Source organism: Pseudochaenichthys georgianus, chromosome 3 (genome assembly GCF_902827115.2).
Source record: "Pseudochaenichthys georgianus chromosome 3, fPseGeo1.2, whole genome shotgun sequence".
NCBI lineage: Eukaryota > Metazoa > Chordata > Actinopteri > Perciformes > Channichthyidae > Pseudochaenichthys > Pseudochaenichthys georgianus.
The window spans coordinates 24846452-24918540 of NC_047505.1; the positions used below are offsets into that span (position 1 = coordinate 24846452).

General features: G+C 42.4%; 1 protein-coding gene across 15 annotated transcripts; it reads right to left on the bottom strand.

Moving 5' to 3' along the window:
• Window positions 1–21010: 21010 nt before the first annotated feature.
• tle3b (TLE family member 3, transcriptional corepressor b) lies at window positions 21011–51713 on the bottom strand. Of its 15 annotated transcripts, none has more exons than XM_071206470.1 (22): window positions 51258–51713; window positions 50530–50742; window positions 49883–49983; window positions 49615–49678; window positions 48001–48045; window positions 41468–41530; window positions 40580–40654; window positions 37723–37755; window positions 35235–35440; window positions 34116–34173; window positions 31470–31592; window positions 30812–30862; window positions 30250–30405; window positions 29278–29413; window positions 28661–28830; window positions 28000–28076; window positions 27657–27906; window positions 26690–26937; window positions 26383–26530; window positions 26117–26267; window positions 22915–22991; window positions 21011–22385 (listed from the first exon to the last, which is right to left on the bottom strand). In XM_071206470.1, the coding sequence occupies exons 2-22, from the start codon at window positions 50551–50553 to the stop codon at window positions 22278–22280; spliced, it is 2364 nt and encodes a 787-aa protein (XP_071062571.1). In that variant the 5' UTR covers window positions 50554–50742; window positions 51258–51713; the 3' UTR covers window positions 21011–22277. The 15 variants fall into 15 exon arrangements, with proteins under 15 accessions (XP_071062571.1, XP_071062570.1, XP_033963243.1 ...); XM_071206469.1 differs by having other exon boundaries at window positions 37723–37758; XM_034107352.2 differs by having other exon boundaries at window positions 34116–34132; window positions 35236–35440; window positions 40550–40654.
• Window positions 51714–72089: the final 20376 nt, after the last annotated feature.

Below are 72089 nucleotides of genomic sequence, written 5' to 3' on the forward strand. Positions count from 1 at the left end.
GGTTATGGCCATGTTTTTATGATTATTTGAATGTATACAGTTATGTTTCATATGGGTGTAGTCTCTTTATTTACCCCTCAAAATGCACCAGATTCAGTCCAACATTTTTTTTTTTTTTTTTTTAAATCTTACCGGGGGGCATGCCCCCGGACCCCCCTATAGGATTTGAGGTCCATCCCCACTTAAAATATGTTCACATAGGTTCCTAAATAGATTTGCACATTTTTTAAAATAGTAACCCATGTCCATATGTTTATTTTTGGGGTTTTTTTTCACTACGGGCAGCAACGCTGTAAAAATTGACAAATAAATCCAGCAAAATGGCACAAAAAACTGGTAGTGGCCTGGCTGGGTGTATAATTCCCGGCCTGACTTATTGTCCCAGTCCGGCCCTGCCCACAGTATTGAGTATGTAAGTCGCTTTGGATAAAAGCGTCTAACAAGTGACATGTAATGTAATCCCAACGCACCTATGCGAGATATTTAGTTAAAAAGAACACAATGGTGCTGTAAAACGTAAGCTGCGACTACGTGAGAACCGTACTAGATATCCAAGTAGTCTAATGTGTGTGAAAACGGCTAGGCGAATCTCTTATTAAAGACATAGCTACCCGATCCCGCTCATTCCACGTTTTGATGTGTTTTTTGTGTCAACGCTGCCGGACGAGTAGCATGACAACATTTGTGGCGGAAGAAGGAGAATCAGATGAGATAAGTATGTCGAATACTAGACTGTGTGGCTTCCCCAGTCACAGAATAAAAAAAGGAAAAATACCTCGTAATAACATTACATTTCCTAAAGCCCACGTATATTGTGTGCTTGAATAGAAGTATCAGGATCGGCATGTCAGTGTGAAGACTAGATTCTAGAAAATAATTATTTTTCACTGTGTGTTTGTGCGCATCGTGCTCCCAGATTGAGAATCATTTCTGTAGTACCAGAAGCATATAGCATTTAAAACCTCTCAGTTTGTTGCCATTCCTGATACATCCTCTTAATTAGAGCAGAGTGGCAGATTTGAATTGATTTGCATTTTGAGTGGAGTAAATACGCTCAGAGATAAATACACTCTGACATGAGACGACATCCACCAGACTGTCTTTTAAACACCTCGCGCAATTTACTGTCATGTGATTCAAATCTTAGTGTGATGTTGCTGTTGGGATACAGTACATACAGTACATACATTCATACATACATGACGTGCACTATGTAAATACTATGTTGTGTACCATTCAACACATCTGGGTTACATTTTGTAACATACCCATTACTGCAGTAGTATAACCTGAACCATATATTTGTTTCCACTTGTTGGGTATACTTTTAAAACATCACATGACATACACTTTAGTTAAACCTGACATATAACTGTAGGGATCATAGTATTGCTTAAATCTTACAATAGAGTAAGTTGTAGTGGTTACTCCGAGTTTGTTATCATACATGATCAAGGTCCATCCTTAGGCCTTACTGCAGTAGCCAGGGTCCTTTACTGCATGGCATCCCCTCTGTCTGTCTGTCTGTCTGTCTGTCTGTCTGTCTGTCTGTCTGTGGCTCTACCATCCAATAAAGGGAAAAAACATATTATTGAATAGATTTGTAAGTGGACCTTGCATTGATAATATGTCCTGTACCACAGATATGTGATGCACGAATCTTAGCACTCACAATTTTGGAAGTTGGTATTTGAGATTTGAATTGGCTTTAACAGAGCCTTGACCTCTATACCATAATTTGGGAGGAACTAGAACGCCGAGGCCTTATCACCTTACAAACACTGAATGTCTGCCAGAATCCCAAATCTTTTGGAAAGACTGACACAGAGTGGAGTTACAGCTTTTCCGTTGTCCACATACTGGAAGCCATGTACTTTAATGACCATCATGGATGGACTGGGAAGCGTCTGGAACAACAGAAACGTTGTCTCAGAGAACAAACACTATTATTTGACTCATTGTTCTGAAATTGATGAAGGATGGTTGAGAGGTTTGTGAAGTGATTTGTGTGTGTCGAGTATCTGACCACACACCCACATGATCAATGTCAAACACACATTTATTTTTACTTTTCTCTGACACACAAAGCCATCCCACTCTTCCTGAGGACAATAGCTGTGCAGTGAGGTGAGACTGCAAGAGGAAAAGCATTTATCCTGGCGGAGTAGTGCTGATGACCCTCCCTGCTGCTCTCTCTCTCCCTCAGGGACATCACAGGAAGCTTTTGTGTCGGCTGGACGGATTCCTGTGTGTGTGTGTGTGTGTGTGTGTGTGTGTGTGTGTGTGTGTGTGTGTGTGTGTGTGTGTGTGTGTGTGTGTGTGTGTGTGTGTGTGTGTGTGTGTGTGTGTGTGTGTGTGTGTGTGTGTGTGTGTGTGTGTGTGTGTGGTGTGTGTGTGTGTGTGTGTGTGTGTGTGTGTGTGTGTGTGTGTGTGTGTGTGTGTGTGTGTGTGTGTGTGTGTGTGTGTGTGTGTGCGTGTGTTGGTTTAGGGGGTTTGTGCAGGGTTAGCGGCAGGCGGACTGCTGTCACACCACACACAGCTTTTTCAGGACACAGGCTGCACTTTTGACATGTGTCTACTGACATTACCCATGATGCCGCCCCTCCTCCTCCTCTCCCTTGGCTAGGGTTGTCTCCTCGCCTCACAGGGGTAATGGTGTGTGAGACAGGTCGAGAGAGGGAGAGGGAATATGCTGTGTGAGTGTGACAGAGAGAGAAACTCGGGCAGAGAGAGGAAGAGCCTCTGCAGCTCTACACTGACACTGTGACACTCTGACTACACTGCACTTTAGATTTACAAATGTTCTCATGCCCAGATTTCTCTGAGAAGCAAGAGGGGAACTATCTTTTCACACGTAAGACTTAATTCCCCTAACATATCCAAATATGGTTGGAGGCTGATATCAGCAGGTGGACTGGTGTGGTCAAGTATTTGATCTTAAAGGTTAAACGTTTCATTTACTAGTTAATCTGCATCTAACCCATTGCAGAGCGCTCTGGACGGTAAATAAAGGAGATCCCTGGATGTCCCTCTGAGCTCAGACAGAGGAGGAGAACTGCTTCTCTTTGTGTCAGGAGCATCCGGCGGAGGGTGCTCAGCCTCTGATCCGGACGTCTCCTGGCTGTCCCCCTGTGGAGGCATTCAGGACGCGTCCAGCATGTCTGTGTCTGAGCTTACTTGTGTGAATGTGTACACTAACACACACACACACACACACACACACACACACACACACACACACACACACACACACACACACACCCCTACACCTTTCAGTCAGGGGGATTTCAAGTGAATGCTAAAAAGGAAAACCTTGACAGAGAGAAACATGTGTAACACTTTGATGACACGCCTGTCTGTAATGCATTACAAACATACTTCAAATGTTAGAATCTGCCCATAGCTGTATAATTATTGTGATAAGCATTTATAGTTATTCATGATTTTATTATATTCACAACACTATACGAAGCATTTTATAAGTAAGTCAAATATCATAATACTCCATAATCACTGGTCATTTACTTTAGAGACTTATTAAGATTAAGATGGACCTTTAATGACCCCCCGGGGGGGAGATTCAGTTTTCCACTCTGTTTTTTTATACTCGCACATGAGTAGTGATACAAATGCCACTTCAATCTCATTAGTATGCAGAAAAAGTGACAGGTCGCCCCGCCCCTTTTCGACCGGAAGTCCCGCCTTGTTTGACCGGAAGTCCCGCCTTTTTATTTTGAAACCGGAAGTCCCGCCTCGTTCGACCGGATGTACCGCCCCCGCTTCCGGCGGATGTCCCGCCCCCGCTTCCGGTTTTCAAAATAAAAATAAAAAATAAATTAAAATTAAAAAAATGAGAAAAATAAAATGCCGTTGTTTTCAATCAATTAATATGCCTAGGATATATGTCCCGCCTCCTTACCACTTCCTCTGTGGTTAATCCTGTATACAGTATCGAATGTAACTTACAAATACTTGCAAATAACATGAAATTAATCAAAAGTAAGGCATCTTAAAAACATATATTTAAACCTCTCTGTTTTTGCAAACAGGACATGACAGGACATGAGGGGAGAGAACATATGGTGGAGGAGGGGGAACACACACACACACACACACACACTTTCCCCGCCCCTCACCCTCTCCCTCTGTCTAAATAAAAAGCCATCGTCTTTAGTCACTCTTAAATATTTTTCAAGTCGAGAGAAAATGGCCAAGAGACGTCTTGATATGAATTTAATCAGCGAGACACCGGTGACAACTTACAGCCATCCGTTGGGTGCTCCAATCAAGAAACGAATGCAGTTTGTATGCCGGGTTCAGACGCCTACAGCCGAAGAACTTCACGAAGAATGGATTCTAAAAAATGGCGATGTTTGGGGTTATATATTCAACTATATGGCTAATGAACTGCATTTCTACAATCTGAAGAATGGAGAAACGTATGGACCCCGTAGTGTTAAAGCGACACTGACCTCAACAGATTGGGCTGTGTTAACTCTGGTGTCTTCCCGAGATCTACAAGCAACCATTGTATCGGAAGAAGTAGTGCATCAAGAAACCATCGTGGAACCAGAGGTGTACAAGATATTTGCAAAGAAAAACAAAGAAACACAAACAGCATGCGAGATTAAAGATTGACGTACTATACTTTTTTGACTTTTTTCTGTAGAATCTTGACAAAACTATTACTTGTTCTTAAATGATGACCTATTGCTGGAGATGAGATGAAAAAGCTACAACGCTTAAAGAACTTTTTTCTAAAAACTCTCAATTCTACACTGACTCCCCCCACTCAACGCAATAAGTCCCACCCCACTCAGCAAATCATCTAAAACGAAGGACCCCATCAAGACGACCGTTGAAAACTAGCCATGGATCTGAGAAAAACCAAGTCTGATGTAGCCTACCCTTATTATCACCAGGATAATGGATATGGGCTTAATGACTGGATGGTACAAAGTAGGGGAGAGGATGTTCCCGAAGAAGAGCTCTCCTCTATATGTAATAGTATTGTAAACGAAACATTTAAAGTGGTCCCGGAATCTTCATTTTTCAGAAACATTCTGTAACATTACCGAAGAAATTACACTTACTCTTTTTCTTGTGTTACCAAGATACTTTTAGATACAGTTTGGTGTCTGAAAACTGAAACTGGGTGAATATAAAGTACTTTATAAGGAATTCGGATTCTTTTAAAGGCAGATTTTGGCTTTTTTTCTCTTGCCAAGATACTTTTAGACACACTTTGAGGGATGCAAAACCTTAAAACTAGAAAATGAAGTACAGTCTGATTAGATTTTTTCTTAAAGACTGTTTCTCTAAAAGGTAAGTTTGTGATTTTAACAATGTTCCCTGACACTTGGCAGATTTGTGTGTAATTCTCTCACAAAGGAACTGTAAGATACACTTTTTATGTATGCAAAACCTTAAACTTTTTTTTTTTTTTTTGAAAATAAAATACTTTGTCTAGGTATTTGTTCAACACATTCGCAGCAGTCGGTTAGCGGGAGATGATCTATAAGATTATTATGATCCGGTAATGGCTCTACAACACCATCCTCTAGTTTAAATTTCTTCACTTTGTTTCTTTTTGTTTTCACCTTCCTTCTTTTTGTCTTTTTAGTTTTCCGTCCTATGGTCCCTTTTCTTTTCATTCGCATTCTGCGTTTGCTTTTAATTTTTCTTCTCCTTTTCATGTTGCTTTTTCTTTTTCTTCGTTTTTCTTTACTTTTTCTATTCTTTTCTGCTAATTGTCGTTTGCGATCTTGGCGAGTGGTATGAGATATACTGTTTCTATAAAGGTTATCTATAATACCATCTTTTAAAGAAAGATATTCTTCATATGTCATGTTATCATGGTCCTCTTTTGTCCTAAAAACCTTACATGGATATGATATAGATGAGAGCTCTTCTTCGGGGACATCCTCTCCCCTACTTTGTAACATCCAGTCATTAAGCCCATATCCATTATCCTGGTGATAATAAGGGCAGGCTACATCAGACTTGGTTTTTCTCAGATCCATGGCTAGTTTTTAACGGTCGTCCTTAGTTTTATATGATTTGCTGAGTGGGTGGGACATATTGCGTTGAGTGGGAAGGCTTCATCTGTAGAAAGTACTCTGTTTGAGGAGATTTCGTAATAATGGCAGTTTGTCATTTTGAGGGTATTTCAGTGAAACAAGGCTGTTTTGAACATTTGACAGATTTATGCTTAAATTCTCTGGTAAAGTTACTGAAATATACACTTTGTATATAAAAGCTGAAAAGTAGATAATGACGCGTGCTTTGTGTGTACAGACACACAGAAAACACTGAAAAACACAACAAGAAGGACTGTAATACACATGTATCAGACACGCTCCCCTTGCTAAAATGATGACAACAGTTTTTAGATGTAAAAAAACATTTTTTTATTTTTTTCACACGCAAAATCAATAGTTATACTGATTGTAGCATCCCCAGGACAGTCTCCAGCTTAGAATTCCCCATATTACTGGAGATATCGTGATGGAGTTTTTTCACTTCAGTCAAAATATTCACGTCTATGCTGTTTTCGACGCAAAGATGCATTACATCTACAAACAGAGCATACAATGAGAGCACATGATACACTGTTGATGTTTGTTTCATTTCTGAGATAATGTTACAGAATGTTTCGGAAAATGAAGATTCCAGGACCACTTTAAATGTTTCGTTTACAATCATTTCCCATTGACCCGGAATAGTACTGCCAGAACGAACGATATCCAAAATGTCTTCTAGTTTACAAACTTCAGCCATTCTGCTTACACGGGGGTCACTACTCATTCTGTTTTCAATCGTCCCCATCATCACACTTATTAAACGGGTAAGGACTACATTATGATCAATATATACAGAGCGTTTTGCATAGTAGTTTCCCATTTTTATTTTACTTAAAGAAAAAAGTCACTGCATTGAACAAGTCCCTGGCTTCTTCTCCATCCGACTGCTGTTTGTTAGTCTTCTTCTTCTTCTCCATCCAACTCTGTATGGATATTTCAAGTCTCTCCTTGAGGCATCTGCATTTTACAAGCTTGTGCAGAAAGGCTTCCGAAGCGCGTCCTATCCTCAGTTTATCCTCGCAAATGCCTTTTTCAATAAGACTCTGGTCAATCACTGCAACGAAGTCGGCGAGCCAAAGTCTTTTCATTAACGCTTTGTAATTGTTTCTGAAGAAGAAATCGGGCATGTCATTCCGACAATCGTGTTGCCTCTGGTCGGGGTTACTGCGTCTGCATTCTTTGCAGATTTCTTTTCTGTACCGATACATCACCATCTCCAGAATATAAAACAATTCCGATTTCACTGTGTCCCTAAACCGAGACTTCTTGACCCGAGGAGTAGCATCAGCAGCAGTAGTACTGCAAGATTCGGGTTTCCCACATGGTGGTGTCGCTGGTGGACTCTGTTCCTGACTGCAACTCGCGGGGGGAGTCTTGGCTTTTCTCTGCTTCATGGCTAGTTTACAACGATCGTCTTAGTGAGGTCCTTCGTTTTAGAAGATTTGCTGAGTGGAGGATGGGGCTCATTGCGTTGAATGGGGGAGTCAATTATAGAATTGAGAGTTTTTAGAAAAAAAGTTCTTTAAGCGTTGTAGCTTTTTCATCTCATCTCCAGCAATAGGTGAAATTTAAGAATAAGTAATAGTTTGTCATGATTTTACGGAAAAAGTATAGTTTATCAGAAATATGGAAAAGTCATTGTGTACAAATAGTATGTTGAAAATCAAAAAAGAAAACTCAATTCAATACAATTTAATGAATATTTTACCCTGTTCTAAAGTTTTACACCCTTAAAGAAAAACCCCTTCCTTACCAAGTACTTCATATTATACCCTTTTGTTAAGTGTTGCGTACATCAGGGTGTATCTCAAAGTATCTTGGTAACATAAAATAACTAAAATATGTAAGTTTATCAGAAAAAAAAAACCATTGTTTAACTGAACAATTGTTGCATACATCAAAGTGTGTCTAAAAGTATCTTAGTAACACAAGAAAAGAGAAAAAAGCCTTGATGTCAACAAAACTGTATTTTTCCACTGAAATAGCGTTAAAATAAAAAAAGTGCCTTTAAAGAAAATGTATTCAGACAAAGTATTTTATTTTCAAAAAAAAAAAAAAAGTTTAAGGTTTTGCATACATAAAAAGTGTATCTTACAGTTCCTTTGTGAGAGAATTACACACAAATCTGCCAAGTGTCAGGGAACATTGTTAAAATCACAAACTTACCTTTTAGAGAAACAGTCTTTAAGAAAAAATCTAATCAGATTGTACTTCATTTTCTAGTTTTAAGGTTTTGCATCCCTCAAAGTGTGTCTAAAAGTATCTTGGCAAGAGAAAAAAGCCAAAATCTGCCTTTAAAAGAATCCGAATTCCTTATAAAGTACTTTATATTCACCCAGTTTCAGTTTTCAGACACCAAACTGTATCTAAAAGTATCTTGGTAACACAAGAAAAAGAGTAAGTGTAATTTCTTCGGTAATGTTACAGAATGTTTCTGAAAAATGAAGATTCCGGGACCACTTTAAATGTTTCGTTTACAATACTATTAGATATAGAGGAGAGCTCTTCTTCGGGAACATCCTCTCCCCTACTTTGTACCATCCAGTCATTAAGCCCATATCCATTATCCTGGTGATAATAAGGGTAGGCTACATCAGACTTGGTTTTTCTCAGATCCATGGCTAGTTTTCAACGGTCGTCTTGATGGGGTCCTTCGTTTTAGATGATTTGCTGAGTGGGGTGGGACTTATTGCGTTGAGTGGGGGGAGTCAGTGTAGAATTGAGAGTTTTTAGAAAAAAGTTCTTTAAGCGTTGTAGCTTTTTCATCTCATCTCCAGCAATAGGTCATCATTTAAGAACAAGTAATAGTTTTGTCAAGATTCTACAGAAAAAAGTCAAAAAAGTATAGTACGTCAGAAATATGTAAAAGTCATATAGTATGTTGAAAATCAGAAAAAGAAAACTCAATTCAATACAAATTAATGAATATTTTACCCTGTTCTAAAGTTTTGCACCCTTAAAGAAAAACCCCTTCCTTACCAACTACTTCATATTATACCCTTTGTTAAGTGTTGCGTACATCAGGGTGTATCTCAAAGTATCTTGGTAACATAAAATAACTAAAATATGTAAGTTTATCAGAAAAGAAAAAACCTTGTTTATCTGAACAAGTGTTGCATACACCAAAGTGTGTTTAAAAGTATCTTAGTAACACAAGAAAAAGAGAAGAAAGCGTTAATGTTAACAAACACTGGATTGTTCCACTGAAATAATAAATAAATAATTTCAAAAAGTGCTCTTAAAAAGAACAAATGTATTCAGATAAAAGTATTTTGTTAGACTATTAAGTCCACGATGGTTATATTTAACCCCTAACCCATTTGTATGATATGTTTGTTGTCCTAATAAAGCCAGAGTCACCTGAATTAATTTTGTCTCCAGACCTTTTTTATTTTTTACATTTTGTAACAATCTTAAAACATTTGTGGTTTGACTCTTTTTTAAAAAAGTTATTTTTCATCTATCATTTTCAACCAAGCAGCAAGAGGTCAAATGTAAGAACAAGTAATAGTTTGTCACGATTTTATGGGAAATAGTCAGAGCGCGATGTCACATCTTAAAGACAGCTTGAACTGGATAAATGGTTAGTCTTTTTCAAACATACCGTACGCATGTTAGTATATCTGGCCCATCGATTTAGACCCTACTGCCCTAGACGCATGCCCTCAATAGGGTAGTCACGCTTTGGGAATAGGTGTTTCATTTCACAGATCCACCTTGATTGTTGTTGTGATGGCTGAAGGAAGATGACACCGTGTTTATGTATGACATGCAAAATATCTTGAAGTCCTACAAAAAAAAAAAAGGGTACAATGAGTACAACAGTTTTTCTTACAATGCATTTTATTGATATGTCACACCCATGTATAGAAAAAACATGTTACAAAAAGAAGTAAAATATAAAAACAGATCAAAAATAAAACATACTTTAACGAAAAAGTATCAAAATAAAATAAAAACTCTTCCTAATGCTGCCAGAAGGCCCAAGCTGCTCTTGTAATCTTCATTTGGGTTTCGTCGTTCTCTACCAGCTGTTCGTATAGTTTCTCGATTTTAGCCTCAAAGAGTCTGGTGTTTCTGAGGTTGTGCAGAATCGCCTCGGTAGCTCCAAAGACTCTCCTCTCTGACACATGAAGGTGGTTCTGGTGCAGAGCGTCCCGAATGGCTGGAATGAAACGAACGGTCCACAGTCTCTTTACCACTTCATCATAGTGTCGATCCAAATAGTATTCATCGGTAGGGAATAAACACTCGTGCTGCCTCTGACTGGGGTGATCGACTTGACATCCGTTACATGTTTCCTTTCTGTAAAGGTACACGACTCTATCCAACAGATGAACTACAACCGCTTTTACCGTGTTCAGGAATGCCGATGTCCTAATACGTTCTGTAGCATCACCCTTGGGAGCATAAGGAAAGCATGGCGAATCAATGCCTACTGTTGTTGTTGATTCCTCTGGAGACTTGGATGGAGGTTGAGGCATATCCAGCCACCCCGTGATATCAATGTCAGCCATAGCGCTGTCCAGATCTGGTGTCCAAAATGTTGGTGAGGATGGCGGTCCTGTAGGCGTTTGATCCAGGCTGCATATCGTGGGGAGAGACTTGGTTTTTCTCAGATCCATAGTTGCTGCTCTCTAAAAATGTCCTTGCGGGGTCCCTACTTTTTAAATGATCTGCTGAGGTGGGTGGGACTTGTTATGTTGACTGGGGGGCGGAGTCCTCTGCAAAAGTGAGGGTCTTTTTCACCAGTATAATGTCCATCGATGTCTGACTTTGTTTAAAAAGTTCTTTAAGCTTTGTAGCTTTTCCTTCAATCATTTCCATCCATGCAGTCAGAGGCACCCTCAAGGACGTTTGAAATACCCCGCAGGTAGAATTAAAATACTCCAAAACAAAATCATCAGAGGAGTCCTTACCCAACGTCACCAAACGGCTTGAGCGGTAATACCAACGCCCAGAGGGTCCGCTTTTAGTTTCCCAGACGGTGCCTGTCAGGACTCTTCTCCCCTCTGGTTGTGTGGGAATATCTCCTTCTTCTTCCTCCACATTGAGGGGTAAGGATGCAGGCTCTTCTTTAATCTCGCATGCTGTTTGTGTTTCTTTGTTTTTCTTTGCAAATATCTTGTACACCTCTGGTTCCACGATGGTTTCTTGATGCACTACTTCTTCCGATACAATGGTTGCTTGTAGATCTCGGGAAGACACCAGAGTTAACACAGCCCAATCTGTTGAGGTCAGTGTCGCTTTAACACTACGGGGTCCATACGTTTCTCCATTCTTCAGATTGTAGAAATGCAGTTCATTAGCCATATAGTTGAATATATAACCCCAAACATCGCCATTTTTTAGAATCCATTCTTCGTGAAGTTCTTCGGCTGTAGGCGTCTGAACCCGGCATACAAACTGCATTCGTTTCTTGATTGGAGCACCCAACGGATGGCTGTAAGTTGTCACCGGTGTCTCGCTGATTAAATTCATATCAAGACGTCTCTTGGCCATTTTCTCTCGACTTGAAAAATATTTAAGAGTGACTAAAGACGATGGCTTTTTATTTAGACAGAGGGAGAGGGTGAGGGGCGGGGAAAGTGTGTGTGTGTGTGTGTGTGTGTGTGTGTGTGTGTGTGTGTGTGTGTGTGTGTTCCCCCTCCTCCACCATATGTTCTCTCCCCTCATGTCCTGTCATGTCCTGTTTGCAAAAACAGAGAGGTTTAAATATATGTTTTTAAGATGCCTTACTTTTGATTAATTTCATGTTATTTGCAAGTATTTGTAAGTTACATTCGATACTGTATACAGGATTAACCACACAGGAAGTGGTAAGGAGGCGGGACATATATCCTAGGCATATTAATTGATTGAAAACAACGGCATTTTATTTTTCTCATTTTTTTAATTTATTTTTATTTTGAAAACCGGAAGCGGGGGCGGGACATCCGCCGGAAGCGGGGGCGGGACATCCGGTCGAACGAGGCGGGACTTCCGGTCGAACGAGGCGGGACTTCCGGTTTCAAAATAAAATAAAAAGGCGGGACTTCCGGTCAAATAAGGCGGGACTTCCGGTCGAAAAGGGGCGGGGCGACCTGTCACTTTTTCTGCATACTAATGAGATTGAAGTGGCATTTGTATCACTACTCACATGCTTCTTATACAAGTACATACAAATACAAGTACATACAAATACACACAGTTATGTTCATGCAAACATGCACATACATTTGTGTTATACAGATACAAATACACACAGTTATGCATTGAGAGGTCCAGATCGGAGAGGCAGCCGGCGGTGCCTTGCTCAAGGGCACCTCGGCAGTGGCCCAGGAGGAAGGAACTGGCTCCTCTCCAGGACCAGTCCACACTCCGTATTTCTTTGGTCCGTTCTTTGTTATAATGCAATACAAAAATGATTATGTAGAACTACTTTGGGAATTAAATACACTATTTTGGAGTATACATGAAACATATAATATATAAGTCAATATAATAAAGTCAATACAAAAAAATAATTATAATGTATAACTGATTTTAAATGAGTGCTACAAAAACATGATAACTTATTATCAGTCTGATATTAAGAAAATAAGCTTCATTTATCACCTTGTTCTCCACAGCTCACAACCCCTGATCAGCTGTTGCCTATGTGAAGATATGTCTAACTCTGCCTGCCATCTATTTCTGGAGCTGTCTTGTTCATTTATGATTTTATTACTAATTGCAAAAAGCATTAATCATTTACAGAACACACAGCAGTATTAATCATCAGTGACAGAGTTGGCAGAGTATTTGATAGCTTCAAAGCAGCATTATATTCAGTGTGCCGTTCTGACCGCTGATTTGAATTCCTGTTGGTCGGACTCTCGTCCGCCGCTCTCTGACACTCTGAATGGCCGGTTTCCCCTTTCGCCTCTCGCTTTGCATAAAGCTATAGAAATCCAAGGGACAGGCTCACACTCTTTGCCTGTCACATTAACTTGGCACCTCACTCCCCACTGGCGCTTTTAAACACTGTGACCCGCCCAAACAAATGAGCTGTTCATTCAGCACAAAGCCTGTCAGCTTCCGGCTTCATTTCACTTCTCCCTCTGCAACGAGCTCCTCTAACCTCCCTTCCTCTTCTCCTTCTCTTGTCTGTTTCTTTTAGAAGGTTCTTACTAGATGTGTTTTATTAAAATGACCTTGCTTCAAAAACAAGGATGGCTCTGGTAAAACAGTTAACACATCTCATTCTTATCAAGATCAATTATAATAATTAACACTTTATGGTAAAGCACTTTTTAAAACAAGGCCTACTGAAATAAATCAACAGTGACTTTTTCTTTCTTTCTCAATAAAAACATACATCTATTGAGCACAGACGGCAGAGGTGGGAGAAGTTCTTGTACTTCAGTACAAGTAGAAGTACCAGAGTGTAGGAATACTCTGTTACAGTAAAAGTCCTGCATTCAAAAGGTTACTCAAGTAAAAGTACAAAAGTATTGGCATCAAATTATAGTTAAAGTACCAAAATGAAAAGTACTCATTATGCTGAATAATATATATGATATGTTTTGATTATAATGATTGATCATTAAAGTGTTATCATAGCTGGTAAAGGTGCAGCTAGTTGTAATGACTTTGTATACTGCAGGGTAGCTTGTGAATTTACTCCAGGTGGAACTAAAGTCTGATGTTGAAGTTGATTAGTTACTTTACAGATTTGGAATAATGATGTGAAATATAAAGGTATTAAATAAATGTAGTGGAATAAAAGTACCAAGGAGCAAAACATTTCAATAGTAAAGTAAAATACAAGTATCTCAAAAAGTACTTGAGTAAATGTACTTAGTTACTTCCCACCTCTGCATATTAGTCCCAGTGAGGAGTCAGTTAACTTCAGTTGATGTTTGTTATGTAACAGATCCTGGATCAGGTTACAGGATACATAACAACCACAAGGAACACATATGTACCTGCGCACAGCTAGAACGAGCCACACAGCGCGTCATGGCTCAGTGTAGGGGTTTCACCAACTAGTCGACTAGTCGACTACCTTTACCACTAGTCGGCGCTGTAGGCCCTAGTCAACTAGTCGTGAAAAAAATGGAGGTAAACGAGGTGCTGCAAAATGCTCCAAAACGTGTCCGACATTCTTATGTATGGCAGTACTTCAACAAAGATATAACCAACTCCACAGTGAAGTGTCAGTTGTGTACAGCTGTACTGAAGTACAACACAAATACATCTGCTATGCGCAACCATCTGAAGATGAGACACCCGCTGCCGACAGCTAGCACTAGCAGTAATGCTAGTGCTAGCTGTAATGCTAGCACCAGTGAGCAACGGACCGGCGTCAGCACAGGACAGAGGCAGACGAGCAGCAAAATAAAACGGGTCTACAGTGATGCGGATGATGAGCTACGGGATTACTGCCAGCGGACACTGCATATCCCCACAGTGAATAACCCACTGGAGTGGTGGGCAGAAAACGGGCACCGCGTCCCCCGTTTAGCCAAGCTTTCAAGGAGCTACCTGGCTATTCCAGCCACAGGCACCCCAAGTGAGAGGGTTTTTTCCCTGGCAGGCAACACTGTCACCCGAAAGCGGTCAAGCCTCCTTCCCTCACATGTCAATGCGTTGGTGTTCCTCAACGCAAACCAACAATCTGGAAAGGTGGACGTTATCGTGGAGGACAGCGAGTAAAGTGTTGCGCACTGGATTTACGTGGTATTTCAGTAAACAGAGTTTTTTGCTGTCGATTTTGGTGAGTCCAGTTACTGTTTGTTAATTACTAAGTCCAGTTACTGTTTGTTATTTACTCAGCCATGTAACACAAATTAAAATGCAGTGTTTAATGTAACTGTATGAGTTCCAATATAAAATACAGTTGTACACCTCTCTTTGTGTGTCTTTATTTATTATGACGTAACGACTAGTCGACTGCTATTTTGAAAAACGTGTCGACTAGTAAATATTGGTAGTTGTGAAACCCCTAAAGTGTGTGACTGACCCTACACACACATACTCATTGCTCACAGATACACACCTGAACCTGCCTTCACTTACACACACACACACACACACACACACACACACACACACACACACACACACACACACACACACACACACTGTTCACTGTTCACTGTTCAAACTGTTCAAACCTCAAGTCTGACGATCATCCAATACAAGCCTATTCACTTTAATAAACAGGCCCATGCCTCAAAGCAGTGTTTTGCTCTATCCCTTTCAAATATCATGAGTTACTTGGCTAGTTTTCTCAGCTTCCTATGAAATTGAAATTAATATCTTGGTGTTTTTGGAGAGAAAAAAAAGCAACTGAAATGTTAATGTTGACTCTGTTAAATTATATTTTCTGACCTTTAATACCCCAAAACATTAATAGAATACTAATCATCAGATCAGTCGTTAATGAAATACTCTTTAGTTGTTACATTAATGTGAACACACTTCTAAAGATTCATCATGTTTTAAGACTGCATCTTTTCATAGTTTATTACATTTTCATCAGTCAGTATTCTGAAAATGACAATAACCCACTTCAACAACTATCTCACTGAAGCTGTGTTTCAGGCCACGTGACTAATGCAAATATGTTGGTTTTGGCCTCAACCAATTCCTGTTAAAATGTCTGTGTCTGTAGTGGTGTACATAGTGGGATTCATGACGTCATGAGTCAAGTCACAGCTGTGGAAAACCAACAGAATATAACTGTATGTAAACATCATAATATTCTCAATGTACAAAGAATTTGAACAAACGTTAATAGACAATTGCATCAAGGAGCTAAGTACATTTTGTATTGGCATAATATGAAAGCCATCACATCATTATATAAAATGTGTATGTCACTTAAAAAGTGAAGGATTATGTTTGGTAAGCGCTTCATGTTTGCCTGAACTGAACATCTGAGATTTCTAAAGTAACACTAATTATCTCTGAGGACTTCCTCGTTACAGCTCCAATTGATGGAGGAGGAGAGAGGAAGTTTATAATCATGTTCAATTAGTGCTCCTTCACTTTTTATCCGAGCCTTTCCACTCTGCTAATGACTTATTTGTACCAATTATTTGCTTTGCTGAGCTTGTTAACCCCGTGTTCACCTTGGCAGTTAAAGCGATTGCTGTGAGGAGAGTTTCCCTTTTCAAAGATCCACAACATGAACAAGAGATGTTCCTGTTGGTACGTTGTGTCTGTGAGCCCCTGATCAGCTGTCTGTCACTTCCTGTATTTTACAATATGCATTAAACTATATCTGTGTACTCGTTCCTCAACTTTTACTCTATTTTAAGACGGCAGCTTTAGCTCAGGTTTGACAGATACGGTTATTAACTCATCAGAAATGAACCTGATAGCCTCTATAGTTCCTAAATCTTCCTTATGATCCTGGATGTTAGGTCGTTTCAATAAATTCGCCGACATCATGTTCAGTGGCAAGGAATCAAAGTCCTCTCCCTGTGAGTGGGTGCTGGAGGAGTGCATTGATCTTCTATATCTGTTTGTTCTTTTGAACTCCTGTCCTTGATATTGGAGGTAAGGTTCAAGCTTTCCAAACATTTCACCAATGTAATGTATCTCACCGTTTAAACCGCTGAAGACACAGATATGTTCACAGGGGTTGGTGGAGAACAAGATAGAACAACAGCAATCAGGTTGCCTAAAACATCACTTCAGTGAGATATTTCAGAAAAAGTAACTATGACTGATTAAAACTTGTTGTATCTGTTTATCGGAAAGCTAGGTGGACTTTGTTACCTCTGCCCACGAGTTGTTTCTCTCTGTTTCCAGATGGTATGCTAGATAACAACATTTAACACGTCTTGTAGTAAATGCACATGGTGGAAAATAACATCCATCCCTGCTGAATTCACAACAATACACTTCCAGGCACTTGAGCTGAGCTCTTTTTGCAAGAGGTGATGCCATAGAGTTATTATGATCTTATGAAAAGCAACTTCACATCACGTGCTCTCGGGGGGTTGAGTGCCAGGAGACATCGTCGATTATTTGGAATTAGTTGTATGTACAGGGTAGAGTTACTTTATGTGTCAAGTCCTACTGTTGCAATGAGCACTATGGACTGTTTTCAGGATTAATACTTTGATTATAATAACATTTTGATTTAGAGTTAAATGCATATAAGGCCTGTTTCTACAGTATAGTTATATACATTTGACCACAAATCACACAAATGGTATTCATGGCAGATCCATTGGATTACATTATACTGTGAGCTCTGTTATCCTGGCCGCCCCTTGTGTACAGTATATATACAATACTCACATACTTGATATTCAGTATGCAGTCAGGGTTCCTCCACTGTTTTGTTTTGTATTACCTGAATCCTTTCAAATCCCCCTCCAGTTCCTCCTGGAAAAATATTAAGAGTTTATATATTGTTCTTACTGTCTGTGTGTTCAAAGACCAAAGGGAAGGTTGTTTTGTAACAATCAAACCATTGCATTTTACATTTCTATAAAAGCTAGACACACACACACACACACACACACACACACACACACACACACACACACACACACACACACACACACACACACACACACTCAGCTCTCCTCTAATGTGCGGCCTGGTCCTGAGTGGGCTCTTGTGTGCTGATGAAAGCTGCTCCTCTTAAGGACAGGTCAGAGATGCAGTCTGAGCGAATCAAAGGAGCACAATGACCTCTGAGAGCTGAAGCGCCGCCGCTGTCTGCCTCTACCCCCACACACACACACACACACACACACACACACACACACACACACACACACACACACACACACACACACACTCCCTTTTATCTCACACTGCTCTCCCAATACACTTGCTTATCCAGCGAGTAAAAGAAAGAAAGATCTCCTTGTTTTTGTTGTACTCTTCAACAAGGAAGAAGATTCTGCCCCCTCATCCACTCCTCCTGTTTCCTCAGGATCCTCGGTTCAGCCCTATCGATGTGGACACAGACACACATGTGAAGGGGTGTAACTGCTGAAAATTGGATGGAGGAAAGGAGCAGGTGGAAGTGGAAGATGGACACATAGAAAGTCTGTCTCGGTGAGAAAAGGCTCATCATGTTGCCCTCCATTTCTTGTGGCTGTGCTGTGAAAGAGAGATGACATCAGAAGGCTGTCAGGTAAAAGGAGAGTAAAAGTGAAATGGAGCGAGGAGGGGAACCTGCTTCACTTCTCTTTCTCAGCGAAATCTCTCGGCTGTCAAGAGAACAAAAACCACCTTACTCACGATTTCAGCGCCTGAGCCTCTCAAAGTGAAGCTTTTACTGCAGCACAGTCAGCTTTATCCTGACGTCATGGCAACAGTTATTATATCAAAAGGGACACACTGAGACTCATTTAGATATTTTTATTTCAACATTTCTTTTGTATTTTTGGAAATATGTTAAGATTTCACGAATGGAAAGTCACTGAGTACCTTTATTCAAATACTGTACTTAAATACAATTCACCTGTGTAATCTACTTAGGTATTTCTATTTTCTGCTACTTTATACACTCCAATTCAAGGGAAAACATTTTACTATAATTATTAACTAAGTTACTTTATACTCTATTAAAATGCACCATCGTGCAAACAGAGTACTTTTACTTTGCTATACTTTATGCTTGTTATTAAAGAAACATTTTGAATGTAAGACTCTCAAAGTACTCCATACGTCTTCCACCACTGCAAAATGAAATAAAATGCATTTAAAACAGAGATTACTTTCTTAACTTTTACTAAGGTTTACTTTTTAATGCAGTACCTCTATCACAGGAGTTTCACAACCTTCATTTTGTTTTAAGTAATCAATCTTCGTGTGCTTCACCAACCTCTGAGAATTACCTTGATCTTATTAAAACTCAAAGAAGTCAACTGGGATTTCTATACATCTCAATGTTTCTCAACATTTGACCCAAATCACTGGGTTTCTTCTCTTAAATCTCAGGTGTTAGAATTCCTAAACTGGACCACATGTAATACACAGATCCACATGGACGTGCACAAAGAGGTACATCATGTATGCATGAGTAGCTCAGCCATATGTACAGAGAGCTTCAGCCAAACTGTGAGGGGAAATGCACGTCCCATATTGCTTCCCTCACCCCTCCTCTCTTTCACACAGTGAGAAATCACAGCCTGACAGCCAGCACCCCCACATGAGAGAAAATGAATGTAGTCAGCGCCTGAGGGCGAGAGAGTGGGAGAGGAAGAGGGAGAAGACACAGCAACTGTTCCGGGTGAGTCAGTAAAACACACTCACATTAATAGTGTACATCATGGATATTCTATGGAAGCCTTTTCATGACAAAATGCATGACAGGACGAGCCGAGAGCTGCGGTTTCATCATAATGTGCTGCTCGTTATTGCCACGTTGTTTTATTCCATGTTATCTTCAAATCCTGTTTCACAATCGTCACTGATATCAGCACAAAGCCACAAATTCCAAAAGTAGTTTGTCATTCTCTGAGGTGTGTGTGGGAGTGTGTGAAATGTGAGTGTGAGTGAATGTGTCTCTGCTGGTCCTGTGATTTAAGTGTGTGTGTGTGTGTGTGTGTGTGTGTGTGTGTGTGTGTGTGTGTGTGTGTGTGTGTGTGTGTGTGTGTGTGTGTGTGTGTGTGTGTGTGTGTGTGTGTGTGTGTGTGTGTGTGTGTGTGTGTGTGTGTGTGCGCGCGCGCACGTGTCAGTCATCCCTCCCACCAATACTCTTGAAACCACAGACCATCCTGTCTGGAAACAAAGACAGTAACTCATAACAACCATCTCTGTCCCTCTCACACCTTTTTATTAATCCTCTCTGTGTCCTCGTACATCACTTGTTTCATATCAGTGTGTGCGCTGACAACTATATTTCAAGTCTGTGTCACAAACATGACATTTAATAGTTCTCTTTAGGAAGAATTACCCCCACAGTAACTACTTGATTTATCTGTCAGTGGTGGCATCTGCCATTTTAATGTGTGTCAATTTACCGTTTGAACACCAAACTAGACTACTCACAGATCTAGAGCAGTACCAGACTGGAGTTAAGACTCGTTTTTATTTAAAGGTCCCCTATTATACTCATTCTCATGAATATATTATAGGTCTCAGATATATACAAAACATGCCTCTGAAGTGTTTGGTTTGAAATACCAAACGGATCGTATTGTAGCATCCCATAATCCCCTCTGTTTAAAAAGGGCTGATTCTGTGTCTGTAGCTTTAAATGCTAATGAGCTGCTGCTGGCCACGCTCCTCTGCCAGATGATTGGTTAAAAGAACACAATGGTGCTCTAGGAGGAGATTCAGGTCATGAGGTGTGCATCGGGTTACCTTGGTTGGTTATTGGCACAACCCAAAAAAACATTGTGACATCACAAAGAGGCCAAAATCTGATCAGCTCATTTTCAGACAGGTTTTTATATAAATGGATCAGGACAAAAAGAGTGAATGTTTTCTCCTGAAACTCTCCAAACCTCTTCACACAGAAAGGACACAAAGCCATGAAAAAGTGGATTTTGCATAATAGGTGACCTTTAAATAAAACGATGTTATGTAAATGGGAAGTCGCAGATGGATACCCTTAACACAACTGTGGCGATTTTAAAAAGGGTTAATCCTTCTCAAAAGCTGAACTGATTAGGGGATGAAGAGGGCGAAGTACACCTACCTACCTTTACGACAAATTCACAAGATATAGAAATAGGACAAAATAATGAAGTCATCACAATTTGGATGGAAATGAAAGCAAACTGCAATTAGACTTGTAGGCGGAGGCATACAACTGAGAGTCTGTTTAGTTTATGACTAACTATATATCGATGTAGTTTTATGACATGCTATACAACAACTTTTTGTTGAACGAAAAACATGTCTGGGCTTGAATAGAGTTACTGCCATTCTCATACGTGTACTGCAGAAAAACACACCAGGTCAATCACAATGAAACGGGCCATTCTACAAAAACTGTTTTATTGATTTATTAACAACTGTACATTTATTTTCAGTGCCGACAGCATTTGCTACATACTTTGGTGTGATTCAGAGGGACCTTCGCTTTCTCGCCCCTTTTTATTTACTCGTGGGAGATGCCGCCAGTATCAGGAGCACAGTGTACAAACCAGAAGTATTCACTGTTGTCTTAACATCAACATAGGAACATTTCATTTCTGTTTACATTTAAGTGCCGTTCTCGATGTCCTCGTGAGCTTACGTGTCCCGCCGCAAACCAAACATATTCCAGGATTATTGATAAGATACAGAGGGCAGGAGGATTCCACAAGCGCAGATTTGACTGTCTGAATTAAGTCTGTAAGCCATGAAAACAATGGTGCAATTCAACATCCATGTTACGTCAAGTTAGCAAAAAGCACATTTTCTTCCAGTTTGCGCCTGCTGCAGTGCGTCGGCTGCCAACTGAGGTCCAAGGGTTAGGCTAAACACTAAACGTTCCCTATCTCCCTTAATCTAACAACGTAAAACGAACAGGGAGAAGATAGCACAGACAGAGCAGTACACTTTAAAAAATGTCTTTTTATATATATATATATATGTGTATATATATATGAATTACATTTACATCCATCGCTTCTCCTGAATCCGTCCCGCTGTGGTCCAAACCAGCCGAGGCTCTCCACACTTTCATCTTCCGGTAAGAGCACTGTGACAAAAGGCCATTTTTAAATCTCCACAAAACGTCCGACATACAAGTGTCATGCTCCTCGGTTCGATTTCTGAAAAGGTCAGCCCGCAGAATGTGCTTTAAGAAAATCAAAGAGTAAAATTGTTAAAAAGTTCTAATCTATTTTCTGCTGTCCGACTCAAATATCACGGCATAAGAGTGGGCCGGAAAAAAAAATCATCACAAGTACACCCAGGACATGAAAATATATATATATTTATAATATATATAAAATGTCTTTTATTTAATCGGATATGTACACTTTTCACAAGACGTCGAGGAACAAGGTTCTCAGAAATGAAGCGCTGCTCCATCGGGATACACCCAAATATTCTCAAAGTAAAACAGGAAATAAATCCCAAAAAAATTAACCCTCCAGAAAAAGGACAAAAAAAGTCTTTCCAGCTCAAACATTCTTCGGTCAACTACGCCGCCGATCTCCTCCAGATCCCGGCGCGTTGTAATCCTACAGACGGAGGGTCGGGGGGGAATTAAAGTCGTTGGATCAGAAGTGCTGAGGCAGAGGGGAGCCCCCTCCTCTAATAGATGACCTCGTACACGGTGGCCTTCTTGTCCCCGGACCCCGTCACGATGTATTTGTCGTCTGCAGAGATGTCGCAGCTCAGGACGGAGGACGACTCCTTCGACTGGTGGGGGGAAGGAACTCAGGTTAGGAGAGGAGAAGTCTTCTTCCTGTCACTAGTTCAATGAAGGATGCTTGATGTGACTTTCTCTAATTCTCTGTAGTTACTGTTGAATAAGCTTGAACACTGGCCAGTTAGACGCTACAGTCTCAGAACACATGCAGCTGATTCCCGCTGACCTATGCAGCTCTATCTTTCTGAAGCATTATACACTTCCAGTAGGTAACGACCAAACTGTCACTTGCTTGAAATGTAATGTAGGAGTAAAGATAATTATGACTCCGCAGGGATCAACAAACCTCCTATTTTTGCTTTATATTAATTTAAACGATTGGATTGTTAAAAAAAAGATAATTGACTAATAATCTGAGAAGACCCAACAAGTACTTATACTCATCAAAAGCATTCTAAAATGACATGTTTTAGTTTGACACAAAATATATCATGTCTGAAATATCTGCTAAACAAGATGAGCATCTTTGTGAGCTTCCATTGTGTGCAAAAGAACAGACGCTGTGTTTATGTTGGTTACCTGGAATATGCTGGCCCCATAAGGAGTCCTCCACGCGTTCAGCAGATTGTCCTTCCCCGTGCTCACAAACCATTTACCTGCAGACACAGAACACACGTCTTCACAACATACCTCCAGCTAACACTCTGCAATAACCTGATCATGGTCATAAAAAGCTTATTGGGAAATACTATTACATTAAGAATGGTAAAATGCCCATGATGAAGAAGACCCACATCGTTTTCCACTCTGATAATTATTTAAATCAGTCTCTGATTAATTGCCACACTGACTAGTTGGTAATGATTTAATTAGTGGCAGCGAGAGCTGTGAAGCAGGGAGCCGTGTTTGAATGAACCAGTTCTGCGGGGGCAGTGATACGAGACGCTGCTGTGGGGGTCTGCTGAGGAGGAGGAATGATTACTGACATTTCAGTGGGGAGAAAAAAAGTGAGGCGATAGTGAAACCTCATTTGTCTGAGCCTCACACTTAACACCAGCTGCTCTGCCCAGCAGGCACAATGATCTCACGGAAAAGCAGTGACCATTTTAATGAGCATTTTTAAAAAAGAAAGAAAATGGCTTCCTTCTTATTGCATGCTTTACAAGCCTTTGTTATTTGCGTTTACCCTGTACAGAGGAAGCAAGTGTGCATCTGATTTCTAACTAATACTCACAGATGTCCAGAAATAAAAGAGCATGTTAATCACACCCTGCCAGTGACTAAGTAACAGTCACTGGGTGCTAATCATTTCAACATCTACACTTCCTCTTCAGTTGATGCAGAGGAGTGGTCTGCAGCTCAGACCACAGTAGCCTTCTGCAGGAATCAGACACGGCTCAGGGGCTGCTTTCTAGCAGAGTGCCTGTCAACATAGTTTTGGCAAGACGAGAGTAGGAGAACTGGAGAAATCCAGCAGCCAAGACTTTTAGGCTGCGGCCACACGAGGACGAAAACGGCTAAACGCATAGGATTAACGCAAACAAGCTTCCGTCCACACGCAATAGTTATCCGGATAGTGTTTGCCCACACGAGACCGCTCCGTTTAGCTCCAACCGCTGGAGAAGCTGCAGTACATGCAGGAGCCTCTACGTGGCGCTGTAACTTCCTCCACAAAAGCAGCGAAGAAGCATGGTTGTCATGGTTGCCCTTCTGTTTATTCTCCGCGGTGGGGGCCGAGGGAACCGGGCAGAGTTTTTCACCAGTCAACGTGTATTAAAGTTTAAATCTTCCGACAAAATTATAAAAGTGCCGGTCAAAGGTCTTCTTTGTTATTTATTGAGCTTTAAAACAAATGAATAACTACTCTATATAATATAATGATAAAATACACAGAGCCTCTCTTTTTCCTCCCTCTCTTCGGACAGCGTCAGTGTCTGTCTCATGCAGCAGCTCATCCAGTAATCAGTGACCCGGCCGACTGTAAAAATAAACATATGTATAACTAGTTTAGGGAGTTTGAGAGGTAATTAAAATAGCTAAGGGCGATGATCTGACTTGAAGTGTGTGTTTTGCTGCAGCGGGAGGAGCTGCAGGTGAGCAGAGCTGCGTGTCTCCGTCCTGTCAGATTAGACTTCACTCGCGCTTAGGTCCATATCGAGAGAAAGATAAATAATCTGAATTCAGGGTGCAGTTTACTTTGACGCGGGGGTGAGCAGCAGAGGTGAGGAGAGGCGGGGCTATTGCCTCATCATTATTGCTGTAGATGTTGCACAAACAACTGTAGCATGGTCAATAGCGTCCGGAGCACGATAGCAACTCTGCGATCCGCCATTGTTGTTGTTGTTGGTGGCGAAACACTTCAGCAATGGCGCGGGGTTACCGGAGATGAGCAGAAGAGGTGGGGAGAGGCGGGGCTATTGCGCAATCACTATCAGTGATCTGAAAATGTTCGGATAGGGCGTACACACGGAGCCGTTTGACCCCCCAGAGAGTGGCGTATGCCTTTCTATCCACCTTGGGACCCGTTATCGTTTCCACAGTCGTTTAGTGCCATATTCGGTCGTCCTCGTGTGGCCGAACGGTCTATATGACACTAAACAGTAACGCAAACGACCGAATTCGTCCTCGTGTGGCCGCAGCCTTAGTCTGGAGTCAAATGTTTCACTAGTAGCCACCCACCATCTATCTATTCACGTCACTGTGAAAGTGATGTTTCGGAGACTTTTGTAATTCTGTTGTCCAATGCCAAGTCAATTCATTATATCTTTTTTATTTTATCCCTAACATTCTAGTGTTGTCACGAAACCAACATTTTGGTTTCGATACCAAGTCAAGAATTGCGATTCCGATTCTTTTTCGATACTTTTCTTAAAAAAAGGGAAACAGTCTTAAATGTAATTATTGTGCTTTATTTCACACCAGCACCATAACACAAACTTTTAAACAATGAGAACAATAAATAAAATAAATGACAAGAATTCGTATTAAATCAAATTAAGCATCATCTCAAACAACTTTTGGCTCCCTTGGTTTGCAGGGATCTAAAACATGTCTCACAGACAGGCCTCGTGGTGTCCGCAGGCTTGCCCTCACTGTCAGAGATATCGCTCAAATACTTCCACATTTCGCTTCTGGCGTCTTTTTTGTCAACAAGCCGAGGCGAGGCGGCAGTTGCACTCCTACTTGCAGCCATGCTTCTCGTTTTCTCACATGCTCTGGCAGCTAGCGCGTGCACGAGAGAGGGGAGGGACTTAGAGCGTGCTTGAGAGGGCGGGACTGCTGCAGTGCAGGGAGTGGAAGCAGAGCGCTGAACACACACGGCTCTTATTAAAACGGCGCTTTCTCACCGGAGTACTTTTCCCCGTCATTCTTAAAGTACCGATACTAATGAAACGGAGGAATCGTACCGTTTTTAACGGCAGGGTATCGCGGTACCTTTCAAGTATCGGTACACCGTGCAACACTATAACATTCACAATCTAATGTAGTTATTCTAGAAAACACAAAAATGTGCTTCAACATTGCTACACACAGCAAACTGTGTCATGGGTGGAACTGGGAACGCTAACTAGTTTGGAAGATCGTGGTTCTCTCATGCCAAATATAGCAACAATTTTGATAATATGGCAATATAAACAAATTCACCCTCTGACAACCATGATTATCAACATCCACTTTAACAGGAGTGAGAGTTGCTCAAACAACAATTCCAATAACAATGTAAGTCTCCATGTCCTTGCTATCAAATGCCGACATCGGCTGTTATGCGCCTGGTTCTTACCACAGTAGGCGAACTTCAGCGAGAGGACGCAGCTCTCGTGAAGGTGCAGCTGGTACTTGTCGGGCTTGGTGTGGTGCAGCACCTCCACGTTGCTGCTCTCCATGCCCACAGCCAGCCACTCTCCGGTGGGACAGTAGCCCAGCGAGAAGATCTGCAACGAGGACACAACAGCACGGTGGGATCAGAGGCAGTCAGCAACAAGGACCCCCCTAACAGGCACACTCAATGCATTCATCCGCAACGGTTCTTCCTCTTGTTTTCTCTACCTGTGAGGTGAAGTCGTGCTGCTGGAGCTGTCGTCCCTCCCTCAGATCCCAGGAGCGCACGGTGTTGTCGAGCCCTCCGGTCCACAGCTTGGTCCCGTCGTGGGAGATGTCGATACAGCTGGCTCCATCGGTGTGGCCCTGGAACTGCCTGGAACCCCACAGGACAAAACACATTCATTGAGGACAAAGTCTTAGCAACTGTTACAGTAAAGCAGTCTCGCCATCATGGCCACTATTGTATTCTATAAAGCTATGAGCTGTGCATTTAAAGATGCCTGGAGATGTGCATGTTGGTAAAAACACCGACCTGACGAGGGTCTGGTTGTGGAGGTCCCACACGGCGATGTTTCCATCCGAGCAGCAGGAGAAGCACACCTTGGCGTCGGGGCTGATGGCCAGAGCGTAGCAGGCCGGGGCGGAGGAAGTGAGCTCGGCCTTGATGCGGGGCGTCGGTGAGGCGAGGTCCCAGATGGTCAGCGTGCTGGCCTCCCCCCCCACTATCAAGGTGCGGCCGTCAGGCAACAGCTTGCAGGAGCGGATGTAATTGTCCCTGTTCTGGAAGAGAAACAAGTATGGTCACAATCAGTGCTGCTTTGGGCTGAGAACAAGTCAACTAAAATACTGCTGAGCAATAAGAGATTAGCAGCATCCATCAAGACCTTCTACTTAACCCCAGAGGAGCTGTTCTCCGACAGGTGGAGTTTTCAGGCCGTCTCTTTTTGTGTTCTAGTGAAGATGTGGCTATCAGCTTTAACAAGAGGTGCTGGGCTGCAGCTGCTGGCCAGGCTCCAAGGGAGCAAGAAGACGATCAATAGATGTGGAGGCTCTTGGTCGAATTAAAAACAGCACCCCGATGGCTTTATAAGAACCAATCGCACTCTGGACTCACCTTAAGGGTGTTGGAAGCCATTTGAGTTGAGCAGCATGAAGCCACAGTATCAAAATGAGAAATGGGAGGCAGTTGGGAGGAAGTAATGAGCTGGGTAATGGCAGACAGGGTCGGCCAATCAGAACATCATTACTCAGCAGGCTTTTTTTTCTCACCAAAAGATTATTTCAGCGAAGCAGCGAGACACTTTGCTGAATTATTCACACCTGTCTGTAGGGATCTGAGGGAAAGCTACGGTGGGATGTGGAGTCAGGCTACATTTGATGCTCGGGAAAATCTTAATGAAAGAGGCTGATCGTAGTGACCTCATGAAACATGAATCACCCGCAGTAATAACTCGCATCTGAAACTCATGAACAAACACATCTACAGAAGGACTAGTTACCAGGCAGTCGAGCTGGGACACTGGGCTCTTGCTCCCTGGTTGGCTGATGTCCCAGATCTTGACGCAGCCCTTGCCGCCGGTGTAGACGTGGCGGGTGGGGTTGCTTATGGTGACGGCGCACACCACCTCCCCGTGGCTCAGGGTATTGATCTGGCGAGCGTGGCGAGGAATCCCCGGGCCTATCAGCGCGTCTGGAGGGAAGGGCACAGGCTGCATCTGACCATCTGCGCTAACGTGAAAAGAATAAGCTCTGCGGGGGACAGAGGGAGGAACAGATTGTCAGTTTAGCTATCAACAATATGGTGTCTGTTATAGAGTTGAATCCATCACTGCAAATACTCACGGTTTTCCTCCGGAGATGGACGTGAGGCTGGCGGGCAGGCCTGGAGCTCTCAAGTGAGAATGAGGGTCAAACCCCGCCTGCATGAGGAAGAATAGAGTTAACAAGAAGCTGATAACCAGCAAAGATCATTTAGACTAAGCTAATATTCTAATTCAAAACGAGGCCTCGCTGTATGTGCCAACGCCCTGAGGAACGCTCCATCGTTTCCAGGCAAATCCCTTGAAGAAGGCGCAGATTCGGCTTCATTGCATACAGAGCAGCTTTACACAAGGCTACAACATCCCACTTGCTAATGAAAGCCTGGGAGATTTTCAAACACGGAGATTCATTTCGAAGTGAGCCTTTTTTTAAAGCCTTTAGAATGCTAACTAGCTAACATCAAAGTAAAGGGGCTCGGCTGTCTTTGTACTTTCTCATTATGTACACACAACAAGCCGCAGTCAGCCAAGCAGAAACATTCACAATGAGTTCTGGAAATACGGGACGAATGCTTAAGTTTCTCAAAGTCATTTTGCAAACAGATTCTACATCCTACAGCCGGGGAGGATCATTCATACGGGCGCTGGTGAGGGCGTGTTGAGTCAAACTGATGGAATATATGAATGAATATATGTAAAGGAATGAGCTTTGTTCAGTGGGTTGTGTGCTTTCATATTCTTACAATTGGTGAGCGTCCATAGGCGGCAGCAGCTGCAGCACTCATCTGCGGAGAGATGAGACCTGGGTAGACCGGGCTGGTCAGGGATCCGTTCATCTCGTGATGACCCATCATCGCAAAGGGGGAGGCGTAGGAGCCCGCGATGGAGAGAGGGGTACGCAGGGCGGGGGCTGCTAGAGAAGGGAGGAGAGCATTTTAATTGATTTATAGAACTGCAGAAGGGAGAAATAATAAGTCAAATGTAACTGATTCATTAGAGAATGGAATATGATTGAAAACTTCCATCAACAAACAAGTATTTGAAGTAACTTTCATTCTAAAGCTTATTTTAATAGCAGTTAACCTGCACATTATTTTCTTGATCATTGTTTGGTCCATAAAATGTTACAAGACAATCACCAATTTAACATCAATTCAAATGCTTATTTTGTCCTACTGGCACTCAACAACTAAACAAATCAGCTTATTATCATATAAAAACAATTAAAGCACATTGTGTGAATCTTTGGAGAAGCCCAATTTCATTTAAGTCCTTTTTCAATAACAGAACAGCTTATGGTTTGTCATTGAATGAATAGTTACACGTCTAAAGAAGTGTGACAGTGCAGGTGTTCACATACCTAGTGCCTCCATGCCGGGGGGTTTGCCCATCGTTAGGGGCCGCAGTCCTGGAGTGGTGCTGGTTCCCGGCGTTGGCGCCTCGTTCCTGGGTGTGGGTGTGTTGGACTTCAGGCTCGGTGTGGACGACTTGTCATTCTAAATTAATTAATTAAAATCCTTAGTTTTGATCAGCTTTCACAAAGCTGTAAATTCACGTACTCTCAGTCTCAGAGATATGAAACATTGTAGAGTCAAAAATACCCTCACTCAACAATCTGAGTGGACGGCTCAAGGTAATCCAATCTAGCACTGACACTTCATTACAGCCGCTGTGTGTGCGTCTGTATTAGTGTATGTGCGTTTGTGTGCATGGTGGGAGGGGCATAAACATTTGCTTAGAAGTCAAGCTTGTTAAGAGCAGCTAGATAAGCAAGATGCTGGCCTGAAGCCTCCCCTCATAATGAATCCGTCTCTCTCGTCCTCTGCAGGCGGAGTTAAAAGCAGTGCAGGGTTTAGCCTGGTGACACACACTAATGAGGGGCTGAGAGAAGCTGTGTGTCCTGGGAGGTAGAGGGTAGTGAGGTGGACTGTGAATCTGCCCTAATCCTCGGTGATAGGGTTTATCTAAAACCCGATGCACGAGTATTGTTTTAGCCCGGTTAGCGAGAGCTGGATGAGAAGACGAGACTCAGCAAAGAGATGGAGACAGCCGTTCCCTCACCGCCCTGTCGCGGGGTTATTAAAGCCTCGGGCGGGCCAGGGAAGAAATGACCATTTATTGGGTAAGCCATAAAGGAGATTGAGAGGAGTGAGCCACAGGGTTTGATTTCCTGAGAGTGCATCTCTGCCTTCTTCAAGCCCCTAAGCCTCCTGTGCATTAGTCCTTCACAGACACCCACTTCACTTGACAAATGCCCTTTAGTCTGTCACTTCACCCTCCACTGTAACCGCCTTATTTCAACCCCTCCCCGGTCGTTCAGTGTGTCACTCACGTGGGCGTGGTCCTTAGCTTTGGAGGACGGCGTGCTGCCCGAGGAGGCCACGGAGGCGGGGCTGTTGGGGGCAGCATCCTTCTTCAGGACGCGTGATTTATCCAGGCCGTTCTCGGGAGGAGAGTGAGTGGGGCTGGCTCGAGGGGTGGCCGGATCCTACGGAGTCAAACGACAGACAGAGAGCGAGACTGAGCAAACAGAGCGGAGGAAAGGCATGTACGTGGAGGTCAAACAAACCGGGGCCTCATGTGCAAACAGATAAATATACTTGTGCGTGCTCGTACTCTCCCTCACACACTCAGACTCAGATGCGCACACTTTTCATTCACCTGTCACTCCCGTTTCTCTTTGTATCACGGTCTGCATGACTGGCAAAAGACATACAGCAACTAAGCTCACACTCATCTCACACACAACCAATATTATGACAGACTTCTTGGCAACGCTTTGGAAGGTGTTGAAGCCTCTACAGAGGAATGATAAAAGAGCGCTGTGTTTGGTTTCTTCGCAGCGTTCACAATGAGGAATGTGGCGGAGCAGCTCTGTTCAAACGCAGTCTCACCTCGTTGGAAACATCCACCACCAAGTCGTCACTTTTGTCTCCGTCACTGTCCTGAAAGCAAAGAGAGACAGGCTTCACGTTACTGGCAGAGCATCAACAGAACACTGTGCAAAATACACCAGTACTTTTTTTGAGTATTAGATCAACATCAAATACCAGATTTATGAACTTTGTAACCCGTTTAAAGGGTCTGTTTGTTATTTACTGGAAATAACTATCTTTTGCTGTAATTGTAGTAAAATGGAAACAGTTCTGAGGCTGTTGTGCAAGTTAGTTGTTGGGATGCAGAGAACATCGGTACGTTTGAACTCAATCAAATTCATAATATAACACTGTTCTAAGCATTTATTGAATAGTAAACTTATCTGAAGACATAGTGTAGATATTCAGCTGTTGGTTAAAAGACTCAATAATGCAGTCGCTGAGCATTTGATACAAATTACCTGATTGGAAGTATACAACCAAAAGAATGGTGGTTATGTTATAAAATACCAGGTGGTAAACTGGATACAAATTGATGTACCTGCCATATTTACGATTGCTTATATTACCTCTTTCAAGAGTAGCCTTATATAATGCTGAGGTGATACAAATTAAAACACAGGCGCAGGGACCCGCCCTCAGCTAACACAAACACAATGTAGACAGAAACACTCACATATCGGCTCATGCTGTCCTTGTCGTCCACTTTGCGTTTCTTGGAGTCCAGGCTGTAATCTGAAGAGCCGCGGTGCTTCTCGCTTGCTGCCCGCAGGCTGTCTGACGGCGACACCGAGTTATTCTGCCAACAAAGAGAACAACATGCAGCCACATCAGTACCCTCTGGGTGTGCTTCACCCCATGAGCCGTACAATCCTAAACATACTGTCAATATGCCTCTTATAAACATGACTTTATTTGGAATCATGCAGAACGGTTGCTTCACCTATCTCGACATGATATGGAGTAAACTAACGGCATGACTCTTAAATACCATTTGGTACAAGATGTCAGAGTAAAGAAGAGCAAGCATGTGCACCTCACTCAAGTGATGATTTTGGGATTAAATGCAGCATGTGAAAGCAGAAACAACTAAATGGTGCGTTTAAGTCAAGACAAGGCTCCGGAGCCTGTCAGAGCTGCGACAATATTGACTGCAAAGCTAAAACACACAGCTACTGGACAGAGCTGGACAGATTTGGGATATAAGGGGCAGACGAGGACTCTGGGACAGCTCAGCTGCTGCTGCTGCTGCTGCTGCTGCCAAGGCAATGAAGCAAGAAAGAAACAGACGAGGCAAAAGCAAGAAGGAGCAAGCAAGGTGATGCGTAGGACAGATTGAGGAGAGAGGGCGAGGAGAACGTGAGGGAGGAGGTGTGTGCAGCAGGAGCTATTTGGTGTATACACACACACACACACACACACACACCAAATGACATGTAATCCCCTGGTAGACCCTCACAGTGACCTAGTCAGAGACACGCTTGAAGCAACATTAACTATTCAAACCAAGCACAGCTTGCATTCCTGACATCCAAGTACACGCAAATACAAGCAAAGTGACTAAAACATCCAAGTGTTATACCTTCATATGTCTGCTGAATAGCCACTGTGTGTGTAAGTGTGTCAGCTGTTGCAGGTCAGTGACTAAACGGCAGAAAATGACAGCAAAGTTCATGAAAATCAACTCAAATGAAAAAAGAGGAAGGAAAGAAAGAGGCCATTGAGGGAACCTGGACAAGAGTGCAATGTGAAGACACAAAGAGGGTGTTGCCAGCAGAGAAAAGAGCCAGAGTGAGGAAATAAGTAGAAGGAATAAAAGAGGAAGAAGAAAGACAAGGGAGGAAAAAACAGGAAAGGATCTTGGCAAGCAATGAGAGCGTAGCAGTGTGGCCATGAGTTCTCCTGAGTAGTGGGGATGCCCGGGCAGGCTGGCACCCTCTCAGAAGCTGCAAACAGGGTTTCTGTAGTCTGGGCACTGGTGTGGTGGGGGGGCGCCGACAGGCAAGAAGGTAGGGAGGGAGAAGGGGTGAAGGCTCAACAAATCCCTGCCTTCATCACAAACAGACGGATGTAGTGAAAAGGGGGAAGGAAGGGGTCTGACTTTTTGGCTTCGAATGAAGGAGAGAGGAAGGGAACAGCTTGAGAGAAAGGCCACATTTCAACCAAAAACACCTCCGGAGCTGGGGAGAGTGGAGTGTGATAATAAAACACACTGACTGGGCAGTTAATGGCGTACACACACTTTCTGCCAGGTGCACAGCCCTCATTCTCAGGTCAGAATAAGGGTGTGTGTTCTGCTACTGCTGTGGAAGAGAAAGCCACACACTGAGCTTTAGTCTGGCTCGGTGAGAAGATGCCGTCTGGAGAGACAGAAATCTCCCGCAGTCTGGCTGTGTATCCGAGCCTGTGACCTTTAAAGGATAGCTTGGACTCAATAACCCTGCAGTTGCCTCCAACTCCGGTATCAGATGACCTGAGACAACAGGACAGGAAGACTGTGTGTGTGTGTGTGTGTGTGTGTGTGTGTGTGTGTGTGTGTGTGTGTGTGTGTGTGTGTGTGTGTGTGTGTGTGTGTGTGTGTGTGTGTGTGTGTGTGTGTGTGTGTGTGTGTGTGTGTGTGTGTGTGTGTGTGTGTGTGTGTGTGTGTGTGAATTAGAAACAAGAGGAGGAAGGGGGGTGAGGGGATCAGGTAAGGCAGCCGCTCGTCACCATAAGAGCCCAGCGAGGGGTTTGGGTTCCCTTCAGACATGAGTGGTCTCATTCAGGACGGTCAGTCAATGGGAACTCAATCTGGCCGAGCAGATCCAACAGAGCGTTACGCAGCGGCTAACTGAAGCTTTAAGCCAGTCCAATAAACAAGGACTTTAACATGAGAAGGAGGCGAGAGATGGGGAGAGACAGAGAAGAAGAAGTGGAACGGAGTAAATAGGTGAGATAAGAAGAAGAAGAGAGGGCGGCAAAGAAAAGGTAGAATAAAAGAAGACGAGTATTGGAAACGTGCAACAACGAATCTTCTAAAGTGCTGAGGAGAGAAGAGGAGAAGTCGATTGAATTGTGCTGTAATTAAAGGAGGTTGCTGACTACTAATCCTCGCTCAGTGATTGGAGTCATTTTCCACCTGGATTAGATGGCACTGGCTTAATTGGCCAGACTTCATTATTTGATTTCCGTCAGCGGCCCCCCTGAGTCCAAAAATGTGTGTGTCCCTGCACCGGAGCACGGAATTTCTATTGGACAGTGGGCTTAAGTCTGCGTAAAGCACACCTAACCACCAAACACAGAGAGAACACGAACGAACACACACACACGAGAGTCAACGTACCGTACTCGACTCGCGCTCTTTCAGAGGATTGGCCAGGGGCGAGTGAAAAGATGAGGGGCCAGGAGAGACAAGCAAAACACAAATTAGTATGGAAGTCACCAGAAAACAGTAATAGATTTATAAAAACAGAGCTTACAGATAATGTATGGCTGACGCTGTGCATGGCCTAATTTCAGTAACATCTATGGGTCTTTTCATAAAGGAATATAAGTTGAAACTAATAACTATAATAATGCTTAAAAAATAATGAAGTAGTTCTTTTTACGAGGAAACTGCCTGGTGTTCATCAGGTAGACGTACTGTTTGACCTCTGACCTTCTTGGAGGTTTCAGGGCTACATCAATGTATTCATTATTGATTAACATGTACAACAGCAGAGTAGATGAATCACTACACAAAGCCCTCAATGACCCAACATTTATAAGTAAAGATACACAAATGTATCGTCTGCATTAATGCAATATTGGTTTATCTTTGTTCCCGGTCTATGAAGCATTAATAATTATAAAGCCATACCTTACAATGCTTTACACAGGAAGAGTTATTCAAATGTGTTTGTTTTTTATTTCCAAAAACAAATTACAAAAGGTTGCATTTATTTCCATGACAGACACACATTACCGCCTACAGTTCTGACACATGAATAAACTCACTGAACTGCAACATCTGGACCTCATATTGCTACACTTTTCTTTTTTTTGTGGGTTCTTATACCAGGTCAATCCTGCACACACGGTAATCTATCCTTATGTTAGTACAACTACACTTAAATATATCAGTGGTAGAAAACACTAAAACCTGTATAAATATTACCTCCCACAGTAATTCCTAATGCTGTGCATGAACGCCTACATTTAAAAACATATATCTTTGATAAATGTATCTGGCAGGTAAAGCAGTTCTTGTCCGGTGCCATCATTCCATTATGCAGGCTCTGTCTGTCTGTCTGTCTGCGTGCGTGTGTGCGTGTGTGTGTGCGTGCAGGTGTGTGTAGGTGTGTGTAGGTGTGCGTGTGTGTGTGTGTGTGTGTGTGTGTGTGTGTGTGTGTGTGTGTGTGTGTGTGTGTCTGTGTCTGTGCGTGTGTGCTTTCTGTGTGCGTGCGCCATGGGGTGCTCCTCACCTCTGTGCTCCAGGTCGTGGTGGCTCTTCTCATCCTTTACGGGCAGGTGGGCCTGGCTGCCCAGAGCGCCCAGAGCCAGCAGGCCGGAGCCGGCGCCCGTCACAGGGGGAAGTCCGGGGGGCTGCAGGCCTGATGGGTGGGGGGGCATCTGGACTGGGGGGCCGTGGGCCGCGTGAGAAAGGTGCTGAGCCTGGAGCTGCTGCTGCTGTAACAAACCGGGGAGACAAAACACAGGACAAGTGGGTCGGCTGGGAGGAGAATGCATGAATGAGCGCACTCTACTCATGCAGCAGAGCTGGCTCTCACAACATTTAGTTCAAGGCCAAAGCGTTTATGCATAATAGACTGACAGCGCCTGCCAACATGCTGATCCAGCTCATTCGCTGAGAGGAAAACTGACTCTGCTCATAGCTGCGGATGTACAGTACGCTTATCATCTGGCTAAGTGAAACAGAATACATTAATTATTACTTTGGGTTTGGCAGAGCAGCATTATCCAAAAATAGACTTTTGCATCATGATGCAATATATGTCAAGTTTAAACATTTGTTTTTTTCCTAAGAAGAGTGTGCTAAGACCTAAGGGCAGAGTAGGCCTGCAATAAACGGTTATTTTCATCAGTCATGTAATAATTCATCGTTATAAATCCTAATCGATTGATGTTTATCTATACAAAAGCTAAACTCTCCAGAAAGTGAACACTTTCTTCAAAGTATTGGTTTTGTTTCACAGAGTCAAAAACACAAAAACATTCAATTGCATATCACATAAAACAAAGAAAAGCAGCACATCATCACATTTGAAAAGCTGGGACCAGGAAATATTTTGTATTTATGCTTCTTCTTCTTCTTCTTCCGTCTGAATCCTGTCTGTTAAAAGGTTTGCACACGAGTGAGATGTGCCTCATGGTTTACACTACAGACCTCGTGCTCTCCATTTATCACAACACTGCTACACTGTTGTGTTATGATTTCTCTTTTTTATAGTTCGAGACCTTCATGCCAACCATGTTGGACTCGACAACATGTCACCTCCGGTCGTCTGAAACGATACGGAGCTCTTAGTGCTCTCTCCCGAACCACGGTGCTTCAATCATAGTTGAGATGGTTAAAAATCAATAGGTCTACACTTCAAAACCTCAAAACCTTTCAACACTCTGGAAAACCAAGCAAGCATGCCCCCTCGTCCAACTGTTAAGCACAGACACACACACACACACACTTCCCAAGAGGCCAGGGATGTGTGTGTGAGAGAGGCAGCCAGGGCGCAGTGAGTAGATAGACAGGAGTTAAATAGCCACTCAGGCAAGAGGGAAGCAAGTGCTTTAAAACAAGGTTAAATAACACTTAGCACATCCATCAACTGCCTCTCCAAAGAAGGAAAAAAACATGATTGCTATTCTGCTCGCTGGCTAGAACTTCAATAGCCTCATCCATACATTCATTGCATAACAGGGAGAAACTAGACGAGGGTATATCTAGTGGCTTACCACATTTAAAGGTTTATTTAGCAGCTGGCCATTCTTCAGTCAGCTCATTATGTGGAGCTGGACCTGAGATCGCACGATGGATGGAAGCAACTGAGGGGAGGCATTGTTAATCGATATTGTGCTGGTGTGCCGAGCAGCCCATTTGTTGTGCAAAAGGAAAGGCGAGCAGAAAAGAGAGAAAGGGGCAGCCAGAACAAGAAAAAGGAGGGAGCGGCAGAATCAGAAAATAACAAGAGAATGAAAGAGAGAGAGTGAGCGAGGGATTGAGGCAGGGACGTCCCTATTGAGTGTGCCTAATGAGGAAAAGCGTGCAGGGATCATTATCAAGAAGCCTCATTAACGAGCTATGGCTGAGGAGAGGAGCGAGGGAGGGGGTGCGAGAGAGAAAATTCACGAAAATAAATTGCTTCCAATTCAATATTCATGGGTAAAGAGCTGGCTTCCTTTCACACTTATCTTTTTTCATTATGTGTAAATGCCGCCACTGCTCAGGCAACTTCCACAGGAAACAGGCAATTAAAGTTAACTAGGCGAAGCTGGCTCTCTGCAGAACTGTACTGTCAGGTGGAACAAGCGTCAACAGTACCAGTACACCCCAGCTGCCACACTGGCTAAATAAGTCTGCCAACGATCTCCACATTACCTCCTTTTTCTCTGCTTTACAACCGCGGCTGTGGCTCATCATATTTTCTTCAGTTGTCGCGACTAGCCCTCATTCTACCCTCAAAACAGAGCTGAGTGGGTTTGGTGTAGGAATAATGTTCGAGACATGGGAAAACGTTTTTGAGATCAGAATGAAAAAGTCCAATCTATGACACCTGGGCGGGGCAGACTGTATGACAGGAGACCAAAAATATCCAAACACACCCAAGTCATGCTTTGTCTCCCATACAGCACCAAAAACCCCTTCACTAACACATGTTAGTCTGCCAGCAAGCAATTGAAAACACTTAATAATAACAGATTGTTTGTCTATGTTTGGTAACCTGAACACTAACCATGAATGCTGGGTAGACACTATGAGGCGGCTGCTGCTGTTGAGTCAAAGGAGAGAGGAAGAGGAGAGATTCAGCCAGAAACGATTTAAGCAACAAGCAAGAAAACTGAAGGACAATGATAACATGTGAAAGATCCAGCCCAATTTTCCAGAGTGCAAAGTAATGTCTTTAAATCTATAAAACTACTACTAAACTGACCGCTGGTGGAATATAAACAGTAAGGAAACTAATTTAAATCAACACATTTCTAAGCTAATATCATTTATTCAAAGTGTAATGGTGACCTAAGATTTCAAATGACTATCACCCTTAAACATGACAAAACTTTAGACATTAACAATGTGTAGATAACCATGTGCTGTGTGTGTGGGGCCTATACACTCCGGATGGAAATAAGACATTCTGATACAAAGTATATGCATACACAAATAAAACATGCAAATTATTCACAGAGGAGATCACTGTTCGCAGAAACACCACCAGGCAGACTAACACGTCACATTGTGTGTCCCACAGATAACAACATTTGGATAAGTGTTGGTGATAAGCAGCTCACCACCTGGAACTGAGACCGCCCCTCTGACAAATCAAACCTAATCCTGTGTCGCCCCGGGCCAAAACTGATGCAAAACATATTGTAGGAGAGACGACACTAGTTTGGATGTTTGCCTTAGTTTTCCAGTTCCCTTTAGCCCGCTCGATACAAAAGGTAATGTTTTTGTAGTTTAGCATTATGGAACAATGTTTTAACACCTTCAGAGAGATATATATATAGTGCTATTTTACTTTGGACTTTACAGGTTTGTATAGGTCGGCAATCGGTAACATTGTCAGAGGTGAACTAAGTAATTATGCAACTTTTTAAAACATAAATAGGAATAGGACTGTGAGAAATTATAATTGAATAATTGTTCCATCAATCAAAACTTCAAGTCTAAGCATTTCTGAAGAATTGCCCCCTCAGTTTCCCACACTCCAAGTCTTCATATTGCTCACTTCATTCAACCTTCAGCTAAAACTCAAAGATTTTTTTATAGATGGGTGTTTTGGGGGACTTAAAAATAATGTTTGAATTGCATCACAAACATTTACTGTGTGTGTGTGTGTGTGTGTGTGTGTGTGTGTGTGTGTGTGTGTGTGTGTGTGTGTGTGTGTGTGTGTGTGTGTGTGTGTGTGTGTGTGTGTGTGTGTGTGTGTGTGTGTGTGTGTGTGTGTGTGTGTGTGTGTGTGTGGACCTAATGTCTGCTCGAGCTGTTGAGTCTGGTGCTCTCTGGATATCCCTGAGACTTTAATGACACGAACAGCACAGCAGCACTGCCTCTCTCACACTGCGGGGACATGGAGATTGATCACCTGCCATGTCTGCGCCCCTATAATTAAAGTCTGTTTTCCTGTGTGTGTGAGTGTGTGTGGCCCTGCCCCCCTTAATGAAGGCAGGGTCACTCCCGTTGATTCACAAAGCGGGTTGAAAAAAAAGGAAACAGGAAATAATTACCTTGAAAACTGGGGGTTGTGCTCCTGGCTCATTTACTCTAATCGAATTTCGATATCTGCCTCTCATTAGACTTGACCCCCGACCAGTGGGAGCAGCTAACCGCTGACTAACCTCTAACGACATAGGGCTAATCAAAAGGGTCAGCTATCCATCTGTGTCCAAGATGGCTATAAGAAAGCAGCTCGGCTGATAGTTTTTCAAATAAAAGCATGTGGAAGACAAGAACACTACAAAAGTATATTTGGCCAGATTGGATTTTGTGTGTAAAGGGTTGTGGCTACAATAAAAAGGTCAGTTATTGATTTTTAAAGTGCACTCCTTTCCTCTATTAAAGTTTAGATCGCTGCAGATGCTCTCAATTAAATCAAACGTAAGAAAATGTACTTTTAATATGATCACAAGAAAAACAACCAGTTAAAAGCCCAATTCATTTATCAAATGAACAGAATATTCAATGAAAATAATCTTTGGCTGCAGCTCTAGCAACAACACAAGTAGCTAGTTCAGGCTATTTCTACGGTATACTATAAATACAAGGTTAGCAGTGTGGGCGCAGCTTGAACAGCCTGAGTCTTTCACCCACTCGACCTGACAAAAGCTCGGTACCTGCTATGTCCACACTGCTGTAAATCTCTGTTACGATCACATTGCTTATCCCACTCTGACCACTTTAATTCCTCCTGCTGCCAGGTCAGAGGTAGGGGTAAGCCTGTTGGCTGAAACCTTTTATCAAAAATTAAAGTGCCGCCAAAGTGAAATCTGAGAAACCTGGTGATCTGATCTCAGCCTGGTCTGTGTTTCTGTATCAGATGTCCTTTGACTCAGCCTGAGCAAATCAGAGCACAGCTGCTGCTGAAACTGCTCCCTGTGCTGACAGGTCATGGTTAACCAACAATCAGAGGCATTACAGCAGTGAAGACCATAGTGCACTATAGCAAACATTGCATTGCAAGTCAAAACATAATACACCGCTGAAGACAGGGGCAAGGCTGCACAAGAGAAGAGGTATATAGCACTGCCAGTTTGTATTCAGACCGAACATTGAAATGCCACACACTGGAGGAAGTAAAGGGTTGCAGATTAATACACTAGGCTACACTTTTCAGTTTTCACCCCTACAGTATGTTCCTCCTGAATCCATTACCCTTTCTGTGTTTATCCTTGACATGCAACGCTTCAACTGAAGCGTATAAAGGTGAAATAAACCTGCAAGCAATAAAGTGGCACATTTAAACAGTCTATACGTCTGAACTGGAGGTCCGAGCCTCTCTATATGTGCAGGTTTGCCCCTGGCCTCAGGTCAAATGAAGTAAGAAAAGGGGATATACACACAGTCAGAGGCAGATTGGGAAGTCCACGTACCCCGATGATCGCATTCAGCTCGGTCATGGTCACCTGCTTGGCTCGCTCAACAGCCTGAGCCACCTGCTGCTGGTGCTGCAAGATACGTAAACACAGAGATTAGATCCTGAAGGATGAGGATTTATTAGAAACACACTTATAAAAGCACATATCCAGGCCTGTACGGATGGTATACCTACACGAGTACAATTACGGTGAAAAAAAGCCCTTGATAATCCTATATCTTATTCAAATCCAAACAGTTGCATAAAAAGGCAGTTACTAAATGATACATTACAACAAGGGACGTTAATGATAAACCAATGATCCATCCACTACTGTTAAGAGTTTAATCAAGGATATATCAACCATCAAAAGTTGGCAGAAAAGTGTTGCATCCCTGAGGCACCTTCCATTCATTGGAGTGTTTGTAACAGCTGGAATAACATATGAGAGTGACAGCTAGAGTAACTGTGCCCTACCTTACCGTGAGAAACTGATAAAACAAGTTCAACTGAAATGAGACAGGAGAATGGGACAGCTGCGTTTAGCTCCCTAAAGATATTTGAAGGCTTGTTTTAAAGTTTCCTGCATATTTTCAAAGAGAGTACTTTGCTTATTTTTATTTTAAGAAAGTTATTATGAAATGGCATAAGTCAGCAGGGTTGTGCCGCTAAAACCATCAAGTCAATTTCCTATTCAAGGTTTACACAATTGCTCACAACCTGTACTCCGTTTACACAATGAATGCATGTCCTGTGATATATGAGACGCCTCTTCATTCCCATGCATCCCATCGACAGACCGCCTGCACGAAAGCCAACCTCCCAAATCTCCTGTTCAGTTACCCTGCATTGTAGATTAAATGATTCTCACTCTTAAAATGCTGCGAGCTGAAGTGACACTCACCTCTTGTGACAAGAACGGCATGATCTGAGCCAGGATTGCATTGAGACGTTTGGCAATCTCAGTCTGTAGGAGAGAAGAGAGACAATGTTAGAATGAGAGTCTTTCAGCATGCTACAGGCAACACTTTAATCAAGCTGTAAAACTATCTATATAACAAAAGGGTGTGCATCTGGGCACACACACACACACACACACACACACACACACACACACACACACACACACACACACACACACGTTTGCAACGTCCATCTGGATAGAGCCTGTATTTCTTAACTAAATTGGGACCGCCTTTGAACAAATGTACTTTGCCCTCTCTCCTGCCTCCATTATACTCAGGCCTTATTTCATTAGGAGGCTGAAATATGCTAATAGCATCTGGCTGGAGAGGCCGTAACGAGGGTCATACCTCATAATTACGCCCCACAGAGAGGGGGGTGGGGCCAGCTGAGGCAGACAGGTTAACTCTCCGGTCCCATCCATCAGAGGCATCTTTGGTATCGACCACAGAATATTAGCTGGGAGAGTAAGATGATACTGCAGCGCTCGGCGGACATAGAGCACTTTACAGCGCTGCATTTGGACAAATGGATATGCCGCGCTGCCCGCCTACCGCACTTGAAGGTCCCAAGACATTTTGCCCAAACCCATTTCCTTTTTTAAAGCTGTACTTCTCACAGAGTGAGGATGAGGAGGAGGAAGGAAAACAAAAGGAGAATAAAGGGTAAGGGGTGGGCAGTGTAAGGGGGTGATGAATGGCGAAGTGAAACGCTCTGATTTGACACTAAGGTAATGTAGTTTGACTGAACCGGGGGAGGTGAACTAATTGATTGTGAGAGATTAGGGGTGGAGGCCCAGCAGGTGTGTGGGGGTGAAGAGGTCCTTCTCGCCGTTTTATACGCTGCTGCATTCCACTCATTTTCTCCGTTAACCTCCTTTGACTGCTACAGGGGGAGGGGGGAGAAGGTGGAAAAGGGGCGACAGGAGGTGCCGGTGGCCTTTTGCACAGCTCTTTTCAATTGGGAGGAGGGGAGACGGGGAGGAGGAGGGGAGACGGGGAAGAGGAGGGGGACAGACCTTTGCTGGCCTGTCAGGAATTATCTCACAACCTCCTGTCTGACCTCAGACGCACTGCTTTCTCTCCACCCTCCCTCCCTCCCTCCCCCTCCAAACACTCCTTCACACCCCTCCCTGTTAATCTCCACTACTCTGTGCCCTCCCTCCTTTCTCCTCTTCCCCTCTCATCTTCCCCCTCTTCTGTTGCTGGGGCAACGCTATCTGGCACGGCAGATCGTTATGTAAATTGGGCTGGGGCCCTGACCAGAACAGCCTGTAAAATCATATTAGGCGCAGCGAAGAGGCAGGTCATTAAATTGAATTTTCGGCCTGTCGATCTGATCGGCACGGGAAATTAATGAGGGATAACTGGGAGTGGGGAGGTGGGGTGCACTGGGGGAGAGGGCTGACATAGAGAGAGAGAAAGAGAGAGGGAGGGAGCTCTGTGGAGACTCATAAACCATCATCATTAGCGGGGGCTGGATACAATGACACACAGTAGGATTAGAGTGTTTCAGCATCACACCACTTCTCTGAAATGGCTGCAAGGGGAGCAACATGGGGCTTGTAGGAAACAGCGGTATGCTGATACACTCGGCTATTAGAGCAGCGACATTACAAACCCTCACCGCAAAGAAAGGCATCCATTTGTTCAGAGCAAATCAGCACTCCAGAGCCACCATTGGGAGCCAAAAACATTCATAGTATTCAGGTGCACTCGGGGCACAGGTGCTCCGAGAGCCGCGATCATGCTGAGCTGGTTCCACCGTGTTCCAGGTTCCCAAACCCTTTGCTTCCTCTCAAATTCACTGCACAGTCAAAATATTCATATTTTGTAGTTAATGGAACAGACTTCCTTTGTAATCTTTTTTTTGTTTATGTGGCCTAATTATTGCTGCCGTACATTTTACTCCGCTAAAATGACGGAGAATGTGAGGGCAAGCACAACCGCCCACCTGCAGCGCTGCCTTTATCGGCTACATCTAGTCCTTCCTTTTCAAATTGAGTCTCAGCAGATAGGGTTCACACTTGTTAGGGAGGGCAAATGGGCACATGGCTTATTTACACAACTTTTTCACAGCCATTTGGCGGAGAAAATATACCCATAACACATCACTTCCAATGACACGCAGCCTCTTAAATGACTCCCTCTTTACTCTGGAGGCACCATTTTCTACAGTGCTTTTAGTGACAGACACAGGCACTGGAAAGAGAAGCCTTTGAGCCAGCAGAAGCTTTTCACTGCAGCTCCACAATTACAGGTACTCAGGGTTGTCTAGTAGCACCAGAGCTTGGAGAGGATCTCTCTCCGTTGCATCCCTCTGTCAATGGTGCATTGAAAGCCATTTGGCTGTTTGTCGCTGCAGGCATTAGCCCCCAAGTGGAGAGCAGAGTCTCTGACGAGGATTCAATTGGCAAAGAAACCAAGTGGCATATGATGGTGGTGGAGGGCAGGGCTGTTTGGGAAACATCTTCTCAGCCAGAGCAGAGGAAGAAAGAGGCACTTAGAGGTATCTTGTTCATTACAAATGCATGGAGAATATTTTGCATGTCATTCTATTTTGAGCTCATACACACGAAACTGAAGTGACATCGGTTTCTGCAGTGGAGCATATGGCAATGAGCATATTTCAGCAGATTGCGTCTGATTCCGTATCATGTGAACAATATTTTTGATGGACTTCATTTTGAATTATGCAGTTTATGTGTACAGACACAAACAACCTATTTGTTTCCACATATAACCACAACAACACTAACACACAGAACCAGGTTGAGTGTACACAATCTCACACTAATGGTGTTTTACCAGCCCTTCTAGTGCGGCTATCAAAATAAAGCATTTCTCACAGCCTGCAATAACCTCGTCAGGCTCCCTTGAGAGAGTGTGTGAGTTCCCGTCCTCAGTTTGCTTTGGCTTACACACAGGTCGGCAATCATCACCTTGGCAAACAATTCCAGGAATCCTGTATAAATTATTCATTTTCTCCCTCCCTCTGCTCCTCCGTTCACCCTCTTCCTCCATCGAGGAAACGGACACGACTCTCTTGATAAAGCACTTTATTCGTTTCCCTCATTCACTCAACAAGTGAGGAAATGGATACATACAGCATGAGCACAAAATGGCTACCTAAGGTGCAACAAAGGTAATCAGCCAAGAATAATGGCATGGTATAAAATGCGTTGATGGTTAATTCTTCCATTTATGTTCCTTTTGCTTTCAATTCACCCAAAGAGAGAAGTGAAATCAAAAGGAAGGCAAGCGTACCAAAAGATGAACATGGACCACAACAGAGAACAGAGGAAGTGAAAAACAAAGCAGGCCACACCACAAAGTCAGCAGGGCATGTTGCTGAGGCAGCCTAATGAGCTGCGCTAATTAAAATCACTTATTGACAGCAAGCAAGGGTGATTACCTCCACCCTGCACTCTTTGCCATCATAAGAGACACTGTCAAAACAAATTCCCCCCCGGCAACCGCACAGATCCCTACGCTAGCAACCGTTTTACAGCAGACACACAGTGTAGGGGACACTGTGTATCTGTCCCAACTTCAATTACGGTGTGTTTGTGTGCAGAGACACAACTACTGTCACCATGTCAGGGGTATGAGAAGGTATGTATGTGTGTGTGTGGTTTGTGCAGACCCCTCTGCTTTTTAATCCAGCTTTGAGGCGATAACAACACAAACTGACTTTATCGGGGCTTTTTCCCCCTCTGTAATACATCTCCCAACACGAGCAAAGTAATGTGCCGGGCTGCATCCAATAATCCAGCCCCCCTTCCTCCCTCTCAATAACAGGGACAGCTAAGGGCTGTCTGTTTACCTCTCGCTGATGTCATCACAAACACTGGCTCACCAGGGAGGGGGGAGAAGTGAGGGAGAGAGTAAGGGAGGTGGCAGGAATCATGCATTATTCAGAGTGCTCCGCCGACTCCACCGGGCTTATTGATAAACAAAGGAGCTGCACAGGAGAGGAGCAGTCGATTAACCCATTTACCCTGAAGCATCTCACTCCTTTCCTGTTTCCATCCCCCTTTGTTTTGTCCACTGCCACCAGCATCCACCCACAACAACCAGCTCCACCCCCTCCTGCAACCTTCTTGTTGGTGATAAGTGCCTGACAGAACACGCTCAAGAATGGGGGGCTATAACAGCTAGTTCACACACACACACACACACACACACACACACACACACACACACACACACACACACACACACACACACACACACACACACACACACACACACACACACACACACACACACACACACACACACACACACACACACACACACACACACACACACACACACACACACACACACACACACACACACACACACACACACACACACACACACACTAGCCGGTAATTACCGGACTATGATCGGTAAAATATGCTGAAGACCGGCAAATCTAAATCTCTCCGGTCAAAATAATTTCCGCTTAGCGCAATACCGCATCAGTTGCGCAACTTGCGCCACTTATGTGACAGACAAGAATAGTCCATTCTAATGTCTAACACTTAATGTGGAGAAAGAGATGTCCTGTATGGGTTGATTGTGCGTTGATCTGTTGGTAATGCCTCGGGGTTCCGGTGGGCATGTAAACAAATGCATAATGCTGCGCTATACTTTGCGGCCTCACCGGTTGCATAGCGACGCTTATTGTTTAGGTGTCTTTTAATAAGCAGGTAGTCCTATCATTAGCTAGAACTAGCTGGATCTGATCGATATGGACATAAACGCGAGTGAAGTCTAATCTGACGGGAGAGAGAGATCAGCTGCTGCTGACGAGTCACACACACACACACACACACACAAAACGTCTGCACCTGATGAATTGTGCAGTGTGCCACCCTCCCACTGATGCCATTAACCTTCTGGATCTGAGAGCCATGAAGCCTCCACCCCACCTCTCCCTGTCTCCCTTTACCCCCCTCTGACAGACTCCCACTCTCATACATCATATCACACAGCTAATGACACAAGGGCCATCATTCACATCACATGGTTGGGGTAGGGGTGCACACAGAGGAGGGGGAAGCAATGAAAAGACACGAGGGCACGAGACGGAGGTGGAAAAAGGAGAATGGAGGAGGCAAAGGTGACTGAGGGAAACAGAATCAGAGAAAATGTAAGTGGAGAAAGATAAAAGAGGGGCATCTCGAGATGACGGTTATCTTTTTCCTCTTTTAAAGTGGGCTGAATAAAAGATTATGCTAATGTCGCTTAATAGAAAAGAAAATGTAGGTTTCACACGGCTGACTAAATGGCCTGGGGCAGATCTTTAGCTAAACAGAGTTGTTTTGCAGTGTTGTTTGAAGGTGTAATCTGACTTCTGAAGAGCATTGAGGATGATATAAGTCTCAATGCAAGCCGTGGGCTGGACATAACAACTGTTTCAAGATGCATTTCTCAATTTCCCATTGTTTTATCCATAAACTGAGTAGAATAGTCCATATGCTCATCACAGAGAGCTTGTGTTGTTGGAAAGACTGAGATATCATTTATATCAAAAGCAATAAACTTTTGATTGAATAGCTGACTTATCAAAATGTCCCCTTCATTCATTTTCTTTCCAATTGTTGCTCATTTAATTGTTTTTCGCCATACACAAACAAATTAAGCGAGAAAACTAATTTCCAACATAGTGTTGGAAGACGTAAAGATGTTAAGCATCCAGTCAGACAAAACAAAACACATCAAAAAGGGAATAAAGACAACACGGTCCAGAGAAATATCAGAGCTGACAGAAAAGCATGATCGATGAAGCGTTGTGCTGAGGGACACTTCAGCAGCATGCAGGGCTTCTAGCTGACCTAGGATCTGGGCTGAGCGAGGCTTTCTACAAACACTAAACCAACATACCTCCATAACTCTGGACATGACAGGCCAAAGATCAAAACAATAAAGAAGAGTGATGTGAAACGCGGTCACCGCTTGGATGAGAAGATGATTTTAACATGTCTGAACCCCCTGACAACTGGAATGGCTGCTTTGGAGGTGTGGAGGAAACTGCAGATATTGTTTCCCTATTTATCTGGAGAAGTCTTTCCACTGCAGCAGAATGCCCAGTGCTGGGTGGCAGCTGAACTAATGAGCTTTTAGCCCGCCTGGCACTGGGGAGACACACACAGAATAGAGCAGGCATATGTGCACACACACACACACACACACATTCAGAAGGACAACCCAGACAAAAACACATCCTCTCAAGACGGCCTGCCAAATACTTTGCTGTTAATCTTATCAAAGCATCCACATCAGGCAGCGTGCCCTTCGTGTTGTTTAGCCTGTCAGCATTTTCACTATGGGAAGCCAGTGTGTGTATGCGTCCTAAAGCCATTTAAGGGCAGAAAGTAAGGGCAGGTATGCGTGTGTGTGCGTGTTTATATTCCTCGATCACTAAGGGGAACAACATCAGTGTTTAGGCTGCACACAGAGCATCCCTGATATGGCTACATACCTGTTTGTGCATCTCAATGTTGAGCCCATAGGACATCTCATAGTACTGTAAAAAGAGAAGAAGATAAAACATTAATACATAAAGAAAGCACAACCATTTTCTTCAAATACTTTACTAAGATGCATTTTTCATTTGTACATTCAAGTAAACAAAGGGCATTATGCCATCCTTGATATCTACATTTCTTAAATTGCAGTCAACTAAATAGGAATCCCAAGCAACTTCTTGTTAGTTACTGAGGAATAGGAATCTGCTCGTAAAAAGGGAGATTGTGGTGACTGGTTTGACATTTTTATCCGTCCTCTAAGGCACCAGAACAATAAAGGAGACAAGTCGAATACTTGTTGCAGCACGAGGCGTGAGCTATTAAAAACAGTGACATTTACCATAGAGGATGACAACTTCATGTTCTTTGTGCAACCACAGCTGACAGACTGTGTCACCAGCTTCTACTGGGCACTGCCTGCCTGCGGCTTCAGAGACACTCGTCCAAAACAGCATTATCTGCTGGTGATTGGCAAAACCTTGTGAGCCCACCAGCAGATACAAACTAAAGCCCAGTGCTGTGTCAGTGTTGTTTATCTAACCGCCTCCATTTATTATAGCTACTCCCACCACCTTCTGGTTACTCGCAGGGAAAATAATATTTAACAAACGTACTGCTGCGTTTGGTTTATGTACAAACGAGATAAGCATGTTCAGACAAACTGAGAGAGGGCTAAGTTACAACACTCGCCAGATAAAGATTGTTCTTTTTCCACGTACACAATGCAGAAGTTTTAAAAAGATCCTAAAAGATTTAAAAACAAAAATGAATGTCACATTTCTCAAAACCCAATATGGGGTCTTCAAATGTCTTGTTTTGTTTGACCATCATTTCAGAACCCAACAGAAATTAACTGTCATTTAAGGACTAAGCAAATCTGCTTCTCTTCACCTTTGATAAGATAGAATGAACTAATTAATGACATTTCTTATTTAAAGAAAAGTTATTGGGGGGTCTCAAAAAGTTGCTGCTATTTCCTTTTGTTGACGACATTAGTGATAAGACTTGTGATATCTATAATTTACATTTTTTTCATGTATATGATATTGATTCTAACGACAGCACTTTGCCCCACGAATAGTCTATTATCTTTATGATTGTTCTCCCCATATCTCTCAAACCCCTGGGTGTGTCCAAAGTGTCTCAATGACCCCAGGGTTCACTGTGGGTCAGTAAGGAAGTAAAAAAAAAATACAGGATACCCTCTGATTCATGCACAAAGCCAGCAGACCAGTCATTAACCCCCAGTGGGTCATGGTGGGTGCGTTAGGGAGGGGGTGTGCAGGGTCATAAAGAGGACCCCAGGCCCATAGAGGGGGGTCGTCACACCCAACAATCAATAGTTGGATATTTGACCCCTGCTAGTTTCAAACCCCCCACGCACACACCTACAATGTGCCTTCTTATCCAATGAAAACACTGGCGTGAGGCAACAACACCAAGCAGGGACAAATGCTAACATGGCCTCTGCAAAACACAGGGCTGCAACACCTGTGAGTGTTCACCTGAGGCTAAAGGGAGGACACGGCACTAAATCACATTCAGAGCTTTACGAATGCTGCCCTTACCATGACGTAGTGGCGCTGCATCTCTGTCTTTTCATTGGCCAGTTTGTCGTACTCCACTTTCAGACTTCAAGAAGAGAGAAATGAAATGTACCATTATGGAAAGTTGGATGTATGCATTCATTTGTGTATGTTATGCTAAGTTAACATGTCTGAACAGATATTTGTAACATCAGTGTGTTGAGTTCCACAAATGGAACAAGACAGACACAGCTTCCTCATCCTATTCTTTCCAGGAAGCCAATGATGTTTACAGTGTGATAGTCATTACCTGTGGTACTGGGCCTGCAGGAACTGAAACTCGTCTTTGATCCGGTCGCAGGACTCTGCAACTGTGAACTTGAAGCCAGGCTGCCCTGGCTGGTGAGGTGCCTGAAAGGTGCAAGATTGCAGAGACCGCAGGTGTAAATAACTCCATCACAGTATCCACCATATCCGCCCACTCTTCTGTCTTGGTGAACAGTTTTTTTTCTTCTATCTGATAGTTACATTTCCCTGCAGAGTAACAAGATGTGCACCGAGGATCACTTCATCCATCCTCAAAAGTACATGGTAGGATGATAAGGAAGGGATAAGAAACATACATAAACCTGTGGTGTGTTGCACACAAAACAATTTCCCTCTTAGCAGTGTTAACATGTGACTACAGAAACTGCACTGTGGAATGAAGTCAGATTACAGCAGGGGTGATGATCTACTTTCCTGACTTCAACAAAAAGCTCTGATCTTATCGCCAATAAACACGATCTCCCAGTTTCTCTGCTGGCAGCGAGCAGCGCCTCAGCAGCAGCACCGATGCAGACCATAAATAGTAAGGTGTGGATCGGCAGCACCAGTCTGACGAGCTAATTAGGCTACTTTGAAGGGCGGTGTATTTGCAATTTACACACAGTGACAAAGAAAAAAAAAACGACTTACCGGATGCCGGCCTTGTGGATACATGTCGTGTCCTTCACTCAAGGGAATTCGGTGTGTTTTCGCTCGCTTTCCTTAATCCTGTGAAGGTGCGGTAAATCACCGCCACCCCCTCCCCTGTAAACGCAGGATGGCGGCGGACAAAGCCCTGTTCTCGGCTACGAGGCACACACTTAGACCGCTGGATGGATCACCTCGTCGGCCTCTCCTTTGTACCTATACAAACAGAAAATGAGGCACAGCTGAGGAGCTGGATCACTTTCGCATCAAACCACAATAGCACCTTGTAACTCGACAGGAATTGAAGCTTTAAGAAACTAACCGGTTTATTATCTACTCCTTGACCAAATAAGCCTAAAATGTGTTTTTCGTCAATTTGGCATTAAAATGATTTTCTTTTCATACATTTCCTGTCAATAATCAACATCATTCGCCTCATTTTGCATTACAGAGGGAAACACAAGTACAATGCGTCTGATCCGATGTATCAAATAAATCCCAAAGTTCATACTTTTGATCACAACCTTAACGACATGGTGGCTTTGTATTAATCGTAAATCTAACGAGTTGGCTTCCACAAAAGGAAACAAGAACACACAACGGGGTTGTTTTGGTGGTCCGGGGAAAAAAGAAAATCTGAAAACAAGGAGCTTTCAAAGTCGGCTGCCATGAAGCCACACCGCCACCACCTCCCGTCTTGTTAGCGGCTCTCTTCATGTCGCCCTTTTTACCTTTGTCTGGGCTGATTCCTCCCCTCTCTTCTGCACAGGTAACCAATAATAGTATCCAGACACAAAAAGCGTAATATCCTCCTCTTGAAGCCGTAAGCACGGAGAGATAAAGGCGGAAGAGTTCCGTCGCAGTTTCTGTTATTCGTGCACTTCTTTGCCCCTGGAGAGTCCTTTAAAACCCCGGTGATCCCGAGGCGGAGAACGTCTCTCCGTCCGGTCGGTCGCTGGAAACCCCTCGGTTTCGGGACGAGTTGTTGACGGCATACAACTTTGAACAATATTACATCCAGTAGTAGTACACGAATCTTCCAGTAAGTCCAAAGATTATTTTTTTGGCGAGTAAACTGTTTTTTTCCTAATGTCGACCGTTGTGAAATATACCACGAGCTTGCTGTTGGGCATACCCAGTTCCTCCGCCGCGCGCTGTACCACACACAGACTGTGCACTGACACGAGGACCCGACTGCCGAGAGAGGGCCCTGCTCTGGCCAATCGGGTGCTCCGAGAGGAGTTTAGCCAAGGTGGCCAATCCCAGCACGGTATCCCCCACGTGGGGTGCCCAGTGCACCTGCCTTCTGATTGGGCTGCGGTGTGTGACCTCACATGTTCGCCATTTTGGATTTGAAGTGACATTCAGTGCGTTCAACAACTTGTTCAAAACAAAAGGCAGTAATTTATTATATATCCTTGCCTTCTATTGCTGTTTCAGAGTGTTACGCTTCAAATATTTACCTGAGAGTTTTATAAATAAAAACTAGGCCGTTTCAAACAGTATATGCAGATGTAAACAAGAAAATAACCCCATAACCAAATACATAATTCACCATTTTAATACAAAAAAAAATCACAATGCAGTAGATGTGGTACGTACTTATGTTATGTTAGAATTATAGTCCGACCATTAACAATCATTGTGTATCTTTAGCACATTATGCTCTCAAATCAAGAGAAGCACAGAAGCACAAACAAATAATGCCAAGAAAAATAGAAAACTGATAGAAAATTCTTTCAAGACCCCAATAGCAACAGGAGATGTCAATACAGCTTAATCTACAGCAGAGTGTCCTTTGAGTGACTTGAATTGATCGACCTATTTCTAACGAGACCTCAAGCATCTACAAGCTTCCCTATCAGCAGCACTAGGTATACTACAACACGTCAGCCTATCAGGAATGGCTCACTGTGCCCGGCCCCCACGTGGGTCCTCTCCCGCCCTCTTCACTGCGTGCTATCCAATGGCGTCGCAGCTGTCTTCCTGCGCGGCCTACGATTGGCTCAGGGGTGGAAGAGCTGTCAGTCAGGAGCCCGGGTTGTCAATTAAACCCACGTTGGGTACGGCGCTGACAAATGCCTGTGCTGCTCTCCCTCCTGCCTGCGAATAGAGCCTGGAATGGCTGCTTAATTAGCTTCGAATGGCTTTTCCTTTCAGCTCAAACAATCTGTCACTACCATGTGGTAAAAAGAGCCCTGCATAAAACAAAAGCAGGAGGGGAAAAAAGGCAGTAGGGGCTAAATATCAGTTTGATTCTCCCCCTCTCTTTAATACCATCCACCATGAACACATTTGCTGCAAAAACTAAGCATTTAGCTCGCTCAAACATGTGCCCATTTCACTCATCTGTTTCTGCCCTAATTTTCTTAGAACATTGTATTCTTTATTTGTTTATCTGGGTGTCCATTCAGCCCACTTAGATTTACATTTAAATATATTGTGTTTTTGTAAGTACCTGAAACAAGTACAGAGTGTGTGGCTGAATAATCCTCATGGTATAGGTTTATTAGGATTGGTTAAATGTTGGTGCTAGCTAGATTGTCTTCACACTACTATTGCTACCTCCGGATTACTTAAAAAGATACATCTTTAATATGCTTGTTTGACAGATGTCACAGGGACATAAAAGGTGTATGTGTTGAAAGCAATAAACAAAATATGTGTTACTGACACAATCTAGAGAAACTAAATCAAACATCTGAGCAAATGTCAATTATGTGTGATAACAGCAGTTCATTTCTCAGTTTTTTATTTGTATTTAATGTATTTTTTGTAAAAGCAGATAGAATAACTCTTTTACATTTCATATCATTTGTAGCATAACAAAGAGCCCCAAAGCCAGGAAGTAAACCACATTTTGAACATGACTGTAGTGAGCAATATGCGAGCTTTAGCTGTTGCTTAGCAACAAATGTATCCCTCCTGCAGATGCTCTGACATGAGTTGGGATAATAACTCATAAACTACACACTCACTGGTAGACTTTTAAGAAGATTTTTCACACAAGGCTTCCCTAATGATAAATGATCTTAGTACTTCTGGTTGTAATCACAGTGGTTTGAGCAGCAACAGATTGTCAACTGAAAGAGAAACAAACTGTTTTACTTCTCAAAACCAAAGCTTCCTGAGGGAACTTTGCTAGTTCTCTCATCTGCTCAAAACAAGCACTGATTTACACTGATGTCGATGATTCTGACAGACAGGACTCCTCAAAACCCATTTAGGTAAACAATAATTCACCTATACCATAATTATTATATGAAGAGGTCACTTACAATATACTATTTTTTGAAGTGAAATAGCAGAAGTAACTTTGAAAAGTGAAAATAAATAGAGCTTTTGTGAGAATTGTCCTTTTTAAGTGACACATCTGCATTTCTAGGATATTGTGGTGCAGGGACGTGCACAGACATTTGGAGGGGCTATTGCTCTAAACTGGAAAAAGGGCCTCCCCCCGAAAAAAAATATAAGACCAAAACGACTATTACATTAACTAATTTGAACAGTAATTCACATCATCATCATCTCATAACAAAATAAGCTAAGGCAACTACTTGCATTCGGTGACTTGATTTTTAAAATGAAAACCAGGGACGTTTTTAGTTTTGCGGTCCATATCTCATTAAAATATCTAATGTTAGTAACTATTAAAGAATAAATGGGGACAATTCAATGTAGTTTGACCATTGTAACTGCTGTGCAGAAATACTGATAAAATAGGGCTTATAATTACCTTAAATAAACTCACTAATTAATTAAACCAGTTCAATATGCATTATTCTTATTCTTATCATTCTTTATGAGCGCTATAAGGGTAAGGTATCTAATTACTTATTTATTTATTCCATAACTTAATAAACAGAGATTGTCAAATTTAAAGTATAAACATGGCAGAAATCCTACAATAAAGTGGGACAGTGAAGGGTTCTCCTGTGAGAGGGCGATCAAGAAAAGAGAGCGAGTGGCGCGTTAAGGGAGTTAAGTTAAGGTTACCATGGATGGTTAATAGGAGTTTACGGAGCAGATGAAAAGACACAGAAATAACCGATGGTGTCAAGAGGAAGTAAAGTCCCTGCCATGAGAAAACTCAAAATCTATTTTCCAAAATCCGACACTAAAGGTGGTCTTAACGCACCGGCACCAATACAGTGGCCTATAATAAATATTATATATATATATATAATACGTAACATGTGTAATCACACACTTAGCGGTATAGAACATAAATAATAAAAACGTAGGCCTACCTGGTTTAAAACACTTTTGTGGTCATACTGTCGAATGAGTTCACACCCTTTATATATACAGTCTATGGTTCACACTGAAACGAGTTCTTCATTCAAAATTTCGCGGGCAATTACATGTAAGAAGAAGGAGAAGAAGAAGAAGTAAAATAAGTAGTAGAAGAAGAATGAAGCTGGTGTGTTTCCCGCAGCGAGACACTACAATACTAATTGTGGGCTTATCATGTTGATTCGACCATAACAGAGGGGCAGGTCAGTCAAAAAGGGAAAACGGGCCGTTGCCCGGGCAACATTAGCCCGTACCTGTGCACGTCCCTGTTGTGGTGGGACTTTACTCAGGTCACATGCGGCATAGATTTAGCTATTACATTGCGGCATTGATTTAGCTATTACAAATAAGGCTTCAGTTTTATATAGCATGCCAAAATAAAGTGTTATTATTATACTAAGGTAGTTGCACAAAGGTTCATTATGTGACAATATCTACAATGTGGTGACATTCCAAGTGTGTATATGCTTGTAATATGTTCATAAAAAAGTGTGAACATTTCATAACTGAGTAACTGAAAACATTCTGACTATGAGCTCCTCTTGCTGTAAATGTAAAAAAACACTGAAATAATTTTCCTTCTGCCTTGCAGTGGTTTGACCTTTGACCTCAAACACAGACTTGCAGACTGCTTGAGTTCTGGCTACATGTGTAAGAGAAATGTACAAAGACAAGAATAGATGCACAAATGTAGGCTCCAGAAGCATTATAGACACTAACTTTGTTCAGACTCATGTTGTTAAAACATGGACTTGTTGTCCAAAATCATCTTCAGGCTAAGATGGTTGTAAATGATGTAAAATGTCACAAACCTTTTTAAGGTTAATACATGTTAACAGAAGCATCATTACTAAAGACGTTCTTAGTAACATACTCCTTCCCAATACAAGGAGGCTAAATTCTTGAAGAACCAATTATCATGAACACCATCAACTGATCTGCACATTTTGTGTCCTGATTGTCTTTCTCCCACTCCTCAACTAATCTACCACGACTGAAATGTCACTTGTGATGGTATATTCTCTATTTATATAAATGTGTGTTTGTCACACAGTAAGTCTATGCAGAAATGATGGCAGAATGGCATTCAACATCACAATAGATTACATGCTTTTTCATCAAATGGAGGAACCATTACTGTCTTATTCTATGTTTAATACAAATTGAAGTTTTCTTCATGCTGCAGCTAAATCAAAGTTTACTTTCTGGACATAAATCATAAAGAGGTAGACTGTTTTACATTAATTCTAAACCATTTCAAGTAAAATACATTTCTTTCTGTCGTCTCTAACACTCACACTTTGTGACAGATGTTCCTTTAAAGGTCCCATGTCATGATTTTCCGGTTATTACCCATCCCCTTGTGTGTTATGAAGGTTTTTATGCATGTGAACGGTCTGCAGAGTTAAAAACCCTCAAAGTACACGCTGTAGCGAGTAAAACTCTAACATAGTCCATGCTGCCCCAAAACGCCTCGTTGGAGATTTCTCATTTTCCATTGTTTGCTTCCTGGGTACTGTGACGTGTGAACACCCGAATCAACAACAAATGACTGGATTGGCCCAAATGGACCAATCCGCGGAGCCAGTGGCGTCGCTTGGCCTGGGCATTCGGGGCTTTATATTTGTATTATATGAATAAAATGAATCTGTATTCCTTGTAAAATAAAACAACAAAAAAACATGTTCTTAGCAGTTTGTTTATTTGTTTATTTGTATGTATTTTTGTATAGCTGTTACAACTATACATAGCTAGAGAGAGAGAGAGAGAGAGAGAGAGAGAGAGAGAGAGAGAGAGAGAGAGAGAGAGAGAGAGAGAGAGAGAGAGAGAGAGGAAGAGGGAGGAAGAGGGAGAGAGGGACCGGTGCCAGCAGGTGCCGGACCGTGTTGTTAGCATCTGGTTAGCTAGCTGCACTAACGGACATAAGGAGCTGTTTGTTCCACAACAAACTGGAGGAGAGCTCTCCTCTCAGACTGAGAGACTCAGGTGAGCTAAAGGACTCTCTGAGTGTTTAGATCAGTGGTTCTCAAATGGGGGTACACGGACCCCTAGGGGTACATTGGAGTACTGCAGGGGGTACGTGAGATTTATTTTATGTTAATGAAAAACAACAACATAAGTAATGCATTTAAACAAACTACTAATAGTAGATTAACTACTTTATTCAAAGGTTTACAGTAATTCTGGATAATAAAATGGGAAAAATAAACGGGGTGCTCTCTTTTCCTCTCCCTCTCCTGACAGCCCGTCAGTCTGGTGTAGCTTGCTGAACCTGTAATAACTGACCCGACAGTAAATAATACAAATATTTATAACTAGTATAGCTAGTTCCAGAGTAGATAAACTAACTAAGTGTGTTAGGTCCAGTGTTGTAGTCAAGTCACCAATTCACGAGTCCAAGTCACCCTCGAGTCACCACTCTTCGAGTCCGAGTCCAAGTCCGAGTCACCAAGGGAGAGTCGTAGTCGAGTCCGAGTCCAAGTCCGAGTCACCCAAGGAGTGTCCAAGTCGAGTCCGAGTCATCATTACCTGTGTTCGAGTCCGAGTCCAATTCCAAGTCACTTAAGAAGAGTCCAAGTCAAGTCCGAGTCACAAGTCTTCATGTATTAATCTTCGTGGATATATGTTTTGAAATGTAGCTGCTCCTCTACATTGCTGTTATCCTGTCTATTGAACTGCTGTGAAGCGAGTTTGGCTACAATTCTTGTAATAGGTGCAATACAAATATAAAGCTTATTTCTAATATTAATATTATTATTATATATAAATAAACTATATTTAAAATGAGTTACCTTTTAGAGAAGTGATTATATTTGTATGCCAATATTTTCCTATGGTAAAGTTTTCGTTTTGCACTTTTATTTTGATAGTAATAAGATCGGGACTCTTATTTTGAAGGAACTTTTACCAGTTAAATCAGTTTACTGATAAAGATTTAGCCCCAGAAAGCACATGGCTACTTAGCATGCAAAATGATGTCATTATGCATGTTAAGTAGCCATGTGCTTTCGTTATCAGGCTGAATCTTTATTTATTGATTAGATCACGTTACTCTGATGATAGTGTTCAAGACAGCCTATATGTCTGAACTCGATCCTTAGAGTAATGTGTTACGGAGCCTTCTCTTCTATATTGTTTCCACATAACGAGCATTTTGCGCTGCTCTTTTCCAATGTGGAAGCAGAATGTGTGAAAGCATACAGCACGATGCGGGGTGTGTCTGTAGACATCTTTAGACTGGAACAGCGGGGCCCAGTCCGTGAACTCGCCATACAGGATAGAGGACATCAGACTCCAGAGAAAATGTGCTCGAGTCCGAGTCCAAGTCGGAGCGTCAATGTACGAGTCGAGTCCGAGTCATCGTGGGGAGGGGAATTCACGAGTCCGAGTCCAAGTCATCCTGTGCGAGAATTCACGAGTCCAAGTCCGAGTCGCGTCAATCAGTGCGCGAGTTCGAGTCGAGTCACGAGTCCCGAAAATCGGCACTCAAGTCCGACTCGAGTCCGAGTCCAGGACTCGAGTACTCCATCTCTGGTTAGGTCTAACTCTTAGTGTATTTAATTTTGCTCCACTCAACGGTCTGCGGCGGAGCTGTGATCATGCAGAGCTGCGTGTTCTCCGTCAGCGTCAGCAGCAGCTGATCTGATCTCTGATATCTCTCTCTCTCGCGTCCGGTTAGACTTCACTCGTGTTTATGTCCAAATCTATCAGATCTAGCTAGTTCTAGCTAATGATATGACTGCCTGCTTATCAAAGGACACCTAAACAATAAGCGTTGCTTGGCAACGGTGTGTGGCCGCAAAGTATAGCGCAGCATTATGCATATGTTTATATGAGGGGTCAAAATCCCATGCTCATAAAACGCTTTTCTCTTCATCCCCCACGCCCCAAAATACACTGAACAAAAATATAAATGCAACGCTTTTGTTTTTGCTCCCATTTTTCATGAGATGAACTCAAAGATCTAATACATTTTCTATATACACAAAATAACCATTTCTCTCAAATATTGTTCACAAATCTGAAAAAATCTGTGATAGTGAGCACTTCTCCTTTGCCGAGATAATCCATCCCACCTCACAGGTGTGGCATATCAAGATGCTGATTAGACAGCATGATTATTGCACAGGTGTGCCTTAGGCTGGCCACAATAAAAGGCCACTCGGAAACGTGCAGTTTTGCTTTATTGGGGGGGTCCGAAAACCAGTCAGTATCTGGTGTGACCACCATTTGCCTCACGCAGTGCAACACATCTCCTTCGCATAGAGTTGATCAGGTTGTTGATTGTGGCCTGTGGAATGTTGGTCCACTCCTCTTCAATGGCTGTGCGAAGTTGCTGGATATTGGCAGGAACTGGAACACGCTGTCGTATACGCCAATCCAGAGCATCCCAAACATGCTCAATGGGTGACATGTCCGGTGAGTATGCTGGCCATGCAAGAACTGGGATGTTTTCAGCCTCCAGGAATTGTGTACAGATCCTTGCAACATGGGGCCGTGCATTATCATGCTGCAACATGAGGTGATGGTCGTGGATGAATGGCACAACAATGGGCCTCAGGATCTCGTCACGGTATCTCTGTGCATTCACAATGCCATCAATAAAATGCCCCTGTGTTCGTCGTCCATAACATACGCCTGCCCATACCATAACCCCACCACCACCATGGGTCACTCGATTCACAACATTGACATCAGAAAACCGCTCACCCACACGACGCCACACACGCTGTCTGCCATCTGCCCTGAACAGTGAAAACCGGGATTCATCCGTGAAGAGAACACCTCTCCAACGTGCCAGACGCCATCGAATGTGAGCATTTGCCCACTCAAGTCGGTTACGACGACGAACCGGAGTCAGGTCGAGACCCCGATGAGGACGACGAGCATGCAGATGAGCTTCCCTGAGACGGTTTCTGAAAGTTTGTGCAGAAATTCTTTGGTTATGCAAACCGATTGTTGCAGCAGCTGTCCGAGTGGCTGGTCTCAGACGATCTTGGAGGTGAACATGCTGGATGTGGAGGTCCTGGGCTGGTGTGGTTACACGTGGTCTGCGGTTGTGAGGCCGGTTGGATGTACTGCCAAATTCTCTGAAACGCCTTTGGAGACGGCTTATGGTAGAGAAATGAACATTCAATTCACGGGCAACAGCTCTGGTGGACATTCCTGCTGTCAGCATGCCAATTGCACGCTCCCTCAAAACTTGCGACATCTGTGGCATTGTGCTGTGTGATAAAACTGAACATTTCAGAGTGGCCTTTTATTGTGGCCAGCCTAAGGCACACCTGTGCAATAATCATGCTGTCTAATCAGCATCTTGATATGCCACACCTGTGAGGTGGGATGGATTATCTCGGCAAAGGAGAAGTGCTCACTATCACAGATTTTTTCAGATTTGTGAACAATATTTGAGAGAAATGGTTATTTTGTGTACATAGAAAATGTTTTAGATCTTTGAGTTCATCTCATGAAAAATGGGAGCAAAAACAAAAGTGTTGCATTTATATTTTTGTTCAGTGTAAATAAATATTCAAATTTTAGGAAAAGTAACGAAGTTTGAGCAGTGTGGGTTTTATATTAACAGAGTTACATATATTTCAAAACGCGAAGTGTAATAACTGCAATTTGCCTCCCTGTCAGAATGACAAAGATCCTCAGTGAAGCACAAGCCCATGATTCTCACAAAATTGTAAGTACAACCTATTCAAAAGATCAGTTCAATGCAACTAATGTCGTCTTAGTGTTATTGCATGATGTTAAAATTGGTTTGCCATGAATTTAGTGATGGATTGTATACATTTGAAATGTAGCATTTAAGTGTTTCTCAGTTACAAGGTTGTTGTTTTAATAAATCAGACACTGATGGTGCAGCTCTGTACTGTAGCTCTTTATATATGCTTTTTTTCCTTAACAAAATGTTTTTGCGCTGATCAGGGGGTACGTGGCTGAATTTCTTTTTCAAAGGGGGTACATTATTGAAAAAAGTTTGAGAACCACTGGTTTAGATTGTTAACTTTAGTCCAAGTTATCTCAGTGGGTCTCAAACGGTTTGGTCACAAATTATTCAAAAGATTATTTCCGCGGCACACCTTCATATGATCATTATAGTTATAAAAAAACAAGAGAATAAAGTAAAAACAGTTATGAAATACTATATGGCAGTAAAACAAGAATACAGTTTAAAAGGGGAGAGATTTGTAAAATATTCATAAAGAAAAAGAAAATCTGTTTACAGTTCTGTTTCATCTGGGTGTTGAGAGATGTATCCATAGATCTCTTCATGTTGCTCTCAAAGTGCACCAGATTGATGCTTTTAATTTCAATAATTAAAAAAAAATCTTCACGGGGGAGCATCCCCCCGGACCCCCCTAGAGGAGGTGAGGTCCGCTCCCCACTCATATAAAATAGCACTTTACCCCTGCCTATATGCGGTGAGCTGATTATCGAGCCTTCATTGTAACAGTCGCGGGTGTATCTGTGTTTGCGTGTGGGGAGTGTTACAGTAGAACATTCCACTGTAGCGCCGCGGCCGCCGCCACTGTGGGCTAAGCCCCGAATGTTTTCAGGTCCAGGCGACGCCCCTGCGCGGAGCTCCTCCCACACACCAGGATCCCTTGGCTAACTAACAGGGAGTCCCCATTGACTTGCATAGAGCTCCCTGAACGCTGGTAATAGACGAGTTGGGATCGTGGAGAAATGCTCTCCGCAGACCCATTCTCACAGCGTTCTAAACCTTTTTCTTCCGCTCCTCGCAGCGAGCCTCGCAGCGAGCCTCGCAACGTCCAACAAGCAGTTTAGGACAGAGAGTGAATACACATACTATACAGAGATGCTGTATGAGAAACCAATGTGATTTGGGAAAATTGCACAATTTAAATCTATTCTAGTAGACCTCAACAATGGAATTATGATCAGTAGAAATGGCCATGACATGGGACCTTTAATAAATAAGATGACTCACAGAGTTAAATGTGCAAAATGATATGAAAAGTGTATTCAGTATCTCCTTCAGCACCATGGACATTGCAACATAAATGACACAAAGGTATGAATGCTAAGGAGTCTCGCGCTCTCCAAACACTTTATTCTAGTATAAATCACCATAACCCTTTAAAAGATTACATTTCTATGTGTAATTCATATTTAAAGGGTGTTAAAAACAGAATAAACCACTGTTTATATAGTGCTAAAAACCTCTTCCTCCAACTGGAATAAAAGAGCAAATTACTTGGGATCTTATGATCACTTGTAAGTCACTTGCCAGGTCTCTTTTTCAACCAAGTTATTTTAACGACAGGGAAATAACATTTGCATTGAGATGCATTTGATAAAACTGTTACATGTTTAGAAATGATGTACACAAATACACAAATACACAAATACTGACATACAGACTCCCCTTGTACATTTTATGTAAAGGAAAACAGAAAAGTATATAAAGATATGCTCTACTTTCATCAAACAAGCCACACTCCAAATAAATTGTCCAATTATCTTCACAGTCATAGGTTTAGGGTTAGGGTCTTAATGGTTTCAAGTGTTTGGATCTGGTTCACATACATTACTTTTTCTTTTTAGAAAGAGGGAGCAGACTGCAATTTGAAGCAAGGACATGCAGACCCATTCCTAAGAGATCCCAGAATAATGATACTAGAACTTCCTGAAACAACCTTAATAACACAGGCAACATAATGTGCCACCAATTATTGAGCAGCGGCGGGCCAAAATGGAAGCAATATATGTCATTTTCCTCCAAATGTCACACCTCACTCTCTCCATATTGCATCAAAAACGATTTCTTTCCCCAGTAATGATAATGATAGAATGCACGATTTTCGTTATTTGACACATTGACGCACCAACATGATATCTGCTGCAGTACATTGGGATAGTAGCAGACTTAATTAACTTGAATATAATTCAGACCGTTCCAAAAACTGATCCTGGTTCAGGAGCTCCCTGTGGGAATGACCCGTTATGACCTCTACTTTGCGTTGGATGTCAAGCACATCTCACGCTGTCCAAAACCAACTGCTATCATATCAACATCATATTCTACTCAACCTATCTCAAGCATGCAGGTACTGTTGATTTATGCAGAATTGCTGGTCAACTGTGCTGATGTTTGTCAGTGTGCTATGCACTGAGGATCCTGGGACTTCTATGCCTAGGTTACAGTGTGAGGATGAGGGTTATCTGTAAACTGGTAAACACATCGGTGCTCTCCACAGCCCGAGAATCAGATTCAAGAACCACACACAAACAGACATGATCAAACAGACATTATCATACAGCTTCATTTCACACACCGAGAGCCGTGGATATTTCACAAACACACACTCAGATCCACTTTTTATCCCACTCAGTAGAGAGTGGCCTAGATTAGGCAGCAACAAAGGAGTGGGCTTCACCTCTGGGATAAGGGGGGCCCGGTCCCCCCTTGTAGACCTCTGCACTGTTTATTTGCACTGGAAACCCAGACACTGTGAAACTCCCACTCTGAGGCACTACACAAATATTGGGGTTATTTGCAGAGGTGGTTTTAATTCTTTACAGTGCAATGATTGGCTCGTTTCACTCCCATCTCTGCGAGAGGTTGTCCAATGGATTCCTTCAGCCTCCTTCAGCCCCCTCCCCACACACCAGCCCTAAAATAAACCGAACAGATGTATATATTCAATTATTTTAGTGGCCACCGAAGACTCAAATTCCATTTATTCTGCTTATGGTTTCACATTCTCTGCTGAAATAACTCCTCGGGACCGAAACCGCAGCTTCTATAGCGAAATGATGCTGGTTCCTGCTTCTGCTGTACACAAGGATCTTGATACTTCCTGAGAAGAGAAACCATGCTTGGTGAAGTGTGAAAACAAGGAGGGGCTGGGCAAAGCAATAAAGCTGTTCTCGAGATATTTGGTGTGGTATGTATATATAAGTGAAGAGCGATTGCATACTGCTTCAAAGGCTTAATGTTGATTAGCACTTTTCTCCTTATGTAAGTAGTCTCACCTTTTGTGAAGTTGTTTGATTATCAGTGTCCATCAGATTCATTTCTTCATCCATTCAACTGTCCTCTCTTTCAACCATCCCACTTACTTTCTTCTTGGAGGAGGGCAAAGCGGGGCCTATATTTCCACAGAGGTCGGGGCGGAGGGCTGGTCGCAGTGGTATTGTGAAGCGCCCACTGACTGGGGATTATTGACATGCTTTCACAGGCGGGTTCAGGCCAAGAAAGGAGACATTCCTTGCAACAATAGACCCAGTGTGTGTCGCGGGGGCTGCAGACATGAATAGGGCCCCTAAGTGTATCACTGTGACTCGTCAGCCTGTAATCAATGCAAACAAGATGAAAGGGCCTTATCAAAAGAGACAAACACAGACATGAGCTGTGTCCGAACAAAAAGGGTGAAGACCTTTTTTGGCAAAGGTCCATACATTTGTTTGTGTTAATGACTGGTGTATATACTGTATGGTTGTGTGTGTGTGCACATATGTTGGTATACACACATATTTGGAGAATAAATAGTGAAGCGCAACACATACAATCTTTTAACGATATTGTTTGATTTGTTATGCCTTGAAAGTGTAAACTGAGGCTACAATATAAAAGTCTCTTCGTATATCATGACTGAGATTTTTTATGAAGAGCACTTATAGTCAACCCTACAATATTGCTGCAAAATTGATATTGAGGTATTTTACCAAAAATATTGTGATATTTGAATCACTTCATATTGTACAGACCTAACCCTACAGGGATGTATGATCATACTAATTGTTTTCGCAAATACAGACAGTTGAGCAATTCTTTATTTTAAAATATCAGATGATTTGCTGTAGTCCCACATGAAAGAGGGCCTATCCTCTGCAAATAAAACCTGTGACAAGTAAGGTTTTTTAAAACATAGCTGTATATCACAGCGATTTGTTAAGGTACTAAAGGTTGAGTGAAGAAGTGAATAAAGACAGGAGGCTCCTCAAAGTACCTTTTGTTCCTGTCTTTAAAGAAGCGTGGAGATGTTAACACTCAAAGACTGTCTTATTCCAGTTTGTACATTATCAGTAAAAGATGTTCAGATTTATTTTCAGGCTCATTTTAAGCAGCAGTTACATTCTACAACAGGTGTTAGTAGGACAAGGAGGAATATTCACTTTAAAAGCCTATATATTGGTTTGTTTAAAGAAACTCATTTCAATCTTAGTTGTTTTGTTGATCTTACATGGTATAGCAGGTTATTTGAAGTGTTCTGTTATATGTTATGGAACGCTGACCCTGTAACGTAATATTAAACACTTAAGTATTGGTTTTACACAAATGCGTACATTTGAAGTTCCTAATTCTTGATACCGATGACATCATCCTTTTTTTAAAGCTGCTTTGCTGAGCATTAATGAATGAAGAGTGCTCATTGTAAACGGGTCCACAGGCCTGCCCGGTGTGAGGCTCTTTAGTGGGTTGGTGTTATTTTTTGTGATTACTATCCAAGTGGCTGCTGCAGGAAGCAGGTCAACAAAATGACCTTATCCTGTCCTTCAGCTGGAGAGTAAAGGGAACCTGGTGATGATGGTGAGGCCCACTTTACTATTACCAAGTGAATGATAACACAGCCAGGGAGGTGCCAAGTACCCCTTCTAGTATTACTGCTACTGCCACCAATGAAAAACAGGAGCATTGTCCAGCAACTACTGAAGCAAAACTAGAGAGAAAATAGAAATAGGGTGATCCACTTTCTATGTTTGCTCAAAATAGTTTTCTTTTGTTGTATCTGTGAAAATCATAACAGACTACTTTGCATCAATGGTAACAATCATACTGGTAAAAATGATGGTGATGATGAAAAAGAAGAAAGCGGTAGGGCATGTTCTTAATATTCATGCATTCATTTTCTACTATCTTCTTCAATGCACCCTCTTCTGCTTGTGTGTCCATATGTTATATAAGATAAGATAAGTCATTGTACAAGTACAACGAAATTACAATATGAATGTTGTTGTACTTATACAATGACATATTAAAGATCTTATCTATCTTATCTATTATATTGTATCAAGTGTACATTTTGTCGGTTTTCTAATTTTTATTCTATTATTTTTTGGATAACTAGGTGGTTGGGAAGTCTAACAATTGTCTTTGAAAAAATCCTACCATAAGAATGACAAACATAAAACCGTATCAGAAGCTGCTGCTCTGTAAACTGTAATTTGTTCATTATTTGTGGAGGATTGTGCTCAACCGCTTGCCTTCTTGTTCAAATGTAGAATTGATATTAGAAATAAGGGGTCTACAAGTATGTAAGAACAGCCTGACACCTTGGTGACATTTCAAATGTCATCTCTATGTAATGACCTTTTTTTCATCAGTCACTCGACGGGCAACCAGAATCCATCATGGACCAGAGCAAAATATGGTTTCCTAGGGAACAAGCCCCTACACGCAGCCCCTCAGGACTGTAGGCAAGATGAGATTGTTGCACTCAGACTTCAGAGGGAATTGTGTAGCATCATTGCATGTTTATTAAGAGTATCCAATAGTGTGCGTGGCCTTACGTGCTGTTTTTCCTGTGGATCCTCTCAGCCTTGTGAGATAAATGGAATGAGGGAAATCACCTGGGAGATTGCAGCCAGGCCATTGATTTCATGGGTCATCAGATAACACCGGGGCTTGCTGAGCACATGCCCTTCAGCACAAGGCGAAGGCTATAATTTAGCCGGATCAATAGCTCTAATTACCCTGCTCCACCCACTGCTATCCATTCTGAACCTGTCATGTGTTGTTCAAGAAACAGGAATGAGGAAGGTGATGCAATCTAAACAAAGTTAGTGTTTTTACTGACTGAATATAAAAGCATACATGTATGTCCATTTAGCTTTATATGCAGAACGACATTAGCTTTATTTTAGCCATTTTCTGAGAGAAGAATATATGATTTTTTTTAACAAAATTCCCAGACTCCATTGACATTTAATCTCACTGGTTATCAATAAACACACACATTTAAACTCAACAAAAACTAATAAAATCCCCAAAATGAATTTGTAATTCAAAGTTAAAAGGGGAAAATATGGCAGCTCTTCACAATGATTTCAATGATGACAAGATGCGTAATCAACCAACTAGTCAGGAAGCTAATTAGTACTTAAATGTATTTTCACTTTGGCAATAACCGATTTCTTGTCCATTGCATCTCAAACAGCATTATCGACTCTGATTAAAAGAATAGATGATTGCATTTTTGTAAGCTTTAATCTTGGGAGTAGTACAAGGTGAAGGATTTTCCATGAGAGGTTTAGTTAGCTCAACATTAATGAAGTTCCTCTTTGGACAGTTGATCCAAACACTAAAAGATGACAGTTGACAAACCCAATGTTAGCCGTCATGCGCTCCAGTTCTCTGCACTAGTCACCTGACTGAGAAAAGGTGAGGTAGGCTTGAAGATGACCAAAGAGCCGAAAAGACTACTGCCGTGTGTCAGCAGCCAACTTGAATCCCGCAGACTTGTTAATGATTTCCAAGTGAACACTAGAACTTTGTATCAGCAAGCAAAATGTGAAAAGTGTGAGAATATTCAGAGGTCTGGAATAGGGCTGAGTGTCCTTCATCGTTGTGTAGCCTATGTTGTTTCACATTAAAATAAAAGCTAGGAGCAAAATATGTATTAGAAAGAAACAGAGAGTTTCAAAGCAAAGTGCTTTTTTTCACAACCTAAAGTAACTGTGAGATGAACACACACACTGCTCACTAAAGACTGTCAGTTGCAGTCGTGGCCTGTGTGTTTTATGAGAGACTTAATTGAAACAAATAAGCCCACATGGCACAAAAAGGAAGTATGTGAAATAGTTTCACCTTCACTCACTGGTCTAGTTAGATTTCCTCTCAGCACCACTTCTGCTTGACATGCCACTAACTCCCACAGCCGAACAGCATCTTGTGTTAATATCTTCAAGCCGTCCACTTAGAAGCGATGCTGTTGTCAGTGTTGTGCCCTCCCTCCGCCTGCCTCTCACCTCGAACATGCTGAGTGCTGCCATCCTGATATCAGGTTTCTCCACACTCCTGGCTCTGCAGTGGTCCACTTATCACTGAGGCTGGCCCGCTGCCCACTACCCATCACTTTCATTCACTCTCTCCATCAGACGGAGGAGCAGCTCCCTCAGAAATGGACCTTTAGCACAAAATAAATTAAGTTACTACTTTGTTGCCATTATAATTTGTTTAGACTTAATATTCCATTTGGAGAATGCAAATTAAAACTTAAACGAGCTGCCAAGAGACACTATTTAAATAAATAAAAAATGCATAAATTAACAAACTACAATCTTCGGTTACATTTCTGCATGTTTGACCTATCAGCGCTTTGACTTTAGACATTAAAAAGTTCTATGAATACAGGGGAAGGCTCATAGCAATGGTGTCATTTTCTGCAGGCTTCCCATTCCACAGGATGGGTCTAGTTGTTGGTGTTTGAGATTGTGTGTTGTTAAGATAATGATGTTTCAGGCAATAAACGAAGTGATATCTCCAATCTTTTCATCAGGTTTTCCATTTAGTTAACTAGACATCTCCAACGTGTTGTAACAGCTTTTGGGATTTATGGTTTTGAACTGAAGCTACCTCGCTGTGCCTATTTTGGGAATGGGGCGGTCTGTAGGGTCGGAAAATAGCTTCATCCCTGTCAATGGCTGTTACATTGTCAAGCAATATAACTTACATATAAGAATAACTTTTTTATGTATAATTCACAGTATAATAAAGTCATAGGAAAAGAGTGTGGCTTTTTAGGTGCTTGTATGTGTGTGTGTGTATGTGTGTGTGTGTGTGTGTGTGTGTGTGTGTGTGTGTGTGTGTGTGTGTGTGTGTGTGTGTGTGTGTGTGTGTGTGTGTGTGTGTGTGTGTGTGTGTGTGTGTGTGTGTGTGTGTGTATGTTTGTGTTGTATGTGGGACCTCAGTAAAGCCAGCCTCACCAAAACAAATATAATATAAATAGATGTAATGTTCTCTTGTTACAAAGAAGTGTGTCGTTGTTTTTAGACTTTGTATTTACGTCTCTGCGTGTACATGTGTTTGTTCATCACAGGTCCATCAAACTGTGCTGCCCCCATGCTGGCAGGCTTTTGCAATGCAGGCACCGATCCAAACATGCCCAGCAGCTGGCCTCAGGGCCAATGGAGCTGTTTAGTCCGTAACAGTGACTGATTACAATACCATTGGAGAGAACTGAACTCAAAGCAGTTGTTGACAAGGGATATTAAGCAAAGTGGGGAGCCCAGCCGAGGGGATTTGATGATGCCACCGGGGGAACATGTGCTGGCCCTAACAGGGGCTCTTTAACACCATAGCATCCAAACAGCTGATAACTCTATCCAGACTCCAGCAGGGCTACAGCGCGTCACCCCACCGCCCTGCAAGAGGACACGCATTAATAATGGAGCTCTATCACAACAATGTGGAGGCTGGACTTGTGTCACCACTCTTCCGTGATACTCTTTTTCTTATCGTCTTCTTGGCTGCTTTTCATCTTTCCTCTGTTAATCCCACCAGCAACGGGAAGTGCTTTAGCAGCTCTGTCACTTCATATGCAATCGCTATGTGAACTCGAACCCTTCTTTGAACTTCTAGACCCTTTCATACTTCTCATTTACCTTCGTGCAAGAAAGCAAATGTCTACATATTCTTTAAATACTGCTGAAACAACTGTTTGTCTTTTTTTTTTTTATTAAATCAATATTTCAACACAAAGACATACAAATAACCTTTTAAAGTCTCCTTTATGTACTGTTAATTTGCAACTCCAAATGTTTAAAGAAACACAACTCCTCCCCACATTTAGTTTTTAGGGTTGGACGATATGGCTTTGACCAAATACAAAACAATTGTCCACTCATACACATAGCTAAATAAATGAAGCACCCACAGAGAAAGAGAGTGACTTCATTCTCTGCTCAGGTAAACGATATATGTTTACATACGTAATACTTTCCCAGCAAAGACAACAATGTCATTTTTTATGCAAAATAGTGTAGAATGTATCATATATATTTTATGATACAGGGTAAGTAAAAAAAGTACACATCCTCTGTTTCCATGGTCACGTATAAACAAAAAAAGTTATTCTAACTCAAAAAGTGCTGTGTGTAACAGAGCAGAAACACAACAAAAAAAATTATCCTAAAACATGAAATGAACTAAAGTATTAATGAGATTTTGGTCTTTGGGGAAATCTAATGTAATTCATTTTGTCACTGACAGAGAGCTATTAACACCTTGCTACATTCCCCCAGAGATCAACCCTCAATGTTTGATTGTGTTTCGCTGCTCTACAAAGTGCCACCTCAGTGTAATGAGTTGTTCATAATTTGTCACCACTCTGCCTCTTTCAACAAAATAACCTTTTGTTCTGCTGTCCACCTCACTGCACTCTCCCAGGAAAGGCTTTTAGGACATCTACTTCAGAGAGGAAGAGCTGCACGATGCGGGGAAAAGAAATGTGGAAGACGACATGTCTCTTACCTGCATTATTCATGCAGACAAATACATGTAGCTCCAGTCTTTCAAAGCCAATATTATGTTAATAAGGGCAAATAATCGTGCAAGATATAGTGCACTTCATAAAAGGAACAATATGCGCCTACACGCACGTAAAGGACTACTCTTAATGCACCTTGCTGCCTTTTGCTCCTGAATGCATCATTTAATGTTAATAGTCTGTCTAGGTTGATCTGAAATCAGGGATTCTGCACAAAGGTATCCGCACTTAGCGAAAAGCAGTAACAGTCTTCCATGCATACTGACTAAATCTCCAACAATGGACACGTTAATGCAACAATACTGGCGCTGGCGCAACAAAAGAAAAAGTAAATCTGCATTCGAGATATACACAAAAAAGGCAAGTGCAGATTTGTTTGTATTGAAAAACTCAGGAGCAACAAGTAATTTCAGGAACAATGTCACAGTTACTCGATTATTTTATGAAAAATGTATAATGTATAATAAAACATTTACTTTATATAGTGCTTTTGTAGATAAGACGCTTTAAAAAAACAATAAACAAACAAACAAAGATGAAAATATAAAATGCAGTGAATTGGAAACATTACAAAGAGAAAATACAGAACAGCAAGCATTATGAACTGAAATAATGTGCAGGAAGAGGTTTAACAGGTGAAGGCAAGTCGGGGTGGGTTTTGAGGGTTCCAGAGGCAGGGTGCAGCAGAAGAGAAGGCCCTGTTACCCCAGGTCCAGAGCTTAGTCCTGGTGGGCTTTAGTGTTTTCACCGGACTTGAGGCAGCGGGTCTATGTGACGGCGACGGGGGTCGGAGAGATAGGGAGGGGCATGTGTGGGGGCTTTGTAGGGGGTGATTAGAATTGTAAAGTCTATCCTGTATTCAACTTTGAGCCAGAGGAGGTGTTGGAGGACCGGAGTTATGTGGTCTTGGCAACAGGTGGAGGTGAGCATGCGGGCGGAGGAGTTCTGGACATATTGGAGTTTATTGGTGATTTTGTTTGGTGAACCGTAGAGGATGCTATTGCACTAGTCAAGTCTGGAAGTGATGAGGGCATGAATGAGGGTTTCAGCAGCAGCATTTAGGTGGAAAAGGCAGGTCGAAGAGGATGCCAAGGTCGCGGATCTGAGTGGAGGGGGTGACGTTTGAGCCCTTGATGGTGGGTGAGACTGACTGGGCAGAGCGGGTGAGAGAATTTGGGCCAAAGATGATTATTTCTGATTTACTGCAGTTGAGATCCATAAGACAGACGGTGAGGGTTGAGTGGGTGGTGGGTGTGCTGGTTTTGGAGGAGAGGTAGAGTTGAGTTATCCAAAGACTTGTGTGTTCCACTATCACATTCATTCAGTCACAGTTATATGCACCACAGCAATGCCTGGCCCACTGTTCTTTCACATAGAAGGATTTCAGTGAGTTGAGTGATATATTAGATATTCAGTTTTGGCAGATTTGTATATAGGTATATTTGTTAATCTGTGTTGACCTATTGAAAAGCAACTTCTTCATGTAGGTCTAATTTATTTGTTTTATAGTATTAATTAATTGTAGCAGTTTATATTAGTTCAAAAAGTCAATTGTTACTCGCAGGCCTCATTAATTACATGAACAAATATGTCCTTATAGCTCAAACATCCATAGACACAGATGTCCTTCCATTCACAACTTGAATTTGTCTTAGTGTGCTGTTATAAGCTTGTTATCTGATATAAAAAACATGTTTATAAAGCCTTGATATATTCCTAAGGACTAATCACATTTGACAAAAA

What these genes read in the sequence shown, in the direction of transcription:
- tle3b (XM_071206466.1), bottom strand. Translation starts at nt 50,553, where the DNA reads ATGTATCCACAAGGCCGGCATCCG. An exon ending in CCTATGGACGCTCACCAATT is followed by an intron (nt 28,077 to 28,660) that starts GTAAGAATATGA and finishes TTCCTCATGCAG; the next exon opens with GCGGGGTTTGACCCTCATTC. An exon ending in TGTCCCAGCTCGACTGCCTG is followed by an intron (nt 26,938 to 27,656) that starts GTAACTAGTCCT and finishes TTTCTCTTCCAG; the next exon opens with AACAGGGACAATTACATCCG.